This window comes from Oppia nitens, unplaced genomic scaffold (genome assembly GCF_028296485.1).
Source record: "Oppia nitens isolate AA-2021 unplaced genomic scaffold, nextdenovo-longstitch-racon4-pilon3 scaffold16_pilon_pilon_pilon, whole genome shotgun sequence".
NCBI classification, from domain to species: domain Eukaryota; kingdom Metazoa; phylum Arthropoda; class Arachnida; order Sarcoptiformes; family Oppiidae; genus Oppia; species Oppia nitens.
Genome location: NW_026533195.1, coordinates 662,160 through 734,248, shown reverse-complemented (window position 1 = coordinate 734,248; position 72,089 = coordinate 662,160). Strand labels below are relative to the sequence as shown.

General features: G+C 22.0%; 3 protein-coding genes across 3 annotated transcripts; 1 reads left to right on the top strand and 2 right to left on the bottom strand.

Annotated features, from left to right (window-relative positions):
- Positions 1-17,664: 17,664 nt before the first annotated feature.
- On the bottom strand, positions 17,665-18,594 carry LOC128965214 (3-alpha-hydroxysteroid sulfotransferase-like). Its single transcript, XM_054311864.1, has one exon. It carries the CDS (start codon positions 18,592-18,594, stop codon positions 17,665-17,667), a length of 930 nt encoding a protein of 309 aa, XP_054167839.1.
- A 4,672-nt stretch (positions 18,595-23,266) lies between these two features.
- Positions 23,267-35,652, top strand: LOC128965213 (uncharacterized). Its single transcript, XM_054311863.1, has 5 exons — positions 23,267-23,270; positions 27,138-27,350; positions 29,166-29,366; positions 34,856-35,201; positions 35,634-35,652. Exons 1-5 carry the CDS (start codon positions 23,267-23,269, stop codon positions 35,650-35,652), a joined length of 783 nt encoding a protein of 260 aa, XP_054167838.1.
- Positions 35,653-37,271: 1,619 nt separating this feature from the next.
- On the bottom strand, positions 37,272-65,043 carry LOC128965156 (CAP-Gly domain-containing linker protein 2-like). Its single transcript, XM_054311811.1, has 7 exons — positions 63,493-65,043; positions 62,903-63,276; positions 62,092-62,343; positions 60,585-61,100; positions 59,437-59,859; positions 38,219-38,596; positions 37,272-37,687 (listed from the first exon to the last, which is right to left on the bottom strand). The coding sequence occupies exons 1-7, from the start codon at positions 65,022-65,024 to the stop codon at positions 37,299-37,301; spliced, it is 3,864 nt and encodes a 1,287-aa protein (XP_054167786.1). The 5' UTR covers positions 65,025-65,043; the 3' UTR covers positions 37,272-37,298.
- Between the last annotated feature and the right edge of the window lie 7,046 nt (positions 65,044-72,089).

Below are 72,089 nucleotides of genomic sequence, written 5' to 3'. Positions count from 1 at the left end.
ATATCTATATATATATAGATATATATATATTAATATGTATATATATAGATATATATATATTAATATGTATATATATAGATATATATATATTAATATGTATATATATATATATATATATATATATTAATATTAATAAATTATTATAAATTAACTTAATAAATATAATTATTATTATTATTGTATAATTTTAAGTTGTTTTTAAAAATTTATAAATTACTAAATTTTGTTTGAATAACATCTATATAAATCATATTTAAATAATTTATTATAATTAATGACTATTTATACTTATAATAATATTATTTAAAAAAATTATTTTAGTTATTAACAAATATATGTTTATATATATTGCTATAAAATAAATTTAATGATTAATGGTTATAATTTCAAACTAAATAATTATTTTAAAAATATAAATTTTACTTATAATAATTGCTTAAAAAAATTTAAATTATTGTATAAAACATTATTATATATTTAAAATAGTTAAATAGTATTAAAAATATACTATAATACTGGACTAACATTTAAACTAAATATACTAAATAATTATTATATTATAAACAAAAATAATATAATTTATATTTTTACTATTATTATTCCTAGTATTATCAAATTTGAATATTTTTCTAAAAAAAATTTAGTAATATAATTAGTAATGAAATATATTTTTTATAAATAATATTAATTATATATTACAATAGAAAATAAATATATATTTTTTAGATATAATTATAGGTATAAAATGTTTTAATATCAAATATATATATTGATTAAAATAATTTTGATATGTTTACCTAAAAATTTAGTTATTATTAATAATAATTATGACCTTGATGTAAAAAATAGATAAATTTCATTATAAAATAAATAAATATTAGTTATTTATTAGATGTAAACATAAAATTATATTTTATTTATTTATATAAATCATTATAATTATTGTTTATATTAGAAAATAGTTTTACAATAATCAAAACATAATAATTTATTTATATAAATATATAGTTAATTGTTAGATAATAAATTATCACAATTATATATATATATAATATTTACTAATAACTACTGTTTTATATTTAAATACTTATTCATAATAAATTAAAATTTATCATGGTAAAATTATCTATTTAATTATCACGATATATTCAATGGGATTTTTTAATTAATACATTTGATTGAATTGATAATATTTATATCATATAATTTAGTTATTATTTATTATAAATACATTTAATTATTACTAGAAAAAAACAACAACAACAATAAAATCTGAAAATATCTAATATTTTAATTTTGATTATTAATATCTAATATTTTAATTTTGATTATTAATATCTAATATATTAATTTTGATTATTAATATCTAATATTTTAATTTTGATTATTAATATCTAATATTTTAATTTTGATTATTAATATCTAATATTTTAATTTTGATTATTAATATCTAATATTTTAATATTGATTATTAATATCTAATATTTTAATATTGATTATTAATATAATAAAAACCACTAAATACACAAATATCTAACCAAACATTGTAACAAATAATAGATAGATATTGAATGTACCCAGGGCAAATTGAAAATTATTCCATGCATTCATCGGAAATAAATTCAAACAATAAAACCCGATCTCAGGTCCCGCGAGTTTTTCGCAAAACATTACGAGTTTATATCTAACAGTCCATAAGGGTATAGGTCTACGATGTCTACTACTGGTAGCCAAATAGGACTGTACCCTAACCCTGGATCCATGCGCTTCATTGATAATACGTGCAAACGTTATCGATGCCAGTGTTGGAAACAAATTAAACCAAATAACACTGAATATCATTAGAAATTTATATATAAAATTGATTTCATTGTGTTGTAAACTATAGACAATCAATACGATTATTGAATAAATTAAATAATACATTATTAATACCATTTGACAAAAATATTGATTAGCCCTCCAGCACATTAAGGTTAGATACTGGTGCTCATCAATCAGATACATAAGCTTTCTATAATTAAATCTATTATAATTAAATGCTTGCTGAAATTTTTTGTTTAGCTGGCGAAATTTATATAGAAAATATAATAGACCCATTGTTATTAAACTAGTTAGATAAACAAATGTAGCTAGAAAATAATTGATAGAAATTGCGAATGTTAAATTCCAAAATATACAATTAATTATCCAGATAAAATTAAAATTATCATCATAGCTATAATAATAATAAATGTCCCAGGTTTTCCATAAATGTACCATGATCAATAAACCATTTACTATTTTCATAAATTTGGATACTATTAATATATTTGTTATGAAATTAAATATTAATAAAAATCGTTTATAATATCTTGAATTTAATGGATATTTTATTTTCGTATATTTTATTTGATAAAAATATGACCATATTTTTTGATTTAATTGAAAATAATCTTGATAAATTAGATTTAATTCGACCAAGCTAACTAATAGTGAACCCATTGATAATATACTTGATAGCACCCGACCATTACTGCCTATTTAATGTGGAATATCGCATATGATTGCCAACACCCAGGGATCAATGGTAACTGAGCTGACTATACATCTAATTACTTGAATGAATGTACAGAAATTCATTAGTAATATACATATCATACGTTTTTTACTTTTAACTACTAATTGATTGACATTTTGATGATTATTACAATAATAGTTATCAATTGATGGATAAATTGTTACACAATTTTTTCTATTATAGTTTTCCAAGCGTTCAAATAGTTGAATAATATCACCTGGATAGTTGAATAGATAATTTTTACCATGATCAATCAATAATCTTATTTTATTATGAATATACATTTTTTTTTATAAAAATTATTTTTGAAATTTATTATTTTACAATAGTATAAAATATAATACAATATTTAACTAACTTTTTTTTTAAAAAAAAATCCTAAATAACTAAATAATGAAATTTGTATTTTCTATAAACTATTTTAATTCATAACTATAAATAACTATTAATCATTATAATTGTAGTTTTTTAAATTATTTAAGTTTAAGTATTATTTTTCCAATTAAATTATATAATAGTTATTTATTACAATATATATTAAATATATAAATGTCTAAAACTATAATAAGTTAATAGTAATTATTTTTTTTATAATAATTATTTTTTTTATAATAATTATTATTTCATGTCATTAAGCAATTTATGCAATAATTGTTGTTTATTTAAATATAATAAATTATTATATATTAACTTGATAAATTATTTAAAATACTATTATTATTTTTTTTAATAATTTTAAGTAGTATTTTAAATTATTAAATAAATTACAAAATTTTGTCTTGAATAACAAATATATAAATCATATTTAAATAGTTATAATTATAATTAATGACATAATTTATATTTAACATAATTTAAAAAAAAAATATTATTTGTTAGTAACTTATATATAAATATCATGCGCTAAAATTAATCATTAAAATAACTTATCTATCATTATATAATTAATAATTATTATATAAAAATATTTTTTTTAAAAAAAAGTTATGTTTAAATTTTTAGAATAAAATAATTATTCAGTAATTATATTAATAGAAAATATTATATTTTATGATAAAAGTTAGCTTTTTTAAAAAAATATAAATAACATTATAAATTATATAAATAATAAATAAAATACAATTAACTAAAATTTATTTATTTAACCAAACATTGTAACAAATAATAGATATATATTAAATGTACCCAGTGCAAATTGAAAATTATTCCATGCATTCATCGGAAATAAATTCAAACAATAAAATCCGATCTCAGGTCCACCGAGTTTCTCGCAAAACATTATCAGTTTRTATCTAACTGTCCATAAGGGTATAGGCCTACGATTTCTACTACTGGTAGCCAAATAGGACTGTACCCTAACCCTGGATCCATGYGCTTCATTGATAATACGTGCAAACRTTATCGATGCCAGTGTTGGAAAYAAATTAAACCAAATAATACAGAATARCATAAATGATTTRTATTTGAAATYGATTTCATTATGTTGTAGACTGTAGACYAACAAAACGATTATTGAATAAATCAAATAATACATAATGAATATCATTTGACAAAAATATTGRTTAGCCCTCCGGGACATTACGGTCAGATACTGGTGCTCATCAATCAGATACATAAGCTTTCTATTAATATTAAATTGATTATTAAATAAATGTTGAAATTTTTGATTTAGCTGTCGAAATTTATATAGAAAATAAGCTAGGCCCATTGTTACTATAATATTTAGATAGACAAATGTAGCTAGGAAAAAATTGATAAATAAGCCAAATGTTAGATTCCAAAATAACCAAATARWTATCCAGATAAAATAGTTAAAATTAGTAAAATAAATGTTAAACATTTCCCATAAATGTACCATGATAAATAGCCAATTAACTATCGTCATAAACTTGGATATATTGGTTATAAAATTAAAATGTAATAAAAATTTTCTATAATATCTAGAATTTAATGGATATTTTATTGTCTTGTATTTTATTTGATAAAAATATGACCATATAATTTGATTTATTAGAAAATAATCTTGATAGAATATATTCAATTCGACCAAGCTAACTAATAGTGAACCCATTGTTAATATAGTTGATAGTATCCGACCATTACTGGCTATTGAATGCGAAATATCGCATATGATTGCCAACACCCAGGGATCTGTGGTAACTGAGCTAACTATAAATCTAATTAATTGTATGAATGTACACAAAATCATTAGTAGTATACGTATAATACGTTTTTTACTTTTAACTACTAATTGATTGACATTTTGATGATTATTACAATAATAGTTATCAATTGATGGATAAATTGTTATAAAATTTTTTCTATTATAGTTTTCCAAGCGTTCAAATAGTTTAATAATATCAGTACCTGGATAGTTGAATAGATAATTTTTACCATGATCAATCAATGATCGTAATTTATTATGAATATACATTTTTTTTCACAAAAATTATTTTTTTGAAATATTTTTATCTTACAATATAATATAAAAATATAATACAATATTTTTAATAACATTTAGAAAATCCTAAAATAACTAAATAGAGAAATTAGTATTTTTATAAACTATTTTTTATTCAACTATAAATATTATAACTATTAATCATTATAATTAAAGTTTTCATAATTTAAATTTAAATATTATATTTCCAATTAAGTAATATAATAGTTATATATATATATATATTTATATATATATATATATATCTTAAATAAATAAATATTTAAACTATAATAAGTTGAATAATTATTATTTTTTTTATAATAATTAATATTTCATGTCATTAAGTAATTTAAGCAATAATAACTTTATCATATAAATATAATAAATTATTATAAATATCAACTTAATAAATAAAAATAATTTTTTAATAGTTAAATAAATTACACACACACACAAATTGTTTGAATAACAAATATATAAATCATATTTAAATAGTTTATTTAAATAATTAATCGACTATTTATATTTATAAAATTATTACAATATTTATAAATACAGTTTTACATTATTCAAAATAAAATATTTTATTAATTATTACAATTAATACAATATATCGTAAAAATCTAAAAATTTATTTACAATTGATTTTATGATTTTTTAAAATTTCGATAATTATAAAATATGTAAATAGTGTAAACATTTTTTAAATATTATTTTGAATGTATATATATTTATATATTTTGTTGACAACTAATACCTATATTTTATATATAATATATACAGTAATACTTATTATTATAATAAACTATATACAGTTGATAATTTTTTTTTAAAAAAGTTTTTATTTTAAATTTTACTATTATGCAAACTGTAATTTTTTAAGTTAACTAAAATTTACTAATATATTTTAATTTTATAAACTATTAATAAATAGTTACTACAAGTCTTATATTTATTTTTTTATTATTAAAAAAATATTATTTAATTTAAAAATATTTAAACATTATAAAACATTTAATTTATTTTTTTTTTCATAAAATTAATAAATATATTTTTGTTTGTTTAAAATCTAAAAATTAAAATTTAAAATGTTTAGACTATTGGTAATTAATCAAAATGGCAAAAAATAGTTAATTAGTTAAATGCAAAATATTACGATATTTTTTAATTGTATATTAATTGTATATATTTTATTAACATAATTAAATTTTAATATTATCAATTTTTATTTATTTATAAATAATTAATCTAATAATTTGCTAACAATATTCTGTTATTTTATTTGAATTTATATTTTTTAATATATTGATTAAAAAATTGTAAAATTTTAATTGAATAAAATATATTCATTATATTTAAATTTTATAATTTATTTTAAAAATAGATAAACGAATGAAATAAACATTATTAATTTTATTATATACTTTATATATATTTATATTGAAAAATCATTAAATAAATAAAAAATTATTAATTAAATATGTAATGTATTTTACATTACAGTTAATTAATGAAAATTATTTTTAAAAGCATAAAATAATAATTTATATATATATATAAATATATCTTTACTAAATAATTATTAATTTAGAAAATAAATAAATAATTTTATACTGTAAACCATATTTTCTAATTATTTAGTAAACAATTTTATATTTTATTTTTTTTAAATAGTTTATTGTAATAATAATAATAATGACTAAATTATTTCTAATAACAATAATTGTTATTATATTATCAGATAGTATTAGTACTGGCAATTTGAATGGTAAATATTTTTACATAATATTTAATTAAATATATATATTGAATATTTAATTATTATTTATTTTCATTTAAAAAATCAAATATGTTTTTATTTGAAAAAATTATTATTGTTTAATTAAAAAAAATATGGCTGCTTAATTAATTTCTCTAATAAATACTGTATAAAAATTATTTAACATTTATAATTAATTAGTTAGTATTTATTAATTAGTAATATATATATATATATATAATTTTAATGTTATTATTATTAATGTATTTAGCTTAATTTACTTATTTATTATAAATTTTAACTAAACTAAAAATATTTTTTCTAAAATATTTTTTAAATAATTTTTATTTTTATTAATTTTATTTATTTTACTATACTAGTATTTTTTTTTAAAAAAAATAATTAATTAATAATAATTACATCTAACTTTTATCTGAAAAATTTATTATTACTATTATTATTATTATTATTAATTATTATTTGTTTAATTTAATAAGGAAATGGTGGTGATATCCTTAAAATACGTCTATTTATTAATAGAAATAGTATTAAAGCCGAATTCATGTATAGAATTCAATTATCGCAGACAATTGATTCGGAATTTATACGTCAAATGAATACTGAAATACCCAGATATGTACAAAAATTTGAATTTGCAAATGCAAATGCTGCCAATCGTAAACAAATAAGTAAAAATTTTATATCACATCAAACACTGGCACAATTGGGATACAAAAGTGGCGATACTGTTTATATATTAATTAAACGTATTTGAAAAAAATAAACTAAATTAATTATTATAATAATTATTATTATTGTTATTAAAATTATAATTATAATTATTGTTATTAAAATAATAAAAATAATAACTATTATTAAAATAAAAATAATAACTATTATTACGATAATAATAGTAACTATTATTACGATAATAATAGTAACTATTATTACGATAATAATAGTAACTATTATTACAATAATAATAACAATAAAATTATAATAATAATAATAAAGTATAAAATTGATATTAATTAATTTAATTATAATTTTTTTAATATAGTTATAACAAAATTGTTTTTTTATTAATTAAAGTAAATATTAAGTGCTTATAATATTAGCAAATAATTGTTATCCAAGTTTATTGTATAAGTTTGTATAAAAAATAAATTTAAAATAAATTAATAACAATTTTTTTTTAAAAAAAAAACATTCACTAACTGTAGTATATCTTGTATATAAATTCTTGTATAGAGTTTCTTATATATAAATATATATATTTTTTTAAATTATTAAAAAAACTGTAAATTTTAATCAATAGATTATTTATGTAGTTTATATAAATTTTATGATTATTATTAATTTGAGACATATAATGATCTATACAATAGATTTTATATAAACAAATTAATTATAATTAACTTTTTTAGTTATGATTCGTTAAATTTTAAATTTAAATGATAAATAATTTATAATTATTAAATTTAACTAATTTTTTTTTGTATTTTATATTGTTTTGCAATAGTAATATATATATATTAGTAATTATTTATTAAAAAAATAATTAATTCATTGACATTATGATAGTTATTTTAATAACATTTAAAAATAAATCCAGAAAATTAAAATTATATTTCTATTTGTATTTTTTAATATTAATTATTTAAATTTTTGTTTCTAGTTTTTTAGTTTTTTAGTTTTTAGTAATTAATATAAAATTAAATACTATAATTAAAACTTTGAAAAAAATACAAATATAAACTGTAAATCTTTAATTAAACTCTAAGTTAATTTAATTAATTGATTTTTTACTAAAGAATTAATTGTTATGAATGCAAACTACTATTTTTTAATTTTAGATTAGATGTTATTATATATATATATATATATATATATACTTAATATATAAATTTTATATCTAATATACAAATAATAATTATATTATTAAACTTTAAATTTTGAAATTATATCATTTATACATAACTAAAAAATTAATTTTATAGAAATTGTGTTTAATTAATCTCAAAAGATTATTATAGATATTTTGTCAATAAAATATTATTTATTAAAAAATTATTTTATATATTCAAAAAAAATAAAAAACAATATTATATTTTTGAATACTGTAATTTTTCAATTAGTTTATTGATTAGTAATATAAATAAATTATACTATTTTTAAATTTTTAGTGTTGGTTGTAGTAATGATCGCAATAGTGTCTAATAATTTTGTATAATTGTTAATTATTTTTGAAAGCTATTATTTTCTAAAATTATAATTTTTTTATTTAATTTATGATATTATATTTTAATGTTATTAAAAAAAAAACTTTCTAACTAATCTATATAAAATAAATTATTAAAAATTAACATTTAATAGCTATAAACTAGAGAAATTTTGAAGTATTATATAATATAAAAATATATTAAATTAATTTTAACATTTTTTTTTATAAAAAAAATAGATACAATTTTATAGAGAAAATTTTATAAAACATTATTTTTGTTTTAGTTGTAACAATAAATTAATTTAAAAAAAACAATATATAACTAATTTAATTTTAAAAATTAGTAAACTGTAAACTTTTAACTATACAATAATTTTGTGTTTTAAATTAATTTTAGTACAAATTTATTTTCAGGAATAAATCTAAACTAAAACTTATTTAAATATTTATATTAGTATTTTTTGGAAAAAAGTTTATTTTTTGCTAAAAAAGTTATATTAAAACAACTATAATAATTAAAAATATAATTACTAATATTTAACTATTAATAATTTATTTATTTACATTTATTTATTTAGTAATATATATATACAATTTTATTTATAATTAAATTAAATTGAATTAAATGTTGAATAAAATTAAGATTACTTTTATACAAAAAAAAAATTATACTAAATAATAAAAAATAAAACAAATTAAAAAAATCTAATGATTACTATAATTATTATTTATGAATTAAATATTATATATAATTTTTTTTTGATCTAGATCAATCAGTTTGTATAAGTATAATAGCATAGGTAGCCGTAATATTCAATACATATAGATAGGTATGATAGCCAATGTCGAAAATATGTGCAGCCCTAAACTTGACCCTTGACCTCAGCGATAATATTAGATCCAATTTTTGCCGGTCCATTGATAATGATGATGATCCCGGAGCCGACTCATCCCAATGAGCTATCCTAGACTCCAGAGCACTACACAACTGATCCATTGTTGTCGACAACGATTGCGATGACTGACACATATAAAATAGATCCAAATTTATGGATAATATGGACACTAATAACCCAGTTATAAGATACCAGTTAACTACAGGTCGGTTCATATTGTCGGCCAACGTACACAACGATCCCGATATAAACATACCGTTAATGATAATCTTGATAAATACAGTCAAACCGATTAACTGGTTCATTTGGTCGACCGAGTCGCGCAAGTCGACAATACGCTGGCACAGGTAGCTTAGTTTACTGGTTGTATTGATACCATTATTTAGTATAATAATATCATGATAATATTGTTCAAGTTTAACCAAGTAGATTTTTGATAATATAATCAATATCAGTGTTATTGAATTGATTTGCATAGCACCGGCGCAACCAAATAGAAAATTAAATATGACCATGATAATATTTTCGTATGATTTAAACTAAAATCAAAAAATATGAAAATTAATTAGTAATTAATTTTTAATGCAAATAAAAATATTTTATTTTTATTTATTTATTTTTTTTCAATAATATAGATTCTAAATAAAAAATAATTAAAATCAATTATTATTATTATTATTATACTTATCTAGTTAATTATATATATTAAAAATTATTTTATTTTTTAATATTAATTTTAATATTTAAATAATAATTTTGTTTTATAGTTTTAACTTAATTTTTAAATCTATATATGTACTTATAAATAGCTATAAATACTAATATTTTTATATAACAATTGTTTAAAAACTATAAGTTTTTAATTATATTAATTATTATGATTATAAATTTACTTTAAAATAAAATTAAATATTAGTAATAACAATTTATCATAGATAATACATAAATTTTATACTAAACTAAATAGTTTACTATTTACTAGAAATATAATTTATTTTTAGTTAATTATTAAAACTATTTTTGTTTTTAAATACATTTATATATATATATATAATGTATATCTATATATAAATTATATATATGGTTACTATGACTAACAAACTAAAACAATTATTTATTTTTTGTACTAAATATTAAAATTAGAAACAATTTTTTATAAATAATTTAATTTACAACTATTATTATTATTTAAAAAAATCTAATATTATTATTTTTCTAAATATTAATAGTTACTACAGTATATTTATGTAAACTGTAAATTATTTAATTAGACTATATAAACAACAAAAAAATTATACATTAAATAAATTGAATATTTTAATAAAAATATTTTTAATAAAAAAAAATTAATATAATACAGACTTAATCTTAATTACTTTCATTTTTTTGTAAATTATTTTTTTACTTCAAACTTAAAAAAAATTAATTTTAATATTATTAAATGTGATTGATTAAATGTTTATTATATTATTTTTTATATTAAAATTTTTTATATAAAAATTTTTTATTATTAAAAAAAATTGTTTGATTTTTTTTTTTTGATAGATTTTTTTCAAACAATTTTTTCTTAAATAATAAAAAATAAATAAATAATTTATTTAAAAAAAAACAAACAATACATACATAGTTAACTGTATGATAACCGTTGGACATATAGACTAGAGTAGTGGCCAAAGCGTACAGTAATGAATGACTGGCAGCAAACTGCCAGACCTTTCGGTAACTGATCCGCTGATCAATTGATTTGAACAACAATAGGATCGAGTCAATCAATTGACTGCCATTTCGGCAGATAATCAATCGTATGGCCAAATATTGGACCAGGGATACCGAACCGGCCAATCGGATAATACCGGCGGTTATCGGTTTACGGGATTGGGAATCAAACAGCCGACGGGACAGTTCGTTTTCGATGAAAAAATATACGGCTATTGCCAGCCCAAGGGTCAGTAGTTCATAGCCTAACAATAGGCTTCTCCATATCAGTGAATATGTACGACTAGGTTGCCAACCACCGTAGGTTTGGCCATACAATCGATGCAAATAGACTAGACGTATGAATATTTTTATGTTATTATTATTATTATTTATTGTATCATTGGTTTTGTTATCACTAGTGATGTTATTATTAATATTATTAGTTGTTGTATGAAAATAGTTGTTATATATTGTCGGACTATTATTGCGCAATGATTGGCGGTTTGGTTCACTAATTTGATGATTATTGACATTATCACTACTGTTTGTATAGTGTATCGGATCTATTGTATAAGCCATAAGTGATAATAATAATAATAATTATAACATAATTATATTTATTTTTTTTTATTAAATCAATTTATTATAATTATTTAGATAACAAAAAACAATAATTGGTATTAAATTTTTATAAACTTATATAAAATATAAAAAGTTTTTTTTAAATTTAAATTTAACTTACAATTTATAGCCATATATTTTTTTTAGTATATATTTATATATATATATATATATATATATAGCAAATATATAATACGTATTAATTTTATTATTGATATTTTATTTTTATAACACAATAAAATTATATATATTTTATACCAAAAAATATTATTGTATGTTAAATGATAATTGTTTAATCTATAACATTATATAGTAGTCTATATATATTTCATAATATATTTTTAATATTACTTTATATTATTTTTATAAAAAAAAATATAATATATAATAGTATTCAATAATCATTATAATGCTTAATGTTTCTTAAAAAAATATATATTCATTAATATAATAATATTGTTTATGCAATAAAAATAATATTACTATTTTATCTTAGAAATTACAAAATTAATTATCAACACAAAAAAATTATGGTTATTTATAAACACAAAAAATTTATATAAATATTATAATAACGTGTTTTCAAGTAATCAATATTAGGATAATTATTTAGTTCAATGAAATTTATATAAATATTTTTTTTTTAGTATCTATTGACGCAACAAATTTAATAATAATAATAATTATATGCAAACATCAATTAAAAATTGAAAATAATTTTATATAATTATTACAATAATTACTAAATATAATGTTTTTTATTATATTTCTAATAATTATAAGTTAATATTAATGGTTTTTATATTGATTATATTGATATCAAACAATTTTTATATTTTGAAATTATTAGCTCAAAAATATCATTTATTACTTAATACAAATTTTAAAAATTAAAATTTTTTTAATAAATCATATATATTTAATTATAAATTAACAATGCATTCAAAAAATAAATAAATAAAATTGTTTATTTTTATTATTAAAAAAAATCTAATTAAAAAATTATATATATATATATATTTAATTAATTAAAATAATTATCTAATTTTTTAATTAATAATATAATTATATATATATATATATATATATATATTTTAATGAAATTAAATAATTTTATATATATACCAGTACCTGTATCTGTTATTGTTTTAATTTAGAAAAATATATTTTATATTAATAAATTAATTTATGTAAATATTTTTTGTTTTCATATTTTCTATCAATATTATAATATTAACAATTATTGTTACAAGCCAAATATTCTAACAAATAATAGATATATGTTAAATGTACCCAGGGCAATTTGAAAATTATTCATCGGAAATAAATTCAAACAATAAAAAATCCGATCACTGGTAAAATAATATATTTTTTATTATTTTATAAGTTTATATTACAACTGTATTACAATATATTTATATAAAAAAAATTAAAAAAAATTACTAATAATATTATTTTTTTAATAATAATTTTTCAATCATTTAAGTAAAATTAGAAAAATTAGACATTTATATAAAATATTTTTTCTATATAAAATAAACAATTGGAAAAAAATAGAAATAAATTTTTATAACAAACTCACAATGATAAAAAAAATAATTAATAAAAAAATAAAAAAATTAAAATTATAAAATTATAAAATTATAAAATTATAAAATTATAAAATTATAAAATTATAAAATTATAAAATTATAAAATTATAAAATTATAAAATTATAAAATTATAAAATTATAAAATTATAAAATTATAAAATTATAAAATTATAAAATTATAAAATTATAAAATTATAAAATTATAAAATTATAAAATTATAAAATTATAAAATTATAAAATTATAAAATTATAAAATTATAAAATTATAAAATTATAAAATTATAAAATTATAAAATTATAATTTTATCAATTATTACAAACCAAAAATTCTAACAAATAATAAATAAATATTAAATGTACCAAGGGCAATTTGAAAATTATTCCATGCATTCATCGGAAATAAATTCAAACAATAAAATCCGATCTCAGGTCCCGCGAGTTTCTCGCAAAATACTAACAATTTGTATCGGACTGTCAACGGTATTGTCAACACTTGTCGATTACGGCTTCTGGCCATCAATGTATTCAGTCGACCCCGGGATCCATGAGCTGCATATATAATCTGGGCAAACATTACGGATATAATTGTTGGCAATAGATTAACCACCAGTACTAATATGGCCAACAATAGCCGTACATATAGATTGATTTTATTATAATGTATACCATAGATGATCAGTACAATCGATGAATAGGTTAGTGTATAGCATATGAGTATCAATCGTCGGGCGTATAGATTTAATGAATGACAAAACTGGGTTACATACTGGTGCTCATCAATTAGATAGAGTAGACGTTTGGTTGACCCGAATAAACTACGGGAGCGTAGTTGACGATTAATTTGACGAAATTTCAATAGGAAATATTCAAGGAAAATTATGATAAAAATTGCTAAATTAATACCCATTACCAATACATAGTAGGAAAATATGGGAAATGTTAGATTCCAGAATAACCATGCTACTACAATTAGTATTTTAGAAAAATTAGCTAGCTCATTCCAATAAATATACATGGTTAACGGTAAATGTACTAGCAAACTTAACATTAGGATTACCATGGTAATTAATTTCGGTGAAAATAATAGCCTAGTTAATAGGTTCATCAATTGACAATATTTACCTTGGTCATGTAAGGGATCTAGTGGATATTTACTTAGTGAATATTTTACCAAGTATATATAGTGCCATAGTTTACTAAATGGTTGACAATAATAATCTTGATAAGTTATTAGCAAATGTACCCCGAATAACATTAGCCAAAACATTGTGAATATACTAGCTAATATTTGACCATTGCCAAACTGATAGGTAAAATCGGATACCAGTGCCAGCACCTGGCGATTATCGGTTAGTATAGCCATCAGAAATCTTAGACATACTAATATAGTCAACAATTGATACATTAGGATAGCCAACAATCGTCTACTATTGACTAATAATACTAGTCCTCCCCGCCTGTAGTGATGATTATTATGTAAATCATTGACTCTATTGTATTGTTCATCAATTGTTTCATAAATAGTTAGATAATTGATTGACATATAGTTTTCAATGCGCTGGAAAATTGTCAAAATATCTGGATATTTAATTAATCGGGTTTTTATTGTATCGAAACTGTTGTTAAGTTTATTAAACATTTTGTTTGTTTTTTAGTTAATTAAAAATAAAATTAAATATATTTATAAAACTTAAATTAAATAAAAAACTAATTAATTAAATATAATATATTGATATATTTACTATTAAAAATAAATACAAAATAGTAAATATTTATTTTATGCATTTATTATAATTTAAATGCTAAATAAATAAATGAAAAACTTAAACTTAAAAAAAACTACAAAAATTTCTTATATTTCTAATTTACTATTAAGTTACTAAAAAATATAATATAAAAAATAATTATAATTAATCTAATTTTTATAATGACATAAATTTACAAAAATAGTCATTTATATATATATACAGTAAATATAATCTAAATAAAATAATAAATGAATAAAAAAATTTTTTTTGGATATAATTTATATTAACATTAATTTTATTTTATATATTTATAATAATTATTAATGTTAATATAAATTATAGCTATTAATAAAAAAAACTAAGTCAATTAATTTTATTTATTATATATTATATATTAATATTAATAATATTATAAAAAAAAATTTAAAAAATAGAGAAATAAATAAATAAATAAATATAATTAAAATTTACACTAATGTTGCTAAAGTTAAAAACAGTAGTTGTGTTCTAATAAATAAACAAATAATAATTATTATTATAAATTATTATTATTATTATTATTATTATTATTATTATTATTATTATTATTATTATTATTATTATTATTATTATTATTGTATTTTTTGTAGCTATTATCTAAATAATCTTTACATAATTAACTATACTGCATTTAATAACTAGTAATTGATGATTATTTTAATTATTTATTATATATAGTAATTATCTAAATGTAAATTAACTATTAGTTTATAAAATAATTTTGTTGTTTATTTTTTTAAAAAAATATATACCTGGAAATTTTTATATAAAAATATCAAATTATAAATAAAATATTACACAATACTTAGTATATTATAATTTATTTTAATCATCAATAATAAAATATTGTTCATAAATTTTATAATAATAATAATGATAATAATTTAAACTAAATTTATTTAATCATTAATAAATATTATTATCATTTATACTGTATATGTTGTTGTATTGTATTAATATAAAATATAATAAATTAAATAGTTTTTTTATATATAATTTTTTCGATTTAATATTTTATTTAGACTATATTATATATATAAATGACTATTTTGTAATTTTATGTCATTATATAAAATAAAATACTAATTCAAGTTAGATTAATTATAACTAATATATATATATATTTTTAGAAATTTATTAAATTATTAAAATATAATAAAATTTACATTTTTTAAAAAAAGCAAATTTCATTTATAAATATTACTATATTTTAGAATAATAATTACAAATAAATATTTATTATACTAATAATTTTAGTATTTATTTTTTTAATAGTAAATAAATCAATAAATATATATATAAATATATATTACATATAATTTAATTATTTTTTGTTATATTTAATTATATTTTTTCGAAAAAAAAAACAAAATGTTTAATAAACTATCCAACAGTTTTGATACCCAATAATAAAACCCAATTAATTAAATATTCAGATATTTTTAAAAATTTGAAAACTATATGACAATCAATTATCTAACAATTTATGAGACAATTGATGAACAATAGAGTCAATAGAGTCAATCGTTATCATAATAGTCATAACAGGGGAGGACTAGTATTATTAGTCAATATTATTAGACAATTATTTTTATCATTGAGTTTGTTGTAAAAATTTATTATAGTTTTTTTCCATTTATAATTTATAATTGTTTATTTTATATATATAAAAAAAAATTGTCAATTTCAATTTTATTTTGTTAAATGATTTAAATTTATAAAAAAAAAATTTTATTATTATTATTAATTTTGAATTTGTTTTTATAAATATATATTATAATACTGTAGTAAAAATATAAAATTATGTAATAAAATTTAATTCATTGTAAATATATACAGTATATATATAAAGTACAGTATATAATAATAATAATCAGAAAACTATTTATTAAATAAAAAAATTTAAATAAAAAAAAACAAAATTATTTCTTTAATTACTCATTAAATAAAACATTTTTTTAAAAAAGTAAAATAATTGTTAAGAAAAAATATATCAAAAAAATAATAATTTTTAGTCAATTATAAATTAGTTTAACAAAAAAAAAATTTTAGCTTAATTTTTAGTTTAATTGATTGTATCAGTCATTCCCAGCGCATCTCCCGTTCCCATAGGCTTTCCAAACCCATCAGTCCCGACCACTCACGCCTAACCCGTTCATCAATAACCAGGCTTTCGTCGCGTGAGAAATACCGGCGCCACTCACCGACCACACCCTTCCGGACCCGGGGGTCACCCCTGAACTTAGCCCGCATAGCCGTTATCGATGACTGGCGGGCAATACTATCGACTAGTGTTTCACAATTACCTTCGGGATCGACCATTACTTCGGATAATCGCCTGACATATTGATCGCCCAGAAATTGGGCTATTTTTTCGATAGCACGCCACGGATCGGATACCATATCCTCATAGACTAGTACTGTATAGTTTGGTTGATCCCTGAGCTGATGCCAATACTGGCGGACATAGTCATACTGATCGCCACAATACCAACATTGCTTACCACCCCCGCCACCACCACTACCAGTACCCCCGGCATAATAGCGATGATAATAATCAAAATAGTCCCGAAAATCACATCTCTGGCCAACCTCCCGATGCCAACCCATTTCCCTCATCAGACAATACTCCGAAACAATAACATCCTTAGGGTTTCGGACGGCCAACAAATACCGGGCCTTATCGTTGACCGGTAACAATCGCAGCGGCAGATGTGTCTTAAATACCGCCAAATCCGTACCCGACTGCCGGTCCACTGCCTCCCGGCCCATACTTTCCAGCGTATAGTTACCTTCGTTCAAACCGACCTCACGGTCCCCGCCGGCCATAATCAATTGGACAATATATTGTATCCATTTGCTACCCGATCGCGGATAGGATACTATAAATCTATCCGCATCCCGGTGCTCGTATTTCAGGGCATAGTCTACACACTCCCTGGGCGTACAATAATTATTGAATGTATACTGATCAATTGTATATTGATCTAGACATTTATTAGCTAGCTCCATTTAATTATTTATTTTATTATTAAAGTAAATTATTAATATTAAATAACTAATATTATTAATAATAAATAACTAATATTATTAATAATAAATAACTAATATTATTAATAATAAATAACTAATATTATTAATAATAAATAACTAATATTATTAATAATAAATAACTAATATTATTAATAATAAATAACTAATATTATTAATAATAAATAACTAATATTATTAATAATAAATTTTTTGCTAATTTACGGAAAATAATAATAATAATATTAATTGCAATTAAAAATATTATTATTTTTTTTTAAATTAACGATAATTTTATTTTTTTTATTTCAACAAAAATTTAATTTTCAATAATAATATTATACTAATTATTAGTATTATTAGTATTAGTATTAGTATTAAACTTATACTAACTTTTTTTTTGTATAAAATTATTTTTTATATATATATTATATTATTTATTAGCTATGTAAATTTTTTTGTTTAGTTATTTGTTAAAAAAAAAATATTTTAGCATGCAACGATGATTAGTTAAAATATTTTGTTGTTGTTATAAAAATGATTTACGTATTTACTGTTATTGAATTTTATTTATTATTTATATATTTTTTTTATAAAATAATTAATAATTTTTTTCAAATAAAATACTGCAAAATAAAAATATTAACATTTTTTGTGCTGATATTTTTTTTTTAATATTAATTTAATAATTGATGAAATAAAATTACTGTTTCAATGATACACTAATTATTTAATTATTATTTTATAAATTTATAAAACTTAAAATATTTTTTAAATAATATATGATAGTATATAAATATATATATATATATAATTAATGTTTTGATGTATACATATTGCATATATTGCATCATATAATAGCAAATAAAATTTTAATATCTATATAATATTCATGTCTAATAACTATTTATTTTTTTTTAAAAAATATTATAACTATAAAATATAATTGACATTAGAAAAAATATATATAAATAAATTAAGTCAATTATAAATTTTAACTAATTTATTTTGAAATATTTTTTTATTAGTTTTAACTATTTATATAGTAAATAATATTTCTAATGAAAATAAAAATTTATTACTAAAATAAAATAATATTAAAATCAACAAAAAAAATTTAATGTAATAAATAATATATAAATGATTTTATTAAAAAAATCATAATTAATGATTATATTACATTTATAGTATTTATTAGTTATAATTACTTTATTATCTTAAAAATTTAATAGTCTATTATTATAATAATTATTTTTTTTTTGAAAACATTATAATGATTTACTCATATTATAATATAATATATTAGAAAAAAAAACAAATAAAATCAAAAATAGTTTATTTTATATATTATTATAAATTTTCAAATATAATAGTATACTAAATAATTTATTAAAGATATACTTGAATATAATATTTATAAAAAAAATAATTAAATAATTAAATATTTTTATCAGTGGTTTGTTTTTAATCAAAAATAAATAAAATATAATTTTTTTTTATTTATTTATAATTATAATTATAATTTAAGTATTATACAGTATATTGTTTTTTTTGAATTATAATTATTATCGATTAACTATTTATAAATAAAATCAAAAAATTTATATAAAAATTATTTTTAATTTATATATATACATTTAAAAATATTATTAATTAATTTTTCATCTAATATTATAGTATTATGCAAATTATTTTGCATATTAAAAAATTAGTAAATATATTTTTTTTTAGTTATAAATAACTAATATTTTAATTAAGTCATAATTTAAAGGTCATATATATATATTTTTAAAAAATATTTATAGTTATAGTTTTATAGTAAAATAAAAATTAAAAGCATTAAATATAATTTGATTTTTATTATATATTTTTTTTGAATAAAATATCAACTAATTTGAAATAATATTTATTTTAATTTAGTTTATATTAATAATTTTAACATAAATAAACATGCAATGTTATTTATTTGGATATATTTTTTTTTTAAAAATCATTATTGTATTATTTGTTGTCAAATTAATTTCAAATTTGATATAATTTGAAAACTAAATACTTATAGTATTGTATAAAATATATTATATATACTATATTATACTATACTATATATTATACTATATATACTATATTACAATAATAATAATAAATTAAAGGGCGTTATCACCAAAAAACAACATTTGATATATGATATTATATGCGATAAATATATTATATAAATCATATTGTATTTAATACAGTATTTAAATAAATACAATAAAAATTATTTATTAAAAAAAATACTTTAACTCACATTAATTTACATAATTTTTTAAAAATGTTTTATTTTAAGTATTTTTATTTAAATTAATAGTGATTTTTCTTTTTGTAATAATTTTTTTAAATCTATTTATTATTATTAACTAAACTATTTGTTTGTAATGATTATATGATATAATATTTTATTTTCAATAACAATAACCAACAACAAAAAATTGTTACACTTTTATAAACACAATATACTTAATATATTTTATATAATAAAAAACATTATTATTATTGTGTGAAATAACTTTTGTGCTAAAAATATCTCAATTTTTTTAAGTGATTTTTTTTATATAAAGTTTTCTTTATATAATTTTTTTTTATAAATGAAATATTAATACAATTCACTATTGTTTATGAAATAAAATAAAAATGTATTCACTTTTTATATCTATTATATTAAATCAAAGTCAAAGATTTTTTTACAAAAAAAAAATAATAAAATAAAAATTTATATGATTTTTAACTACAAAACAGGTATATATAAATTGTATATATTTTTACGGTATATAATCAATGACTATAACTTTTAATTTAGCAAAAAAAAAATAAAACATTTCCTGTAGTAAAATACAATTTTTTTTGTATAGTTATAGTTAAAAAAAACATTATTTTTTAATATTCAATATATATTTCTGAAATATATATTATTTTTAAAATTTTAGTTTTTTGTTGTATTTTTTCTATTAAATAATATTAATAAATAATTTATGACTTATTGTATAGAAAAATATTAATTCAATTAAAAACATTTTTAGTATCTTATATTATAATATATTAAAATAAAAATCATTAATATTATTTATAATGGTTTATAATAATATTATTTTATTACAATATTGTAAATTTAATTTTTTAATTTTTTTTAATGTGTTGTAGTCTATTATAAAAAATTTTTTTAGTATATATATATATATATATAGTTTATATACAGTATATTAAAAAGTATATAATAAATAGGTATTTATTAATCTTTAAATTAAATCACTTTTGAAAAAATGAGATTTTTTTTTTGTTAGTCAATTGTCAATCAATCAGTTTTTAATATATATTATATATATATTATAATTATATTGTTATTTATTACTGTATTTTATTATTATTATTATTATTATTATTATTATTATTATTATTATTATTATTATTATTATTATTATTATTATTATTATATAACAACTAAAGTATTAGTGACAGCAGTTAACAAAAGTTTTTATATTTATAATAATATTTTTATAGACAGATATTTTTTTTTTAAAAAAAACATTGATTTTATATACAGTAATAACATATTTTTGTAATAAAATACTAGTAATAATAATAATTATAATTATATGATATACAATACTATAAAAATATTGTATATATATATATATATATATATTTACATACAATATAACATGTTTAGACATATCCGCATAAATAATATTGATATAAAACATATTCAATACAATATACAACTAAATGTTTTTATGAAACCATATATATTATTATATAATAAACAATATATACTGTATATACATATTATTGTTTCATATGTTTAAATTGTTATTGTTTGGTTTTAACAATAATATTATTTTGTGTGTGTTTTTTTAAACAAACAAAATGTTTTTTTGAAAATAAATATTATTAGTAATATGTATAAATAGTTATTTATAAAAAATATTTGTATTGATATTTAATTAGTATATAACAAAACTAAAAATAATATTAAAATAAAATTATTTAATAGCTATTTAATACAGTATACTATAAATGTATTTTATATAAAAATACATTAATATTTGAATATTAATGATAATAAATACAATTTAATAGCTTATATTTATCACTATTATAATAGGTTATAATTATACTTATTATTATTATTATTATTATTTTTGTTGCAATTATGTTAAAACATTTTTTTTGTTTTGTTGAACAGATGTCTAGCTATAGAAAAAAAATTCAATTATTGAAAAAAATAAACATAATATTAATAGTAACAAAATATTTTCAATTACTACTTTTGATAATAATATACAAACAAAAATTTGTTTAATTATGCTTCAAATGATTTTAATAAATAATTTATTTTTAATGCTATGTTATTAGACACACACACATACATATATACATATACATACATACATACATACATACACATACATACATACATACATACATACATACATACATATATATATATATATACACACACACACATATACACACACACACACACAAACACATACATACTGTACATACATACACACACACACACACATACACACAAAAACACATACATACACACACACATAAACACATATACACACATACATAGACATAATTTTTGACACTTATAATGATCATCAAATTTATGGGTTTATTATTATTAATATAATTATTATTTTTATTTATTTGGGGTTTAAATGCATTTAAACATTAAATTAACTTTCCGTCCGGACCTTTGGCCCCCTTTAAACAAAAATTTCAATGGCTTTTAGTTACTGTTTTTTTTAATTTTATTTTTTGTTTCATTATTATTATTATTTCAAAAAAAAGGAAAGTTATGCTACAGTAATAGCCCCGGTGTGTGTGTATGTGCGCCCATCCTATCCTAAATGGACCGATAGTTATAGGTAATGGCTTACTATACTCTAATATATATATAAGTCCCTATCCCTAAACATTACCCCCTCCTATATGGCTCAGTTAGCTGTCACACACACACACACACACACACACACACACACACACACACACACACACACACACACACACACACAGACTAAACATAACATCAATATCTACTTGACATTAATGGTTCAAAAAATTTATTTTATTTTTATTTTTACATATAATTTATATGTAGAGTATTTTTTTAAACTGTATTTATATATATATAACAAAAAAAGCAAACAATAAAACCCCCATTTATTTTGTAAGCCCAGGCACTGCATCATTGATTGAATGAGTGTACTGTATGTGTGTGTGTGTGTGTGTGTGTGTGTGTGTATGAGTGAGTAAGTGTGTATATGACTGAGTGTGTGTGTGTGTGTGTGTTATATATGTTATGTATGTATGTATTTGCACTTATATAACCCCGTTATGCAACTTTTTAAACACCATATATATATATAAATTTATACATACAGTATATATACTGTACATACCGTTCCCTTAACTATATATTTCAGGGTCTACTCTCTCTCTCTCTCTCTCTCTCTCTCTTTGCAGTCATCCCTACAAATAATAACCTCAAACTCTTAACCGGAATTTATTTTTATTATTATTATTATATATAATATATTATGAAATATAAAAAAAACTAAAATAAAAACTAACTTTTCTTTCCTATTATATTTAACCACTAATACTACTACAACAACAACTACTACTACTACTACTACTACTACTACTACTACTACTACTACTACTTGAATAGTGAGAGCAGATTTCCAATGGTTATCATCACACGATTGAGGAGATCCATGAGCTAACACACACAGCCAGTCCTCTCAAACAGATCATTGAGAAACTGTATGCTGTGAATGACTTGACTTGACTGGAGAGGAACTGTAGTTTTTTTTTAAGTATGACATTCACTATACAATTGTATTCAAAACGTGAATTTTCTCTCAACTATACCAATAACTCAGCGCTACATTTGAATTGAATTGAATTTTTATTATTATATTTATTATTAAGTATTGTATTTGAAGTTTGTTTTGTGTGTTGTATTTAAAATCATAGATTAAATAATAAAATAATTTATTTTTTATTTGAATATATTTTTTTTTATATATCTATACATACAATGGTCTAAACAAATACAATATATATTCAGTACTTATATAATATATATATGAAAAATAGCAAACTGTATGACACCTTATGCCACCCCACACACCATACACCATACCATACCATATCTACCGGTGCTCTTAATATGACTTTTTTTCAACAAAAATAAAACTATACAACTGTGCTATAAATGGTAATAATAATAATAATAATATTATTATTAATATTAACACCAAACTAATGGATACTAAATAATTGTAATAATAATTTATATAAAAACTTTTTATTTTTGTGTGATGTGTTTTAATTATAATAATTGTTTATATTTTTAAAAAATAAATAAATTATTATTTAAATTATTTATTTATTTAAAAATAAAATATTTATTAGATATGTGTATTTAAATGGAAATATCTAATAATAAATTTATTAATAAATTAAAATGTAAATATTGTTGTAATTTATTTGTTTATAAACTTATTGTTTGTTTACTTATAATAATAAATTTTAATAATAAAATGTGTCAATCATTTCAATATATTGAACGTAAGTATAAAATGTTTTTTAATATTTATTATATTTAATATTTAATTAATAATTTTTTTAGACACTTTAGTATAATATTTTTAAAATAATTTTTTTGTTAAATAATAATTTATAAATATTTATCAAATTTTATTTATATTTATTATGTTAGTGTGTATGCATGTTATCAAAAATTAACAGTTACTTAATTATCGATAAAATTTATTATATTGTAAATTACATAAAATATTAGTTTATTAACATATTATATATATACTGTATATATTTTTTTTTAAATACAATAGATAGTAAAAACATTATTATAATTATTATATTAACTTTAAAAATAATGTGTAAATTATGGATAACAAATATATACTAATAACATGAGATATATTATTATTATTATTATTATTAAATTGTTTGGTTTTTACCTAATAATTATATAATTAGTACATAGCATGAATAAACACACAAACATATACATACACACATACATACGTACACACACACATACACACACACACACACACACACACACACATACATACATACAATATAAAAGTATAAATTTATATAATTAATACAATAAATATACAATATATATATATAGATATAGATATACATTATATACAGGTAGTATTGCATGTGTGTATACAGTATTTTATCATTATGTTTGTATTGTACATAATATACAATACCGTATATATCTATCTATATATATATATATACAGTATTTTATTTATTATTGTACAATACTTTTATTATTTTATAATAATAATAATAATAATAATGTAATTGTTATTTAGCGCACACATGTTGTATCGTATAAATTATATTTGTTTTTCAAACAACTAAAAAAATTAATTAATAGATTAGAGAGAGAGAGAGAGAGAGAGAGAGARAGAGAGAGAGAGAAAGAGAGAGAGAGAGAGAGAGTATTGTATAATATTTAGTACAATATTTAATATACAATACATTTTAATTAGTGTAACATTTTTTGTTTGTTTCATTATTTATACATTTTTTAATAATTTTTTTATTTATATAATATATATATATTTATTTATTTATCTATTATATTGTACTATCTATTTATAGATAGATAAAACACTACTCATAATACATACAATTATTGTTTTTTTAGAGACTATTATTGTTATTATTTATATATTAATATATATTTTTAGTTAAGTTATTAATAATAATAGTTTAGTTTTTTTTTAAATGTTAAATAAAATATAAATAAAAAATTTTCTATTAGTATTAAATAAAGTTTACAAACAAAACAAACAAAAAATATATACATTTAATAATATTTAAAATAAAAATTATTAAACATAACATTGAACTCTAACTTTTATTTATCAAAAAAAATTATTTTTTTAAAAGGCTATTAATTATTAATTATTAATAAAATATTTTTTAATAATACAAAAAATATATATAAATAATATCATTAATTAATAATTTCAAAACATATTTTATATTTTTATATAAAAAAAACATTTATTATTTCATTTTTTGCAGTAAATAATCTGTCAAACAAATAAAGTTAACTTAAATATTTTAAACTAAAAAAACAAAACAAAACAATATATAAATAATAATTTTTTAAATAATTTATTAAACAACCAAAAAATACAATAAATAAATAAATTATTGTATATTAAAAAAATAATTAATTAAATAATAACTATAAATAAAAAAAATTATTGTATATTAAAACATAATTAAATAAATAATAACTATATATAAAAAATATTATTAAACTTACTATTAAACAAAAACATAATTATTAATTTTTATTTATATATATTTTTTTTTGTTGAAAATTGTATTTTTTTTTGTTCAAATTATATTTAATTTTTTGTTTGTTTGTTTTGTTGGGCACCGGTATCTAACAAAAAAAATAATAGACAATCTATACGATTATTGTACGGAACAGTATTGGCGTGATTTTCCCGGCCATCGGACAATACCAGTGGACAAATCCATACAAATCCGTAGTCCGTATATATTTAGTTTCAATAATGCCGTCCAAAATCAGACCAACCGTTTTGTACACTATTGTCGTATACGGCTTATCGTTGGCGACGGTAAACGTATCTACGCTGTCGGCACATCCAGCGGTTAGTTATGTGTTTTTTTTTTAAATTATTATTATTATTATTATTATATGGCTTTAGAGAGGACAGGGATTAACACAAACAAAACTACTGTTCCCTATCCCTCCTACCCGTCCTTAAGCTCTCTATCTCTAAATAAATATACAATTTTTTTTTGGTTTTGTTTTGTTTAAAAATAAATAGCATACCTGAGCTACCTATTTATCTAGATTATAATATATATATATATATATAATCTACCTGTATATATGTATAATCTATATATATATATATATACATATAATCTAAACATATATATATATATATATATATATGTATTAAGTATTAACTAAAAACTAATAAATAAAATAATATTTAATTATTTGCTATTAATATTATTTTTAGTTTTATACATATATGAAAATAAATTATCTAACTTTTAATATATATATATATATATATATATATATATATATATAAATTATGCTAGCTAAATTTTTTCTATTTAAAAAAATAAATTTTGAAAAAATATTTATTCTAAAGATTAATTTGCAAACAATTTTTTGAATTTATTTATTTTTTGTTGATTTATGAAAACAATTTTCAACACACCTAGATTATTTTGTAAAAATATATTATTTTTGTTTGTTTTTTATAAAACAAAAAATTAAAGTTTCACAATAATGATACTTAACTAATAAAAAAAATATAAAGTATATAATTATTGTTGATTTTTTTGTTGTTTTGTGAAAATTAATACATATTTAATATCAATCAAAACATAATTTATATAAATATTTGTTTTATAGTTAAATAAAAAATATGCTATTTTTAAAAAAAAAATAATAATTAATTATCATTTATTTACATATTTTTTTGGACATTTCATTTTGAATTAGATAATTTATTAAAAAATATTCAAGTTTATGTACAATTATTATTATTATTAATAATTATTATTTTTATATTTAATTTGAGCTAGTATGATTAATTAATTTATAATACTAATTAATTGAAACTAATTAATATACAGTATTTTTGTTGTTATTTTTGTATACTATTGTTTAGTTACATATAAAAAAATAAATTATAATAATTATTTTAGTTTAATAATAACTATTTATTTTTAGTTTTTTTCAAAATAGTTTTTTTTATATATACTGTTTTTTATTATTGTTTTTTTTTTGTTTAGCATTTAAGATCAGGTGCTAATTTATCACACATTATAAATGATTGTATATATATTGTGTATATATATATATATAGTTAACCCATAATTTTGTATAATATGTGGGTTGAATACAAAAAACAATATATATTTAATTTTAATCAAACAATTTTATGGATAAAAACTAAATAATACTAAAAGTGTAAAAAAACTAAGTAGTAATACATTGCATACTAAATAAACAAATTATTTTGTTTAATAAAATATATATACTGTATATAAATATAGATATTTTAAATAAATAATAATAATTATTATTATTATTTAGTAAATCCCTTAAACAAACATCATATTCATAATACTTATTAAACAACAAAATAAACTTTTAAAAAATAAATATATAAATCCTCTTAAAAAAAACTTAAACTCTTCAATCAATATAATATTATAAATATATATAACAAACAAATAATAACAATTTAAAAAATAATTTAAATATAAATTGAAAAATTAATATATATTTATTTATTTTTTCAAAATCAAATCTATTTTATTTGTTTTTAGAAATATTTATTATATACTTATAAATTAAATTTTATTTATATATAAATTAATTTTATTTTCTATTATTATTATTATTGATTATTATTGATTGATTGATAATTTTACAGGTATTTCAACAAATGGTAACAAAAAATGGATAACAGAGTCCATACATATGTCGCCAACTAAACCAAAATTGTTAACAAAATTGCGGATCAAAGAGGACTTTGAGTCGACAACGGATAACAATGCACTGGAACTGGTATTTGAAGGACTGGATCGCCAGGAGTTCCGTTTTCAACTGGTGGTCACACCGTTTCGCCAATTAGGTAGGGATTGTTTATGTGATTACCCCCATCCCACCCACCCCTACCTACATAGATATATATATATATACTAATAAATTTAGCATTTTCAAAAAAATATATATATGTTAAAATAATAATAATTTTTTAGTTGTAATTAAAATTATTAAATTATAAAATAAATAATTTTAGTTATAATTACAATTTCATCAATTTATGTATTTGTTTGTCTAATTAAAAAATTTTTGATTACTATTTTCTATATAATAATAAATAATATTTTTTTATATACACTACTATTGATAGTATATACTATATATATATACTGGATATATTGATATATATATTAATATATTTAGTTTTTTTTTTATTTTAAAATATATATTAATTTTAGTCGTAATTAAAATAGTTATTAATTATAAAATAACTTAATTATTTTAAATAAATAGTAAATTAATTATAATTACAATTTGTTTGTGTCTCTAATTGTAATCATTAATAATTAATTAATCAAAAAATTGATTGTTTACTATTTTGATACAATAATATTTTTTATATATACTACTAATAGTATATACTATTTATATATATGTGTGTGTATATATATATATCTAAATTTAGTATTTTTTAAAAATCTATATAATAATTATATATTTTTTTTTGTAATTAAAATTATTAATTATAAAATAAATAAATATATATATTTTTAATAACATATAATTATAATATATAATAATAATTATGTAATATTATATATATTATATATAATTATATAATAATAATATAATTATAATTACAATTTTATCTATTTATTTGTCTGCCTATTAGTAATTATTACTAAATTTTTTAATTTTAATTTTCTTCCTCTAACTAAACCATATAATTAATTGTTATTATTATTATTTTTATAATAAATTGTTATTATCTACAAAAAAATTTTACTATTTTGATACAATAATATTTTTTTATATAATCTACTAGTATATACTATATATATATATGAGTAAATTATTTATATAAATTGTTGAGAAATGTTTTTTTTTAAATAAATTTATATCATAGTTAGTTAGTTTGAAAAATACAAAAATTTTATATTTTATTACACAATTATTCATCAAAACTAAAAAATTTTAGTTTTATTTTAATAGATATTATAGTAGATATGATTACAATCTATAACTACTGTATAATGAAATTTTTTATTTACAATCTGATAATAAATAAATAAATAGTTTTAAAATATATTTTATTTTAGTGATAGAAATTTATTATCACCATGATAAATTATTATGTTATATTGAAAACTATTTTTTTGTTGTTGTTGAAGATATTTAGTATATTTTAACTTAAGAAAAAATTAATTAAGTTTTATATATATATACTGTAATATATTTTTAAATGTTTCTAAAAGTTTATAATTTATAATTAAATTCAAAATTTTTAATTTATACGATATATTACTTTATTTTTTTAGTAAAAAATTAATTATTATTAAAATATCTTATCAGTGATGTAATCAGTTTTAAAAAAAAAGTTATTTTTAGTTTTTAATTTTTTTTTGTGTTAATAGCCATCAATCAAATATTTTTAACTCAGAGTTTTAAAAAAATATTATATTTAATTGAAAGTATTGATTAAACTTTTAAAATTTAGTTAATTTTTTTGATTAAATATTATATTTATTATAACTTATCATTTAATTATTTATTTTATTTTTAAATTTTCAAAAAAAACTTTGAAAAAGTTTTGTTTTCTGAAATCTATACGAGCCTTTGTGTGTGTGTGTGTGTGTGTGTGTGTGTGTGCGTAGCATTTTATTTTCGAACTTTGAAATTCTGACTTCAGATTCGGTTAGAGGACTACTAATAATGTATTGAAAAGTTGCATCAAAAATGATCTATCTCTTCGGGAACATAGACAAAATGGCGGCCAAAGTACAAAAAATTTTAAGAAAATTTTTTTAAAGTATAGATTTGAATAAAGCATCAAAAACAAGCATAAGAAACATGCATTAAAATTTTGATATCACTTCGGGAACATAGAGAAAATGGTGGCCAAAGTAAAAAAAATTTAGGTAAAAATTTTAACGTTTAGAATTGTATAGAGCATCTAAAATAAGATATAATAAATCAAAATTATTTTATTTTTTCAAAAAATGGCGGCAAAAGTATGATTTAAGCTGTTTATTTTGTCATTTAATACCCTACATGACTAAAGTTGAGTTTATTTTGTCATACTAAGTTATTTGACTATATGACTAAATCAATTGACAATTAATTTGCGAACATAATATTTTATGCCGTCAAAGTTTTTTTTTCTAATAATGCTTTCTAGCATTCTTAACTGGTTTTTATTAAATTTTAATGTCTATCAATGTGTGAGGTCTATTAATTAAAAAAATATTTAAAAAAACAATTGTAATAATAATAGTAATTAGTTTTTTTCAAAAAAAAATATAATACTTATTATTAAACTTTTAAACTTTGATATAATCTTTTAAAAAATATATAATATTTATCTAAAAGTATTATATTTAATACAAACAATAATAATAATATTATTTGTTTTGTTTCAACAAAACAAAACAAATAATCAAAATATAGTTTTTTTAATTTTAAATAACTAACAAAATGTATTTTCAATTGCTTTTTAATACAATTGCACTTAAATTATTATTTCAAAAAAACAATTTAGTTGTTATTTTAAACACAAAATTACATATATATATATATATATATATATATAATATATACTGTAATAACAAAATTACATTTTAATACTTTATACTATATATATATACATTATAATAATAAAACTTAATAACAATAATCTATCAAATATTATATTATAAGTAAATCAAAATCAAAAAACAAAATTTTTATATATACTGTATATACAGTTATATGATTTAAATTGTAAAATATTTTTATACATTATTATTATTATTACATAATACTGTATCTTATATACCGTATATATAAATCACATACTAGTTATACATACTTTATATATATATATATAGTATATAAATGATTATCTCATATCAAAATATGCCATACATTACATTTAAAAATGTTTTTTTTTTAATAATATATATATATATATATTAATCGTTATGTAATATGACTTTTCCCATATATATATAATATAATAACAGTGAGAGAGAGATAGCGAGCACCGGTAGTTTTTTTTGTTAATATAATGTATAGATTATAGTCATATATATATAAAAAAATAAAATGATAAAATAAAAACCGGTAAAGCCATTAAATTTTGCAAACACACACATACATGTATTTAATATATATATATATATATATATATAATAACTACCTGTGCCCGTAACTAATAAATGTGTAGTTTTTATTAAACTATATAATAATATTAAATGTTTTTTTTTTGTTTATATATATATACTATAACTTATTTTTATGATATACAGTCTATTAAATTATATAGATATCGTTAAATATCAATATATATATATATTTAATATATGGTTTATGATTTATAGCATATATATTAATATATAAAGTTTCAGTTAATTAATTTATAGATTAGTATATACTGTATATATTCAATATATAAAATATTATTTTTTTTAAAAAAATATTATCAAATAATTTATTAAATTTTTTTATGTGTGTGTTAAATAATTTCATTAATAAATTGAATTTATATTTTTTTTAAATAAGTTATTAATACATTTAATATAGATTTTATCAATATACATTAAAAATAATTATATTATTAATATTATTTTTTATTTTAAAATTACAATTCAATATAGTTTTACATTTTTAACATTTTACAATTTAACATTAGTTAATATTTTTTATTTATTTATTTTGTTTTTAAAAAAACTTGTTTATAGCTAACTATTAAATATTAAGATATAAATCTATAGTTTATTTATTTTTTTAATAGTATTTTAAATGTATATCATTTGATGCCATTAATTATTATACTAAAGTTTCACATGTTTAAACAATTACATTAAATAAAAAAACATTTTAAAAATTATTTACATTTTAATAATAGTTTATTTTTATTTTTAAATGTATGATAAAGTGATAATGTGTTTCCTAAAGATATACAAAAATATTATTATTGTTTTTTTATTGTTATTATTATTATTTATTAAATGATATAACTATTAAAAATTATGTTTATATTTGTTTGTTTTTTTTATTTAAAAATATTTGAATATTAAATAATACATGTCTAGACATACTCAACAACAACAACAACAAAAAAAGGATAACTAAATATAATTAATAATTTAAAAACTAATTTTTATGTTTTTGCATAAATTAAATAATTTTTTTAAATAATAATAAATTTTTAGTAAAACTATTTTAGTGTCTTATTATATTAATTTTTAAATGATATTAATTATATATAAAAAATTAAAAAAAAATTAAATTACTAATTAATATTATAATTAATTACAAAATAAAACACATTTTTATACAGTTATTAAATCACCTTTTTTTAAGGATAATTATTAAATATTTTATAGTTAATTATTATTTAATAAGAAACTAAAATATAAAATAGATTTTTATTATATATTTATTATTTAAAAATAAAATTATTATTATTATTATGTGTTAAACATTTTTTCTGCTAATTATAAGGTATTTTAACAGTTTATATATAAACAGTTTATATATGATGTGTTGTTAATTATAATTTCAAAAAATAAATAAATGACTTTTAATGTATATTTTTGTTTGTTTATTAAACAAAAAAAAATTATTAATAATTTTAGTTAACATTTAGGTTTTTTTTAAGTGTTTTGAGGGAACGGTAGCTATAAAAATGTATATTTACAAAGTTATCAGATTTTTAGCTAAAATCATAATTTTTTTTTAGTTTATAACTTTCCCAACAAAGAAGTGATAACATAATAAAAATAAAATAAATTAAATAACTATTTAAAAAAAAATTAAAAACATTTTTTTAATCAGTTATTATATGATAAACATCTCTAACTCTAAACTTTTTTTCGCTCTCTCTCTCTCTCTCTCTCTCTATGTTTCTCTCTCTCTCTCTCTCTATGTCTCTCTCTCTATGTTTTTTTTTCTCTCTCTCTCTCTCTCTCTMTGTCTCTCTCTCTCTATGTTTCTCTCTATCTCTCTCTCTCTCTCTCTCTCTCTATGTTTCTCTCTCTATGTTTTTTTCTCTCTCTCTCTATGTCTCTCTCTCTCTATGTTTTTTTTTCTCTCTCTCTATGTCTCTCTCTCTATGTTTCTCTCTCTATGTTTTTTTCTCTCTCTCTCTCTCTCTCTCTCTCTCTCTCTCTCTCTCTCTCTCTCTCTCTCTCTCTCTCTCTATGTTTCTCTCTATCTATCTATCTATCTATATATATATATCTATCTATCTATCCCTGTTTATAAGCTACCGGTGCATTTAAACTACCTGTTTTATATACAGTATATATAATATATAATCTACTAAACTTTTTTTATTTATATATATTTAATTTTTTTTCGTTGATTAATTGGTAGGCAATGAAACAAAATGCGAACGACATGTAGAGTACAAGTGCCGAAACAACCGGTGCGTCGACGCCTATCTGGTCTGCGACTATCGTAACAATTGCGGCGACGATAGCGACGAATGGCATCACTGTTTGGCCAAATTGCCGACCACTGGACGACCGCCAACACGTCTACCAACACCAGTGCTAACACCGCCGCCAGTCTATTGGTGGCCAACATTATCATCGACAACACCATCACCACAGCTGACTAATACAACTACCGGTGCTATCGATGATAGCCTGAATAATACCCTAAACTACTATCTGTTTCACTCGAAACTGGATCTGCGGACAGTTGTCTACTATATATTGTTAGTCCTATTGATTATAATTGTCGTAACAATTATTAATTTTATTGTCTGGTGTATTGTTACCAAACGTGACCAGTCGTTCATCGATATGGGAGGTACTACTGGTGGTGAAGGTGCTGGTAGTGGTGGTGAAGGTGCTCATCAACAACAACAACAACAACATAGCAATAGTTAATTAATTAATTATAATTAATTAGTAATTAAAATAATAATATATTGATATAATAATACAAAATAAAATAAAGATATATATTATATATGATTTAAATGTGTATTAATATATATATATATAAATATATTTAATATTTATTTTGTTTTTTTAAATAATTAGTTTTTAATTATTTTTTTTTATATATAAATTATTAATAATTATATATTTTAAATAATATAATAAATTTTTTAATTATAAATAAACTCTCATATTGTGTTTAGATTCAATAAATCTAATTAATATTAAATTAAATATAATATATTATAATTATTATATATATTTAAATAAAGTAAAATTATTATTTATTTATTTTTAATTATGATATATTAAAAAAAAAATTTATTTTCTAATAAAAAAAATTCCAAATAAAATTACAAAATATTAAACAAATTAATTATAACATTGTTTTTTTAATTATTATTAATTATTATTAAATATAATTAAATAGATATATTTATATATATATTATTACAAATTAGTAATTTACAGTTTGATTAGATTTTCCACTGAAAAAAAAAATATTAATAATAATTATAATTATTAATTGTTTTATAAAATAGAAATTATAATATTTTTTTAAAAAAAAACAATTCAAATAAAATACAAACAAAATATTTTTTAAATGTATAAAATTCACACAATATTTCTATTAATAATTATATAATAAAAATTGTAAATCAAACAAATATTATTATTATTATAAATAGCTATTAATACAAAATATTTATTTATAATAAAAAATGTATTTATTATAATCACATATTAAATTATAATTATATTTTTTATTAATAAATTTTATTCAAATATATATAATTATTATTAGTCTTGTTATTATAATTCAATTTTATATTAATTTAATTTATAAATATATTATTAATTAAAACACTATATTTTAATTAATTAATTAATTAATTAATATAATAACTTGTATTGAAATTTAAATTCAAGGGCAAAAAAAACTTCATTATTAATAATTAGTTATTATTATTATTATTATTAACCTAGATCAAATTAATAAATTGATATTTTTATCAAATAAAACACAAACACAAATGTATAAAAAAAACATATCAAAAATAATAATAATAATAAATTAATAAAATATATAGATATATATATAATTACTAATATAAAAAATAATATTAAAACAAAAAAAATATTAATTAAAAAACTAACACATATTTCAATCGCTATACTAATTATTTGGATAATAATAATAATAATAATTTGTAGCAATTATTTCGTTTATATTTATATATATATATATATATATTAATATTACATAATATATGTATCACTTTTTTTTATCAATTAATATATATATATTAATTCAATTAAATTCATTAATTAGTTACTACCTTATTATAATAATAATAATAATTACGTTAATTTTTTTAGTAATAATAATAATAATAATTTTTAATAAAAAATCTCTATAAAAAACTATAAAAAAATTAATCAATTAATTAATTAATTAAAAATAATTCAATTAAAAATTTATATTTAAAAAATCAAATACTCTTATATGTGATGATTACACACACAGACAATAAAACAAACAAATATTTTAATAATAAAAAAATTATGAGATTATGAAATGTATGATCTCTTTATAAAAAAATAACTACCGGTGCTCTACATATATATATATATATATATATATATATATATATATATATATATATATATATATATATGTTAATTACACTATAATAATAATAATAATTAATATTATTATCACTTAAAACACACACACACACACATAGATAGCTAATTGAGATGCCATTCAATATGTAATTAGTATTATAGAGGGGGAGGGAGGGGTTTTTAGCGATATCTACCACCCCAAACACTCCCCCTCACTAAAAAGCTAACTGTCCCCCCTCTCAAAATGTTTCGGCATCGGGACAGTGTTCAGTATTGTGTCCAAATCGTTCACACTGTAGACAATAGGGCCGATGTTCGGTACGTTGGGCCCGATAGTAGGTATGGCCGCTAGTTGTCTCCCGTAATGATGCCGATGATGTCGTTCCCGTAGTTGTTGTGGTGGCCGTCCCAGCCGTAGTAGTGGCCAACGACATGGCCGTAGATAACATCGACTGTTGTGGACAGTCTTCGGTTTCGTGGGCGTCAAATATTTCGCAAATGTCGCAAAACATACGCGGGGCCCGAATGTGGCCATTAGTATAACCATTATGATGATGATTATTATGATGATTATGATGGCCACCACCGCTAACACGGGAGTTAAAACTTGATTCAAAATCATCCAAACCTATCGGGGGGGGGGGGGGGGGGAGACATCAACAAAAAAATTTAAATATTAATTATTATTTAATTAATTATGTATAATATCTACTAATAGTCTAACAGATTTATTAATTAATTTTTGTTTTGTTAAGTTAATTATTTATTTATTTTATAATTATTTAATTAATTATTATTTTTGTTTTAATTAGATAATTAAATACCTGGCCCCTCCCATCCCTCCACTACCCCCTCCCCAACAATACCTAAAAAACAATATACAAGTATTGTTTTTGTTTATATGGTGGACGAGGGGAGGGGTGGGTAATATTATTTTTATTTTAATTAAATACCACGGCTCTTCCCAATCCCTCCACCTCACCCCCAAACTATAAGTATCGTTATTGTTTATATGGTGGACGAGGGGGAGGGAGGGAGGGGTGGGTGGGTGGTATTAATAATAATAGTAATCATTATACTGGGTATATATAGTAATTATATGACTTATAAAACATAACTACTGGTAACTATTACTGGTATATTAGTATAGGGCACCTACCTATTTCTTCGAGCACCTGTACCCGATGTTTGAGTTCATCGTTTTTTTTCTGCATATCAACTATAACTGAATTCAAAAACTCAATCTGCTGTTCATACGAGTCGACACCTTGGGCTTCGACATCCCGGCGCTGATTGTTAGCCTGAATCGATTCCCTGACCTTAATCTCCAGATCATTCAGCGTAGCCTCCAATTGGCGCTTCTCTAGCTGGGCCTGTCGTTGAAATGTTTCAATAGCCAGCGACTGATGGGTCTCCAGTTCCCTTAACTGCCGGTCCCTTTCGTCGGCTAATCGCTGACTGGTATCCGATTTTTGTTGTAGTCGTTCGCATTCGTATTCAAATTCGGCCAAAACCTCCCGGTGCCGCTTATCCAGTGCTGTTTTGGTTGGTTGGTTGGTTGGTTGGTTGGTTGGGTGGGTGTGTATGTGTGTAGTCAATATGTATATCAATCCATCAATCAATCCATCCATCAAATGCATCGGTAGGTTAGGTCATGTGGCCAATGATATGTATAGTAGTAGTAATGGTAGTAATCATCATAAGTAAGTGTATGTGTGTGTCGGTAGATATGATTTTTATAAGGGTATGGGTTTGATATATCAATTGATGGGAGGAAGACATGTCCGCAAAATAATATATATATTTGAAAAAAAAAATTAAATAATAAAAAATATAATTAGAAAAAATAAATAAAATAATAGTGCAAAATAATAATCATAATTACTTAATTAAATAAAATTATATTTGAACGTAAATTTTCCAAAAATTATTATTATTATTATTATTATATATAACTATTATTATTATAATTATTATAATTAATTAACTATTTAATTATGTTCCCTTATTGTCTATCATTATCACTAAACACTTAATTAATTATATTTTTAAATTTTTAAATAGATATTAACAATCAAAAAATTAATTCATTGATAAAAATAAAATGTATGCAAAAAAATAGCAAATAAATATAAAATAACAAAAATATAATTAATTAGAAAATAAATGATATGATATATGATAGTATAGATAGTAGAAAATGATATATAATTATAGCAATTATAAGGTAAAGCCCGGGTATTAGCAATGGATTAGTAGTAGTATCAGTGGTGGAAGTATTAGTAGTAGTAGTAGTAATAGTATCTAAGTGTTGTGCACCCGATGCTACCGTCATCAATGATAGGGAAGCACCGGTAGCTACAGTAGTAGTAGTATTAGTAGTATTGTCGGTGATATTAGTAGATAACTCGGAACAGTGATATGTAGGGAACGGTAGCTTATTATTATTATTAGCACTTTTATTATTATGATAATGACATGGCTTTTCTGCATAAAAAATAAGTACACCATATGACTGATGTTTGTATGAGTTTTTTTTTGGATGATTTCAATGAGAGATATGATTTTTTTTGATGACATACGGTATGGGTCGGGAAAATCAAAAAGAGAGAGAGAAACATACGGTATATATGATAGTCAAACACCATAACAAAGCCATACAATAGTTAATAATTAATTAATTTAAATAAATTAATAGTTTTAATAGCAATTAAGTGACGATTTTTTTTATAAATTTTTGTTTATACAACTACAGTATATATATAGAAAAACACAAAAATTAATTAATTAATTAAAATTAAATTAAATAAAAATTGCAAAATAAAAATTGCAAAATAAAAAAAAAAATTCAAAACAAAAAATCCAAAAAAAAACTTTTAAACACAACAACAAAAATATCAATAAATAAATAAAAAGCAAAATTAAAATAATTTTGTTTTTCAAAATAACTGATTGTTTTATACGTGAGGGGAAAGTCATGCCTTTAATCTCCTAATATATAAGTAGTAGATAAAGGTGCTGATTGACCTTGAACTTGACCTCTAAGCCACGCCCCCAAGGTCGTCAAGGTCATTCAAGTCATATGAGAATGACGTCACTTTGATAAGGTACTCACATAAATAATGTGACATTGGAATTAATGATGACGACATCCTAATGACCATCACGGTCATCACTTTCTAATTTTAAATTTAATATAGTACTAATAATACTTCTATTGCATAATTGATTAATAATTACAACTACTTCTACTACTACTACTACTAAATAGCTTATTTCATTAATAATAAAACTACTACTACATTTCTTTTATTTCATTAATAATTACTACTACTATTACTATTACTATATATACCATATTTCATTAGCAACAAATACTATTATAAAAACTACTAAACTTTTAATTACTTTTACTTATAATACATTGCTTACAATAAAGTAATAAAGTTATAAATTTTTGATACATTTTATATATTTACTTAAAATTATTATAAATTCTACTATTGTGTGTATATTTTATTAATAATAATTTAGATTCGTACTAAATTGCTTATAATTCATTTTTTATATATAAAAGAATTACTATTAATAATACCAAATGTATTTTACTAAAACTTATTTTAGACTAATATTTATTAATTTTATTATAATAATGTTTATATTTTATTAAAGATAACTTACAATTCTTATTCTTATTATATTATAATTATAATCATTTAATACTAATATTTTACATTTATTTAATAAATATTAATTATTCCATTGCAATACTTATATTTTAATAAATTTTTATTAAATATTACTACTACAGTCTCTATATTTTTCAATATACTACTAAAAATATTAAGATAATGTTTACATTTCAATAATAATTACTAATATAGTCTCTATTTAATTAAAGTTACTAATACATTTTTAAGTTATCTTATATTTTATTTATATTAATCTTTTAAATACTAATAAATTTTCTATATTTATTTTAAAAAATCAATAATATTAAGATAATCCTTATATTTTAATAAAAATTATTAGTACATTGTTAATTTATTAAATATTTCTAATATTTGACTTATATTAACTAATTACTGATATGCAATTACTGTTATGTTAATTATTATTATACTTTAAGAACTACTAATGATAATAGAATGATTATATTTTATTAATTATTAATTAATTAATACTATTACTTCAACTACATAGTTTAAATCTAACTAATAATTACTATAAATAATTATAAAATAAGTATATTTTTAAATATTTATTATTAATGCTATTATATTGATTATATTTTTATTAAAAATTACTTATACTTAATTAATTTTACTATTAAATTACTTGACTTATACAGTACTAATAGTAAATTACTTTATTTTTTAGATTATTAAACACAATTACTACATCTAAATAACATATATTTTACTTAAAATTATTATAAATAGTAATAACTTCATTATAAATAATCTACTTTTTAAATAATAATAAATAAATAGTTTATATTTGTTTACAAAAATGTAAACAAACCATAAAAATAGTTTGTTATTGTATCCAAAAATGTAAACAAACCATAAAAATAGTTTCTTATTGTATCCAAAAATGTAAACAAACCATAAAAATAGTTTGTTATTGTATTCAAAAATGTAAACAAACCATAAAAATAGTTTGTTATTGTATCCAAAAATGTAAACAAACCTTAAAAATAGTTTGTTATTGTATCCAAAAATGTAAAAAAACCTTAAAAATAGTTTGTTATTGTATTCAAAAATGTAAACAAACCATAAATATAGTTTGTTATTGTATTCAAAAACGTAAACAAACCTTAAAAATAGTTTGTTATTGTATTCAAAAATGTAAACAATCCATAAAAATAGTTTGCTTTTGTATTAAAAAATGTAAACAAACCATAAAAATAGTTTGTTATTGTATTAAAAAACGTAAACAAACTACCCTACTTTATAACTACTCGTAAACAAACTACCCTACTGTATAACTACTTGTAAACAAAACATATAAATAGTTTGTTATTGTATTCAAAAATGTAAACAAACCATAAAAATAGTTTGTTATTGTATTCAAAAATGTAAACAAACCTTAAAAATAGTTTGTTATTGTATTCAAAAATGTAAACAAACTACCCTACTTTATAACTACTCGTAAACAAACTACCCTACTGTATAACTACTTGTAAACAAAACATATAAATAGTTTATATTTGTTTACAAAAATGTAAACAAACCATAAAAATAGTTTGCTTTTGTATTAAAAAATGTAAACAAACCATAAAAATAGTTTGTTATTGTATTCAAAATCGTAAACAAACTACCCTACTTTATAACTACTCGTAAACAAACTACCCTACTGTATAACTACTTGTAAACAAAACATATAAATAGTTTGTTATTGTATTCAAAAATGTAAACAAACCATAAAAATAGTTTGTTATTGTATTCAAAAATGTAAACAAACCTTAAAAATAGTTTGTTATTGTATTCAAAAATGTAAACAAACCTTAAAAATAGTTTGTTATTGTATTCAAAAATGTAAACAAACCTTAAAAATAGTTTGTTATTGTATTCAAAAATGTAAACAAACCTTAAAAATAGTTGTTATTGTATCCAAAAATGTAAACAAACCATAAAAATAGTTTATTATTGTATCCAAAAATGTAAACAAACCATAAATATAGTTTGTTATTGTATCCAAAAATGTAAACAAACCATAAAAATAGTTTATTATTGTATTCAAAAATGTAAACAAACCATAAATATAGTTTGTTATTGTATCCAAAAATGTAAACAAACCATAAAAATAGTTTATTATTGTATCCAAAAATGTAAACAAACCATAAATATAGTTTATTATTGTATCCAAAAATGTAAACAAACCCTAAAAATAGTTTGTTATTGTATCCAAAAATGTAAACAAACCTTAAAAATAGTTTGTTATTGTATCCAAAAATGTAAACAAACCATAAAAATAGTTTGTTATTGTATTCAAAAATGTAAATAAAAACGTTAATTAACTATAAAAAAATTCATTGGTTATAAAAATGTATAAAGTATTTTATAATATAAATAAAGAAATTTTAATTAATTTGATAATTTTATTTATAAACAATAGCCATAAGGAATAGTTTGGTATACATCATGTGATTGTACTATTATACGTTTATCGGATACTGCTTGATATTTTTTATTAAATACTGCTGTGTTAATGTTATGAAATTTATCGCATCTAAATTGTTGTTGTGGTACTTGACGACTATCATAAATACCTCTACTGTATTTATCAGCAATATCTACTACTGTATAATAATTAACAATATGTTTAGCTTTTTCTGTTATTGCTAAACCTTTAACTTTCAATTTGTTTATTTCATTACCATTTGGTAACACGACTTTGTAACCATAGTTTTTTGGACCGCACGATACAAACTCCTTGATGTACGCTTCACTTCCAAAGTCTTTTTCTATTTCATCTGTAAGTTGACCCAAAAAATTACCAACTGTTGGTACACTCCAGTTTTGTGACGCGTTGTGTTTGAAGATAACAGAGTCGGTGTCAAAATATAATACACGTCCGTCAGCTTCTGATTCAATTGAATGTAGTATACTATACAGATGTAGTCTAGCGTAAGCAGTTACCATGGCAGCCAATGCCACTGATGTGTTACCAGGCTTTGATAAGATGTCGTCAACTAACTTATAGTTAACTATAAGTTTTTCACTATTGGGATGTACTTCACCTATTTATCAAATAATATAATTATTAATATATTAAATAATAACTAATTATAATATAATACCTGTTATTTTATACTTTGCATCAGTTAGCAAACTATAATAGTCATTATAATTTGAACATATTTTAACTTGACCCTGATTAGATAATTGGGCCAATTTTCCCCATAAACTATTGAGCATTAACTTAGATATTGTGCGCAAACCAGAGTTTTTAACCATATTATTGACATCTAATTCAACGTCTATATTAAAATATATTTATTAATTAAATATATCAAATAAATAAACAACATTTACCTTCTATTTCTTTAAATTCGCTGACAAAAGTATTTTTTTGCTCTTCAGTTACGCAATTGTCTGGCCATCCCGATGCCTCAGTTTTAATTTTTAAAAAAGTTTTAATATATGGAGAAAAAATTTCACTTGATTTTTCTTCGTAATTTAATACTTCAATAATTAAGTTAATTTTGTAACCAAAGTTTAATGCACATTTAAGCTCTTCACTAAACCACGTGCCAACTAACATCCGTTCACAATCTGAATGTACACAATAATCATCTGATTTCGATTCTAAACAAGTCTTACATAATGGAAAATAAAGTTTTCCATTATATCTTACGGGAAGTATTGGAATATATAACTGTTTTGGCGGAATTACGCGGCACTTAATAAATCCAAAATAATTATCAATTGAAGTATTAATAAAATCGGTTAAAACTGACGGGTGTCCAATAGGAAATAACCGTTTCGATAAGACATACGGGTAAAGACTAGTGACGTCTAAATACATTATTTTTTCATTTTGATTATTACATTTATAATTAAAGTATAAATTGTTAGTCCGGCCACCAAAAAACGCTTCTCTAATGTTTATTGGCTTGTATTTTTTCAAAGACTTGTAAACTAATTGTCTATTATTGACAAAGTCTGATATATTTTGTGGTAGACTTTCGAGTAAATCTTTGAACTGATGTCCCCATATTTGGACAACATTATAGCCACATCGCTGATAATATGAGAGCTTAAATAAATAAATACAAATTAATTTCAAAATAATAATTATATAACTAATTAATTACCTTTTTTATTGTCTCGTCATAGACTTCATCATATGATTTACGTCCTACACCGCGAGAAGCGTTTCTAATTTCTCCGTTAAAGCAAACATGACACCCATGCCAATAACACCCCCAATATTCATACACAGTGTTGGTTTCGTGACAGAAACCATCAGCAAATTCATTACCTAATTTCACTTCTCGAGCAATTTTTTTATTGATTTCATATTCTTTTAAATCTAGCCATACATTTCCGGATATTGATTTATTTCGGCGATTACTGTATCCTTCAAGTGGCGTCACTCCAATTATATTTTCTTGTAATACTTGTGTTCTAAAGTATTCCAATCCAACACCAGCTAAAGTAAACTTTCGAGTAATTGGATCTAATCCGGTGATATCTTTAAATAATTTGCGGAACTCCATTAAAGCCATAGTTAATATTTTGACGTCATTTTGACAATATTTAACTATTTCATGTTTAAAGTCCCATTGTTGACCTGATTGTATGTACTCTTCGTGCCATTTTTGACATGAATCAGCATTTGATGGTGACATGTGATCAATACCAAAATACTTAATATCAGGTATTCTACCTATGTATTGTGTTGGTATAAATTCTTCAGTGGGTTCAGTATTAAATAAATGAGGAAAATATCCTTTTGTGACAACGCTTTCAAATCCAAATGATTTCGGTAGCGATGCTAATGGTTGTTGAAACAAACACAAAGAGTCAATAAACTCAATATTGTAGTAAACCATTTTCAATATTTTCATTCCAGTCATAATAAGTTCGGGTTGTTTTTTCTTGTAATTAGAGTTAATTAATTCTTGCAATAAAAAATGACTATCATAGCCTTTAGCATTGTGTGCGAAAACATAAACTTTTGCATTGTTGTGTGAGTCAGCTGTTTGTGATAAGGATATTAGATAATCAAAAAACGACTTAACGCAACTTTTGTTCTGAAAAACTTGTTGACCTAAACCACATGTATTGCAATTATTTGTTGATTTTTGACGTGAATTTACATCCCAACAGTTATCGCAAACACATTCTGATAATAAATAATGAAATTAATAAAAGTATTTTATATATTTATTTATTAAAAATTACCTGAAATTAGTAACATTGGTTGGTGTTTACTTATGTTATCCGTTACCACAAGACTTGATTCGATATCATAACAAACTATAAATTTAATTTTGTCGTCTTCTTTCTTAAGTTTATCATGATTTAAAGGATTAATCATACAATTGTGTTGAGTCCATGAATTGTATTTGACACCACAATTGCGACACTTGAGATAGTTGCATTGATGTTTATTGATTTTGTCCACTTTATACCAAACATCGCAGAGTTGACATTGTTTTCTCTCAAGACATATATTGTTGTTTATATGTTTATCATAACAAATATTTCCATTGAATGTTTTTTTACATACATCGCACTCGATTAACTGATCTATTGCTACTTTATCACATTTAACATTTGATCCACATAATGTACAATTTGTACATTTGTGATCAATTACATGATGTCTTGTATGACATTGATTGCAAACTTTTGTGTCATTTCTGTATGCATTAATGTTTTTAATAAAATTGTAATGACCAACTTTATTGAGTATAATATACTCAAGCCATATCTCATTGTCGGTGATTATATCTTCAGACTGATAAATAATGTTTTCATCATCAGAGGCATCAATAATCATAAGTTTATAAGGACCGATATTATTTAAATACTGCTGAATAACAGGAAAGTTATTAGCTTTAAGCGGTTGGTTGTAGTCTAAATTAGCGTTGAATTGACGATTTATTTTTGCCACAAGATCTTGAGCTCCATTACGCTGTGGTAAATCTCCATAACTTTGACCAATTAATCTTTTCCACTCTTGATTGTTATGAAGTCTTGAAGTATTAAAACCCATTGCAAACCATTGAATACCCACATAAATAGCTCTATATCCGCAGCTATTATCTATATTGGTATTAATAAAAATTTAATAAAGTAATTATTATATAATAAAAATACATACCACTATTGTTAATTGAGACCACAGAGCGCTTTCTAATGCTTTTTTGGACTGTTGTCTCTGGAGATTTAGTTTTGCGTCCACTTCCCTTAAGCGTTTCCGTTACATATAAAGTAATATCAAAATTACTCATATAAAATGTTTGATTCGATTGAGCAATTTTGCTGATCAAACTCAGCGGTTCGTGTCGATCAAAGTTTTCAATTTTCCGGTTACCTTAAAATTAATGTTTTAATTAATATCAATTTTATTATAATTATTTAAATTACCGATAAATATTGGTTTGTTGAGGTCTTCATTTGACATAATTAATGTAAAGAAATCTTCACCAGAATGTTTTTGAAATATCGGTAAACAAACATCAGCAATGGCTTCCGAAAACTCTTCTTCAATATCGTTAAATCCATTCAAATCTCTTAAATTGTGGTTAAATTTAATTCGCTGAGTGTACTGTTTGCGCTTGAATTTGTCATAAGATTGGATTTGAGGTTGACGGTTAAATGAATATACTAATTGCCCTTGCGGTTCATCATTAGACATCAGATCTTCTTCATTTTCATTTCGAGGGTCAGGAGCTCCGGAAATCATTGGTTCATTATCATCATGAGGGTGTTCACCGCCATATTGTGTATTGACTGATATATATAATTATTAAAAATTTATAATTATTATTTAATATTTAATTACCTCTGGGATCCGGTTCAGCATCTGAATGTTGTGAAACATTATTCATGTAAGTACCATTGCTGTCATCTAATCGAGGGTCAACACCGTTATTGCTATCAAAGCTTTCATTTCCGCCATTTTCTTTGTTATTGTTTTGAGCGACAAAATCATCATTTCCGCCATTTTCTTTGTTATTGTTTTGAGCGCCAAAATCATCATTTCCGCCATTTTCATTGTTATTGTTTTGAACATCAATACCATCATTTGTGTCTTGTTTCGCACTTTTTAGCCACTCGTTAACTTTAGCACCTACAGGCATTGTACTTAATGAGTCTAATGCCTGACCCCATGACATACCATCTGGTATGTCGTCTACGTGTTGACTTAACAACTGAAACACTAAATAAAAAATAATTAGTTAATTATTATATAATTATAAAATTATCTGCTTACATTCACCCATACGGCGCTTATTACTTGTATTGACATCAGATGCTGATCGTTTCGACATAATTACAATAACAGTCAATTAAAACTCAAACAATTATTATCAAAAAGTAATATTAATAATAGTTGATGTGAACACTACAAGAGCACAAAAACAAATGTGTAGTTCAAGTTCAAGTGCAGCTTATATATTGAAACCTGTTATTGACATTGACATTGACTGCCCAGTAAACAAAATACATCTACATTTTTTATTATTGTAATGCTTGTTGTTAGAGAGCTACATGTATATTATTAGTATATTGTAATTTTTTAATATAAATAATATATAAGCTAAATATTACTTAATTATAATTTTTAAATTAGGTAATTATGAATACAGTAAAAATTCAAGCAAAACATTTATGTTTCAAACATCCATTTACTTGTATGACGGCAGGTCCTACAAGTAGCGGGAAAACTGTACTAATACGCAATTTACTAGAACATTACAGGAAAACATTATATTTTGAAACTACACCTACAGTGTTAAAAGTCATGTGGGCTTACGGTCAGTGGCAAAACTTGTATGAAAAACCTATAAATAATTGTGACGTAAAATATATAGAAGGGCTACCTTCCGAAGATGACGTCAAAGAGTATGGACCTCATATTATTATAGTTGATGATCTTATGACAGAGTTAGGCAATAACATTACATTAGCAAATTTATTCACTAAAGGGAGCCACCATTTAAATATAAGTGTTGTTTTTATTGCACAAAATATTTTCCACCAGGGGTCGCAAATGAGAACAATTAGCATAAATTGTCATTATTTGATACTTTTGAAAAATCCCAGAGATAAGCGACAAATAATATCATTGGCTTCACAAATATATCCAAATAAATCTAAATTTTTAATTGATGCTTATAATGATGCAACATCTATACAATATGGTTATATAAGAGTTGACTTAAAACAAGACACTCCAGAAAAATATAGAATACAGACAAATATAATACCTGTAGATAATATATTGGCTCCTATTGCTTATGTACCTAAATAATGTCTGAAAATTTAAAAAAGTATTGTCATGACTTGAAATTTATTGCTAAATTACAGTCACCTAAAGCACAAAAATCTATATTAAAATATATGTCCCGCGACCGTAATTTTTATTTAGCACTTAAAGAAATAGTCGTAAATATTATAAAAGGTAATATAGTATTGGATAAAATTAATGCATCTAAAATACTTAAACATAAAAAATTGTTTAATAAATTTAATAAACCTAATAAAATATCAGTGTCAAAAAAGTTGGTTGTGCAAAGCGGCGGTTGGTTGTGGTTAATACCAATAGTCACGTCAATTATTGATTTAATTACATAATGTCATTTCGAAAAATTCAATTATTATCAGATAGTGATCCTATTACTGAAACTAAACTTAATAAAGTAATAGAAACTATACCCCCTAAAACAGAAAATAATATAAGTGAAAATTTTTTAAAAATAATTGAAGATATTGTACAAAAAATTTTATTAAAAAAGTCTTATAAAACATCTGTTAAATCAATAGTAAAAAATACAATATCTAAAGTGAACCCTACATTATCAAAAAACAAAAAATCTATTAAAAATAAATTTATTAGTAAACTCAAACCTACTAAACATTTAAAAAAAGTTATACCAAATAAATCTGTAGATAATTGGTATAAGTTATGATCGATCAAATACTATCAAAAATTTATTATAATACTAAGCATAATGCATCATTTAGTTCAATTAATAAATTATTTATAGCTGCTAATAAAATAGATAGTAGTATAACTCTAAAAGATGTAAAAAATTGGTTATCTAAACAATTAACATATACACTTCATAAGCCAGTGATCAAAAACTTTAAACGTAATCGTATAGTAGTTAAACATATTAATCAGCAATGGGAGGCTGATTTGGTTGATATGAAAGAATTTAGCGGTACTAATAAACACTATACATATTTATTAACTGTTATTGATTGTTTTAGTAAATATGCTTATGCAATACCGCTAAAAAATAAAAATGCAAAAACAATAACTAGTGTTTTTACAAATATTTTTAAAAAACAAAAACCTTTAGCTTTAAGAACAGATAAAGGTAAAGAGTTTATTAATAGCGATTTACAAAAATTACTGAAAGAGCTAAACATTAACTACTTCACATCTAATGATCATCGAATTAAATGTGCTATTGTTGAGCGTTTTAACCGTACACTTAAAACACGTATGTTTAAGTATTTTACTGCCAAAGGTACACGTAAATATATTGACGTCATTAAGGATTTTGTTGACACATATAATTCATCATATCATCGATCAATTAAAATGCGCCCAATAGATGTCTCTACTACTAATGAAAAACTTGTGTATAACAACCTGTTCTCTAAAACTAAATTAACCCCAAACAAAATAAATACTGGTGATAAAGTAAGACGAGTATATGACATGAAAGCATTTGATAAAGGATATTACCCTAGTTGGACAGACCAAATATTTACTGTTGAAAATACTATAAAAGGTGATAAACAGTATGTTTTTAAGCTAAGAGATGAACAGGGAAATATACTTGAGCAGCGCTTTTATCCCCAGGAATTGCAACAAATTACTGATAATCTGTACAGAATTGAAAAAGTTATTAAAAAACGTAAACGCCGTGGAAAAACTGAATACTTTGTAAAGTGGTTAAACTATCCGGAAAGCTATAATAGTTGGACAGATAATATTGAAAATGTTTCGTAACAAAAAAGTTTGTCCATCAGACTTAATATTATTTTCAATACAAGTATTTTTAATAACATTAGTAATTGTCGTTAGTTTAGTTAATCTATCATTTGATTTCGGCAATAAAAATTTGTGGACAATCATATTGACCAGCGCATTGGGATATATATTACCTAATCCAAGATTACGTATTTGCAATAAAGTTATAAAAGATGTCACAAATAACGATTTGTAAAATAATATCTATTTTAATAACTTTATTAATTATTGTTTTAGTTTTAATTATTTTTTTATATAATAATAAAATTCATCAATCCAAGTGGAATTGTACAAAATTAAATTATACTATAATTTGTGAATAAAATGAGTTCATATATTACTTTGAGTTCTAATGTTAGTACCGGTGACAATACATTAAGCGATTTCCGAACTAAATTAGGAGCTGTAATGAAATTTGATCCCCAAAATGATTTATTGACAAGTATACCAAAATATACTGATTGGTTAGTTGGTATAACAGAAATATCATATACAAAATCATGGTATAATATTTTAAATGACTATAAAGTATCTCTATATGATGAGATGGGTAATATCTACAATAATGACTCCAATATTTATACAATTAAAGCCGGTTTTTATGAACGACCATCAAATTTAATTAGTGAAATAAATAGTATATTTGCTAAATTTAAAGGAATTGTACCTCCAAAACTGATATATAATGAATTAAATAATTACGTAACATTAATATGTGGGAAACTTGAAGACTCTGTTAGAGTATTTGTTAACTTGGGTGATGAGATTGAATGTTTGTTAGGACTTAAAAATAGAAATAATTACTATAATTATTATAATACTGAAAATGCAATTAATGATTATACAGTTAATAATGTATATACAAATGATGAAGTGAAAGCTCATCATCCAGTAGAAATATCTGGTGGATATCATTTATTATACTTATACACAGATATTGTATATCCATCTCTTGTTGGTGACACATTTGCACCATTGCTACGTGTAGTTGAAATACCACGTAAATCTAAATTTGGTGATACAGTGCACTTAAATTATGAGACACCACAATACAGACCCGTTAGACTAAATCAATTTGACACAATTAAAATCTATATAAGAGACGACAGTGGAAGACCTATACTATTTAAATTCGGTAGAGTTACATTAACTTTACATATTAAAAAAGTATAAAAGATGGATAACCCATACATTGATTATTATAAATCGCAAGCCGGTAACGGTATAGTAGTATATAGTGGTCACAGATATCAAGGTGGTAATGGTATATTTGGTAAAATTTTTAAACACATACAACCAGCACTAAAATATATAGCAAAACAAGGTTGGGAAGCATTTCAAGGTATAGGTAGTGAAGTATTAAGAGGTAAATCACTAGGTGACGCCAGTAAAAACCAATTACTTAAAACTGCTGATACAGTACTCAGTGACGTAAGTGATAAACTCAGTACAATGAAACGTCAAAGAGGTATGGGTATTAGAAGAAGGAGACGCAAGCGCAGAATAAATAAATCTAAACGCAAAGTCACTAAAAAAGTATATAAAAGACGTAAACGTAGTCGTAAATCAGGAAGAAAACCAACACTAATATAATGACTACTATTCATCCATTGTCGTCTTTAATGACTTTACCGGAGTTGGATATATTTGGTGTCCCTCCAACTCAATTAATGATTGAAAAAGATATACAAACAGATCACAGACCGCTAACTACAATAAAAGCTGATTCACCCATTGAATTTGAAATAACTACTGGAATCAATGAATATATCAATTTAAATAAATCTGAATTGTACCTATGTTTGCAAATTGAGTTAACTAAAACTGAATCACCCGATATTACGGCTGACGATTGGAAAAAAATATCACCCGTTAATTATTTATTAAACTCATTTATAAAACAAATAGATGTAAAAATAGGTCAAACAACTATCACCAGTTCATCTATAAATTATCCATATATTGCTTATTTTGATGCATTACTTAATACATCTTCTCAATCAAAGTCAACACATATGCAAACATCAATGTGGGTTAAAGATAGTTACCCATTTAATGATCATAACTTAGAGCGACAAAAACGGTTATCACCAAAAGGTAAAAAACTAGCAGTTAGCCGTCATATTGAATTGTATGGAAAATTACATTTGGATTTATCTCAACAATTAAAATCACTAATAGGTGGTGTAACTATTAATATAAAAATACATCCAAACTCTCCCGATTTCTACTTAATGTATGATAAATCTATTGTTCCAAAAGTTAACATTATAGATACTAGACTTTATATTCATCGGTCAATTGTTCATTCACAAGTAGTACTAGCACATAATAAAATGCTTGAAGAAGATAAACCTGCACTATATTTTATTACCCGCCGTGAAGTAAAAACATGTACTATACCAAAGGATAGTATTGATTATTGTTTGAATAATGTTGAGAGTGGTGTTCTACCTAGGAAGCTGTATATATCATTTGTTAGTAATGATGCTTATAACGGCTCTCAAACACTTAATCCATTTTATTTTAAACACTATAGTTTACGGCATATTGCTTGTTATTTAAATGGTCAACAGTACCCGCATAAACCGTATACACCTGACTTTCAAAATGATAAATATATTAGAGAATACTTTAGTTTATTTGAAGTTAGTAATCAGCTGAGCCATACTACTTGTGACATTACAAAAGATGAATTTGCCGAAGGTTTTTCAATATTTGCATTTAATTTCATACCTGACCTATCAGATGGCGTTGCAAAAAGTGGTTATGTATCTCCATTACAAAGAGGTGGACTTAGAATTGAATTAAAATTTAATTACCCTTTAGCCGAACAAATAACTGCTTTAATATATTGTGAATACGATAGTTTAATTGAAATACAGAAAAACCGATTTGCTGTTAAAGACTTTTCATGAATACATTAGAAATAAATAAATATTTTCGTAGCTGTATCAAGTATTATGGCACCTATCCTAGAGATGAATTACCTAATACTATACCTAATAACAGTGGATTAATTGTAAATACAGATAAAGCTAATCAACCAGGAGAACATTGGGTTGCAATATATAAATATAATAACAGTGTAGTTTATTTTGATTCATTTGGCTTACCCCCACTACACAAAGAAATCATAAACTTTATAAAAGACAACAGTAGTAGTGGTTGGTTCTATAACACTATTAATTTTCAAAGTGTATACTCAACTACATGTGGAAAATATTGTGTATTTTTTCTATCAAATTATTTCAATGGCGCGAACTTTGATAACTTTTGTAAAATATTTACTTTCAGTAGTGATATTAATGATAAGTTGGCAGATATGTTATACAGATGGCAGCTGTAGCTTATCACATTTGTATAAAGATATACGTCAGTATAGAGTGGTTTATAAACAAATGGAGAAACTATATGACGAAAAACTATTGATAGTTTTGAGTGACGCAAATCTACACGCGCCATATTTGGTTGAACCGTCAACATATTTTTCAAAGGAAATTAAAAAATACTTTATAGAAGAAGGCAAGCAATTAAATGATATAAAAGACTTGGAAGAGTTGCTAAAATTGCTAAACTACTTAAACTTTAGTAATTTTCGTACGGAAAGACATAATTTTTTAGTAAGTAATGGAAAAAATTAATCAAATATGCGGTGTTATGGATGCACAGGGTTTCACTGTTGATGGCGTGTTTTATCCGCGGGAAGTATGTGTGTTATCACATACACTTAAACAGTGTGAACTGTGTGACACAGACCTTCGCTTTGTTGATATGGACCTTAAAGACCGTATAACTAATTTATATTTGGCTAACAATCTGTTTGGCTTTTCATTGAGAGCCCACAACACCGATATCACTCACAACTCATCTCTCGAACCTAATCAAGTGATATATATGATGTATCATAAAATTAAATCACACGATAAACCATATTTGGCCATAAAAAACCAACAATTGGCAATTATATTGGACTTATGGAAAATACCGTATATTAATCTCAATGAATACAAATGTCCCAACTATTCAAAACTTAAACAATTTTATGGTGGTCTCCCGTGTCATTTTCACAATAGAATTGTTCCCGATCGAAAACTCCTGCGCTGCGCTTCAAATAAATGCAATTTATTATGGAAATGGCTAAATAATTATTATCAATCACATTAATTTTTTTATTCAATAAATTTATTTATGTAATTACAATATTGTCTTTAATTAATTTAGTATAAGTATATATAATTAAATTATTTTTACAGTATTTATTCAATGGAGGTCCAAACATTGATACAGTAATTGTTTTGTCGGGGTAAGTCTCAGCTTTAAGTACCAATAAATCAAATAATCGTTGATTAAACCCGTATTCCATTAAAACGTATGTGGTTATATTTGGTTTCATTATTAGCGGCTTTAGATATTTGTCAACATTTAAATATATGTTTATACTTGTGTTGAGTATAACGGTTTCACAAATATCCATCATTTTTGTCTTAAATATATTTATACAAAACGGCTCTAGCATTCTGTGAGCAATAAATAATTTAAATTTTCTAACATAAAGACATTTGAATCCTGAGTTGACAAAATCAAACGGTGACAAGAAGTGTCCTTTTATGAAAAGCATTTTCAATGAGTACCGAACCATCTTATAATCGTCATACATCTCAATATTGTGTGATGAATTTAATGTAAACTGAATTTTATTTGGTGTAGTAGGCATAACATTGTACAGTTCTATGGCGTTGTAAAAGTCGACAAAATTCAATCTTAAATTAGTGATATTTTGATTATTTATAATTGACTTCCAATTTCCTTGACATAACTTTTGATCCACACTGAGAACTTTTAGTTGAGGTAGAGTCGCCAAATGGTTACATACAGTATTTCTATCAACTGATCCACCTACGTGTAATTCAATGGCTTTAGAACCGAATTTATTAATAAACTCAATAAACTGATTCATATTCTTGAAATTAATTGTGTTCATATAACGTATAGCTTTTATCCGTTCTGGAAAGTTTTGACGAAGTATCCCCCGAACATTCTCTATTGCTAAGCATTGAACGGCCGTATAAATATTAATTTGCTTCAAATGACGAAACGAATTAAAAAACGTCTCATTAAATCGATAAAACACATCAAATTCCAATAGTTTGATTTGCTTGAAATCTTGTGATACTTTTTGTAATGATTCTCGATAACCATCTGACCAAAGACTTATACTATTGTGGTCTACATCCCATTCATCATCAAACTCAGCAATTCTGAGTGTTTGTTGATTTGTAAATATCATTCGTTGCCATTGTTTACTAACAGTAAGTAAAGTAACTTTACTTTTTGCAGGTAAGTGTTTTATTATTAGTCCACACAAGTCGTCACCATAACGATCAAAACTATCGCGACCATACACTTTAGTCATTTTAAAGCAACTAAACACTTACTTGAAAAACACATTTGCTTTTATGACAGTGAAACTCAATAAAATAAACATTGATGAAATTTAAATCTCTTTATTTAATTATTAGTATACATTTTAAATATTTCATCATTAAGTATAATTATATTTTTGATCTCATATGACGTCAAACTAACACTAGCATATGTTAAGAGGCATTTTACAACAATAATGTTGTAAAAACCTTTATCATCTTTCTTGAACTTAATAGTCCTATCAATATCTCCAATGTCTTCAATATTGCCATCAATCCCTTTTGCTTTAATATCTTCAATTAGATGACGAAACTCGTCCACATTTAAGTTAACACCGCGTTTCGTATATTGTAATTTCTCATCTTCATTAGCAAAAGCCAGTCGTATATCCACACGCATTTGGTCTTCTGATTTACTCAATCGAATAACTTTTTTGAAATTAGATTTTTTATTTGTAATAATATGAGTGTAAACGTGCTCATAGTTAAAAACTCTTTTAGGCGTATCAACAATACTTGTAGACATTTTGATTGTTATTTGTATTGCTTTTGACTTTTACTTTTACAGTCTTATATATAATGCTACTTATATACTGTTATTTATTTTTAACTACTATATAAGACTAATTAATGTTGATGTAGTATATCTCTCATCAAGTATAATAGTACTATAATGAGCACTAAAATAATTCCCGGTTGTGATGGCTACGCTAAAGTCATTAAATTAGTTGCTGTTAAAAATAAAAATAGTGTAATACAATTAATTAAAATAACTCAGCATAGCCCTAGTTATAGACCATTATTGAGTGTTTGTCTAAAATTAGATCAATATTTATGGCTCGTGGGAAAACTAAAACAACGAAATAGTGGTTATCGTAATGAGAAAAATAATGAGCTATACATCACTAGAGACCCATATTTAAAACTGACAATACTTTATCAAAAACAACTGAAAATAGCTGCAATGATACTAACTAGAATGGATATTAAACACATAATTAAATTAAAACCTTGGATATGGAATAAATTTGTAGCTATTGAGTCAACGATTACACCTATTCAGGAAATAGTACCTGAAGAGTCAATGGACTTGGAATCAGAACCAATCACTATTGAGTTAACATAATAAATGCATATATCATTGTATTTATAACCAATAAAAATAAGTTTTAATTACATCAACATTTATTTACTTTGTATATAAATACAGTAGTTAACTTTTATTTTACCATTGAAAATGTCTCACACAGAAGTTTCTGGTTTTTTTCTAACTCTTAGTACTACTAATAATTTCAAAAGAGTAGTATCAGTAAAATGTGTTTTACATTTGAATTCAACACTTTTTTATATTATCATAACCGACCTAAAAGATGGTAAAATGTTTGATGATCTGCTGGTAATTCAATCCGACGACTTTTTTAATCTTATACGAGAAATTGTGTTTAAAGAGAAAAAAGTTGGTACCGTCAATGTGTCCTTTGGCTCACTTCAATTTGTTACAGACAATCACAACAATAGTGTATCAATTTTTCACCGCAACTACAGCAAAAATAATTTGGTGAATTTGCGATATAAAGAGCTGGAACTACTGTTTAACGAAAAAGACAATATTCTTAAACAAATTGACGACATCGCGGATAAAACATCAAAATTTGTCAATCATCAGCAAAATACACGATCGCTTCTTCCAACGCCACCTGGAATTAAAACTAAAAGCTATTTCGATGAAGTGTGGTCTTGGCCTGAAATTCCGGTTTCAACCAGCACAGGTATTGCGTCTACAGAAAACACTGGGAATGACGTATGTGGTATTCACCCTATGCCCATCAAACGTCCAACAAGTTTACCTCTTAGCAGTAGTCTTAATATTCTTATGAATAAAAATGTTAACAAATAATGATTTACAAATTACTAATGTATCTATGACTGCTAATTTGTTTAATTTTAATAAAGTATTGAATTTACGAAAAATTACAAATTGTTTGAATAATTGTGTGTATGATAATAAAAAATTTGTTCGCTTAATTGTGCGCTTAAGAAAACCAAAGGCAACAATTATGTTATATCAATCGGGAAAATTAATATGTATTGGGACTAATTCAGTTGATAACGGTAGAATAGCCATAAGAAGATTTGCGCGTATGATTCAAAAGCTCGGTTTTGATGTCCAACTAAACAATGTTACGGTAACTAATATGGTGGCTACTTTTGCACTTAACCGATCAATAAATCTGGCGGACTATGGATCATTTATTGGTATTCGGGCCTATTATCAACCTCAGAGGTTTCCATTATTGATCATTAACTACGGTGACAAGAAAAAAGCAAACATCTCCCGTACGGGTAAAGTTAATTTTACTGGTGTTAAATCATTATCTGAATTGAATGATTTATTTTATACATTTTATTTAGATTATTTAATTTATTAGTTTTTAAAAAATGTAAAATTTATTTATTTTTTGCATGTAAACAAACAAGTGTTTAGATGTAAACAAACCATTGAATAGATGTAAACAATCAAGTGTTTAGATGTAAACAAACCATTGAATAGATGTAAACAAACCAATGTTTACATGTAAACAAACCAATGGTTACATGTAAACAAACCATTGTATAAATGTAAATAAACCAATGTTTACATTATTTATTTATATGAAATCCTAATTGTATATTAAATTATTTATTAAATTATTTGAAATTTAATAAACTGAATTTAAATAAAATTAAATTCAACAAAATTAAATACAACTAAATTAAAATCAACAAAATTAAATTCAACGAAATTAAATACAACTAAATTAAAATCAACAAAATTAAATTCAACGAAATTAAATACAACTAAATTAAATTTAATTTAGTTGTATTTAATTAAATTTAATTCAATTATCGCGCGATGGTTATACCACGTGGTTATCGAAATGGTCACGTGGTACGTTAGATATTTTAAAAGGGGGGCGAAAAATTTTACGTTTTTTATGTAAGTACCCGAAATAGGGGGCGATAATTTTTGGGTCGTAATTTATGTGAGTACCCGCGATAGGGGGCAAAAAATATTGCAACGTTTTATGTGTGAGACCCATTGAATTAATGGACGTCATTTATGCGCAGTACCATGTACATGTAAAGGTCAAGGGTCCAAAGGTCAATCAGCACCTTTATCTACTACTTATATATATATATATCTATCGGTACTTAAAAAAAACAAACAAACAAACCATACCTTCGATATCATCCCTGAGCTCTTCGACCTTTTGTTTCAGATGTCGGTTATCATCTTTGAGCGACTGATTTTCATCCTCAACCTCTTTGCATTGTTCCCTTTGTTTAGTCAAATCCGTGCCCAACTCCCTGAGCTCATCGCTAGTCTGTACAGTTTCCTCCAATTGCTTCTCCAACGAGCACCGGTACGTATCAAACTCGTGGCGCATTTTATCCAAATCCGTACGCAACGTATCGATAATCGACTGTTTATCGACGGTTGACTTTTCCAGCCGTTCCCCGTCCCGCCGATACCGGTCCCGTTCCAACTCGAGTTCAAATTTCTGATCTTTCAGATCACGGTATTCCTGTTTGACCGATTGTAGCTCCTGTTCCCTTAGTTTTAGCTCCTTTTCCACTTCCTGTAGTCGATATTCTAGTGTACCTATAGTTTTATAACAATAAATTGATTAAAAAATTGTTATATTGTGTTAAGGTATGGGTGTATATAATGCTGACATAGTTTCTATGGGGGAGGTTAGATATATATATATATATATAGGGGAGGGTGGGTTAGAAATCGGGTGTTTTTTCAATGTGTGTGTATGTGTGTGTGTGTGTGTGTGTGTGTGTGTGTGTGTGTGTGTGTAGACCACAAAAAACATAATAACACATACAAACAGCTATAGATAGATCAAATTAATAGTATACTATTTGGACCGGTAGTCAACTAACTCATATATACACATATATACACAATGTGTATATATGTGTATATATGAGTTATTTGACTACCGGTCCAAATGGTATACTATTAATTTAGCTGTATTACACATATATACACATATATACACACACATACACATACACATACACATACACACATATACACATACACATACACATACACATACACACACATACACATACACATACACATACACATACACATACACATACACATACACATACACATACACATACACATACACATACACATACACATACACATACACATACACATACACATACACATACACATACACATACACATACACATACACATACACATACACATACACATACACATACACATACACATACACATACACATACACATACACATACACATACACATACACATACACATACACATACACATACACATACCTTTGTGCATCTCCTGATCTTTGGCTTCGGCCTGAAATCGTTGCTTCAAATCGGCCACTTGTTGCCTCAGATCGCTGACCAGTCCATGTTTTTCATCGCTATCACTACGGGTCAGTTTCAGCTCATTGTCCAACTGTTTCAACTCCCTTTCCAAATCCTGTTGACGCTTCTCCGACCTCTCCAACAGTGACTTCTTATCTTCCAATTCAATGGCCAATACCCTTAGCTCATCGACTTTTGTATCGTTTTCCCGCCGACGGGCCTCCAGTTCCTGTTTCCACTTACGTTCCCTGTCCTGAAACTCCCGCTGTTTGTCCATAACTTCGGTATTGACTTTCATCAGCAGATCCGAGTTTGTACCCGAAGTACGGGTCAGTTCTTCGCATTTCAAGTCCAACGATCGGTTCATTGCCGACAATACGGCACACTTGTCCTCAGTGTCCTGTCGTCGCCGACACTCTTCATCGTATTGGCCCTTGATTTTGGTCAGTTCCCGCTCAAGTGATTGGACTTCGGCTTTAAATAATAAAATAAAATAAAATAATTAATTATTTTTTTTTTAATAATTTCAATATAATATTTATGTAAAGTTTTACTAATAAAAAATAAATTATTTATTTTTTGTTGTTGAATAAAATTTTGTTAATTAAATATTAAAAAATCTAACTAAATATATATAAGTTTTTATATAATAATAATAATAATAAATTATTTATATTGATTTTCTACTATTTTTTTTATTGTATCTAAATTGAATAAAGTGTGTTTAAAAACTAATAGTTTTATTACTTTTATTAAATTTTATTATTATTAGTAAATATTGTTAGTTAAAAAAAAATTTGAAACTAATTCAGTTAAAATAATTTTTGTTTTAAAAAAATACATTACATGCATAATTAGAAATTAATTTTATAATAAAACAATAATTTTTTTTTTGAATAAATAATATTAAATATTAAATTGATGTTAAATTTTTAGTTTAAAAAATATAATTTTCTACAACATCAAAAAAAAAATTAATAATAAATCTACCAATTAATTAATTATGCTAAAATAAACAAATATACATATAACATTTAAATTAATAATAATAATAATAATAACAATAAGTTATAAATAATATTGATATATAAGTGAGATCCTAAAAATTATACACAAAATTTTTATAATACTATATAAATACAGTATATATATATAATAATAATCACAGATATTAAATCAATCACAAAAAAAATCAATCTATAAAATAATTAATTCATTCAACAACAAAAAAACTAATAAAACAATAATTGTATAAAACTATTAATTTTATAAAAACTAAATTTTAATTATTTCAAAAAAAATAAATCACAATTAGATCTGTACTATAAGTATCTATACTCTCTCTCTCTCTCTCTCTCTCTCTCTCTCTCTCTCTCTCTCTCTCTCTCTCTCTCTCTCTCTCTCTCTCTCTCTCTCTCTCTCTCTCTCTCTCTCTCTCTCTACTCTCCCACTCAATGGTCTATACCTTCAAATTTTTCATATTTATATTTAGTTTCCATCAGACTGTCCTCCAGTTGACGTTCCTGTTGATCCTTATTGTCCAACACTGACTCCAATTGTTGTTTACCCTGCTGTACATCCCGGAGCTTATCCTCCAGGTTTTGCAACCGTTTTTCGCAATCGCCTAACTGTTGCCTCAATTGTTTATTTTCATCCGTTAGCTCCTGTTTACGGGATTCCTCTTTTTTGATCCGCATATTTAGCTCATCTATTGAATCTATAATATATATATGTAATAAATATTAAGTAATAGATTTAAAATTAGGACAGTTATCAAATAAATACATCCCATCCCACCCACCCCCAGTCCCTATCATTTAAAAAAACTCATCCCGTTCCCCCCCCCAATTAAATATAAAAACTATTTTGTTATTATTATTATTATTATTGATATCCTATTCCCTATCCCATTGAATATCATACAGAGATATATATATATTTATTTATTTAAAAAAAATGATCCCGTTCCCCAATATAAATCAAAACTATTTATTATTATTATATTATTATTGATATCGCATTCCATACCTCCTACAACCCCCCCCCCCCCCCATTGAATAGTGTTCATAGAGATATACAGTAAATTTGATTTCAAAAAAATCATAATCCCGTTCCCCACTAAAAACAAAACTATTTGATTATTATTATTATTACTATTGATATCCCATTCCCTACCATCACATTGAATATCATAGGGATCTCTCTCTCTCTCTATTGAAATCAAATTTGTTTCACATCCCGTTCCCCACTCAGAGAGCCTCTCTCTCCTTCTATACCTATTTGCCTATCAGTACGCTGTCGGGTACTGTCCAACTCCTGTTCAAATTCGGCCAATCGTTTCTGACAGTTAGCCAATTCAATGGTACGCTTCTCCATCGACGCTTCCAATTGCATACATGTTTCCTCTTTTTTGACCATCTCTTCCTGCAGGGCAAACACCTCCGCCTCTTTCCTATCTTCCAGCTCTTTGAGCTTCTCAGCCAATCGTTCGACCTGTTCCTCGACATCCCGGGCCTTAATATTGCTCATGAGTTCGCCGCTGCCATCCGATCGCTGGACCGACTGTTCCGACTTTAGTTTATCCAACTCCTGGCGCATCTGAGCCGTCGATGACTCCAATTCTGTTCGTAATATAGTCTCCTCCTCTAACCTAACCGTCCATTAGATAAAAAAAAACATCAATTAGTATCCTTTCTACTAATAATCAGACTATCGGTGCTTATCATCACATATCATCCATCGATCGGATAGTATAGCTCAGGCACTATACTATACAGCACACTGTATGTAGTAATGCCTGATCCCTATACTATCCGATCATCGATGGATGATATCATGATAGCACCGGTAGTAGTATACACTGTACCTAAACACTAGATCTTCTAGTTTTTTTCGTTCATCATCTAACTGGGCGCCCATTTTTAGCTGCATTTCCTCATATTCCGCATTCAAACGTTTCAATTCGGCAATTTCATCATCAGCTTCCTGGACCAGCTTCTGGTGATCGGATTGCAGGGATTTCAGTCGTTCATCCAAATGGTCAGCTTGGGTAGCAGCTCGGGCTACTTCACCTCTTTCGAGATCCCGTTCCCTCAGCAACTGGGAAATGTGTTCATCTTTTTCTTTGATAACATCCGTCAAGGCTAGACTGGCCGCTGCCGATAGCTGTACGGCCGCCGATGGTTTAGTAGGCGATCGATGCGGTGATGTTAGGGATGTGACCCCCAGTCGGACACGCGGTGGTCGGGTTGACGATGCTGTAGACGATGCTACAGATATTAGCGACTCTTGACTACCGCCCGATCGTTGTCGGGTTAGGCCACCAGTTGCCGGTCGTTTCGCTTTTTTCGATACTCTCAGCGCCGATAGCGGTGCGGCCGCTATTTTATGCATCGGTGCAAACAAACCGTATTTCGGTTGACATTCAAAATATCGTTTCCCGGCTACTGATCCGTCATTTTTACCGATAGCTTCGTCCAGTTCAATACCAGCCCAACGTCCCGGTGCAAAATCGGCCGGTCCCAAATACATCAACGTTCCCAATTTCGTACCCGACGTAGCATTGACCAGTACACGATCGCCGACAACCAGCCGCTGATTGTCGTATCGTCCAATATTATAGGGACTGCCGCCGCCGGCGCCATTGTTTGATGACCCGCCGCCGCCACTGGTATTGTTGCCATTGGTTTTCGACGATCCACTGCTACCTGAGCTAGCATTTAGCCTATCAAACACTGAGGGAACCGACGGTTGCTGTCCATTGTTAGGACTATTACCGCCGGCGCCATTAGTTGGCGACGATTTCGCCGATGATTTTGGCGGATCTTCGATCAGCTGTCGAGTCAGACGCTGCGGCCGTACAAACACACCGTATTTCGCCGGACACTCAAAATACCGGACACCACCAACTGAGCCGTCATTTTTGCCCTCTTCGGCCTCCAATTCAATACCGGCCCACTGTCCCGGTGCAAACTGGGTATCGCCCAGGTATCTAATATGACCGGGTCGCTGGCCGTTAACCCATACCCGATCGCCGCAAGCAAAATCATCGATATTTTCGGTCAGGACTTCATTGGATGAATGTGATCGACGTATAGACGACGGAGCCGTACGTACGGTCGACTGTGTACGCTGTGTGGCCACCGATTCACTGCCTGCTGATGATGACCGGGACGAGTGTAACGATGCCGTACTGCTGGCCGCCGATCGGCTAAGATTTGTTTTGCTGCCAATTGCTGTCTGTTTGCCATTAGTACCGACGGGTTTCAATGATGCCATTGATGAACCGTTTGATCCGCCATTTTTACCGCCATTTGTGGCCAATGATGTCGGCTTTACCGCCGATTTTGATGTATCGTTCAGTGAAGTGGTCGATGAAAATGATTTTATTGATGACATGTTTTTTTTTACTTTTATATCAATCAATCAATTATTATATTAAATTAAAATAGTATTTAATATGTTTTTTATTGATATATTATTATATAATATCTGATAATGTTTTATATTATTATTAATAATAATTAATAATTAATTAATTAATTAATTTTAGGTTGATTTCGATTTTTTCCATTAATTAATAATATATCTGTTTTTTTTTGATAAAAATAAATAAATAAAATTAAAATTAGATATCATTTAATAATAATTTATAAAAATTAAATATTAATTATTATATAATTTATTTTAAAAAATTATATATTATACATGTATAACTAAAATATATTTAAATTTAAAAATAAATTTAAATTTATTTAAACTATTTTAGTATGATAATAATAATAATAATAATAATAATAATAATCACACAATAGTTTTTAAAAAAGCCAATCAAATACATATAGAGTTATTTAAATAAAAAAAATCTAAAAGTTATATCTAAAACATGAAATCAAAAATAATTTTTATATAAAACAAGATTTTTATCGGCAATAAAAACAAGTCATGACTTTACAAAAAAAATAATAATATAATAAATAATATAATAAATATATATACAAAATAAAGATATAATTATTTAAATACAATAATAACAAAACGATTGTGTGTGTGATCTGCATATAAAACTAAAAAACTATAAAAAACAAAAAAAATAATAAATAAATAAAAATTTTAAATACATATTACACTCAATACGTAAAACAATCAATATATATAAAAAATTATTATTTTTTAAAGTAATATAATAATAATGTTTTAACAAAATTTTCATTAACACCAAAAAAATTAATACTAATAATAATAATTAGTATTAAATAATATTTAAATAAATTTTTATATACAATTGTATTCAAACAAAAATAAAAACAAAAAAATTACTACTTATTTGGCATAAAAATAGTATTAATTGTGTATTTCATGTATGTTTTATATATACTCTATATATATATATAGAAAGTAATAATAATAATTATTATTATTATTATCATCAAAACTATTGCTATGAATAATAATACAGTAATAATAATAATTATTATTATTATTAGTTGTTAACTAAGCGAATATACCATTTGTATTGACATTTAAAATAAAGTGTTTTTATTATTATTATTATAATTATTATTATATTTTATTTTAAAATTTCCAATTGAATTGAACTTAAAAATGCTTGAAATCGTGTGTTACTATTAATAATATATTTATTTAAAAGTTTATTATTATTATTATTATTATATATAAGATAACTAATAGTATTGGTGTACATATGTTTTGCTGGAAAATTGCTAAATATTTTATTTTTATTTTTTAAATTTATTTATATATACAGTGTATATGTGTTTTACATTATTATCATTATTGAAGCAAATTATGAATCCTATCCAACAATTATTTTTTTTATATATAAATTTTATTCACAAAAACGATAGTTAGATATCAATTAATTTTTTTCAAGTATTAGATAATATTATTTGAAAAAAACATGTGATTATTACTATAATAAATGTTATGTTTTACTAATTAATATATATTTTATAACTAAAGTTATTAATCAATAATTTAATAATAATATCATATAATTAACATATTTTTATTAAAAAAGATATAAAATTGGTTTTTATTGCCCAAAATAAGCGCTTAATTTTAATTTTTATTTTTTTGTGTCTAAATAATTATCAAATAATCATAAAAAACAAATTATTTCGATAAAAAACTTTTAAAAAATAATAAAATTTTTGAATTTTAATTTGATAAAACTTTCTATATATGTAAAATTATAATTATCAATATAAATACTAATCGATAATAACAGTAGATATTAATTATAATTCAAAAAATTTGTTTTTAATTAATACCAAACAAACAAATAAACAAAAATAAAAATTTACTAATTATTAAAATATTTTTGTTTTTTAAATAATAATAATTTTTTTCCCTAAACTCCTCTTACGATATCTCCAGGAATGTTATGATATCGTAGGTATCGGAGCTTTATATGGGAAAAGTCGGTCATAAAACATAACTATTTATTAGTAATACCTGTAAATTATTATATAATACAGTAATAATAATAATACATGTGTTTATATAAAATAAATATTATAATAAAAATTCATAAATTTAAAAAATATATATTTATTTTCTAAAAAAAAATAAATGTTTATTTACGGTATAATTGTTAACTAATTGTTAGACACAATAGTAAACACTATAATAAATAATACAAAAATTATTATTATTATTATATAAAAAAGGGGAAAAACGGTACTATTTTTTAATAATAATAAAAACTTTCGTTAAAATTAACAAATATATGTTAAACTTTTTTTTTTTTTTTGATGACCATATTTGTAAAATTCAAAACAATTTAGACAATAATGCAAATAAAAAGTCAATATTTAAATAATAAATAATAAATTGTTGTAAAAAATAAATATTATTAATATATATATTTACTATAAAATATTACAATCATTTTTTGTTTGTTTATTATTTGGTTGTAAAATACTAGAAAATTTTTAGTATACTTTATAAATCTAAAAATACAAACAAACATATAATAATAATAAAAAACATAAAATTAAATATAAACTATTATTTACACAAATATCTACATAAATAAAACTTATGTTTATTTTTTATTATTGATACAAAAATTTGTAACAAAATAAAATCTATATATATATATATTTAAAACATAATAATAATAATAAATCAATAGTTAAATTATTTTATAGCGTGTAAAAATACTAATAATATTTTTTTGATAAATTAAAATTTTATTTAAAAAAAACATAATAATTACTAGCATTTAATATGTACATGTAATATATTATTATACATTATTATACATTTGTTAATTAGATAATACATATATTAAATTATCATAAAATTATCAAAAATAATAATTAATTAAACTCGTGATTCCTATTATATATATATATATATATATATATATATATATATATTGAAACAAAAAATTAAATGTAAATTTTTAGTTTTAGTTTTTAAAAAAATATATATTAATAAAATATAATTTATTAACTAAATTATATACACACACATATATATACTGTATATTATGAGACCTACATATATATATATGTATAAAATATAAATTATATTATATACATATATGTATAATATTGTATATACTGTATAAGGTATACAAAATTGGGTTCATTATACATATACTGTATATACTGTTATATTATATAACTATAATAATACAGTATATATTATATATATAAAACAATTCATGAATTTAGAGCATAAAATAAAAATGTTTTAATCAACAAAAAAACCCTTTAATATAATTATTATAAAATAAATAAATAAATAAATTATTGTAATTTCAATATCAATGGAAATATCATATATATTTTTTTGATAGAAAAAAACACCAAAAAATTATCCATTATTTATTAGATATTATTATTATTATTATTATTACAGTATATTATATATGTGTTTATAATTTTTTTTGTTAACCCTTTGAGGCAATTAAAACCTAAACTAATTTTTTGAAATCAAAATCAATTTTTTTTGACACTTATATGTTATGTTAGTTTTCTGCTTAAATAAATAAATAAATAATTATTACTATTAATTTGTAAAATATATTTTTGTTTATAAATATATATATATATATATAATTATTTACTCCAATAATAGGCATTTAAATGGGCGCTGGTTTTCAACATATTTAACAAAAATAAAATAATAAATAAATAAATGATTAAAAAAATTATTATAAACTACACAAAAAACACAACAAAATTGCTGACTAAACATAAATATATATAAAAAAAATTTTATAAATAATACACAAAAAAATATATTTAATTTTCTATTATAATAAATGTTTGATTATAAACAATAACAACAATATATTAAATTTCAATACACGGCATAAAATAATTTAATTATATTATATAACTAATAGATTATTTGTATAATATATCTATAATATATCATAATGTGTTGAAATACAAATTAATTACTAAATAAATATACATATAATTTATATATACTATTGTAATAATTACTAAAAAAAAATAAATTAAATTAGTCATAACATTTTTTTCAAAAAAAAAGATATGTATTATTATTATTATTGAAATTTAAATAATAATAATATAATATACCATAAAATATATTTGAAAAAACAAATTATACTAAATATTCAAAACAATTTATTTTCACCGATTATTACATAAAACCCGTAATATTATTATAATTTGAAATTATTTTTTAAAAATTTTTTTTGTGTGTTTGTTAAAACAACAAGTAGTTTTAAAAAAAGTATTAAATTATTGTTGTTTTTTTGATATTTAATATTAAAGTATTATTATTATTATTATTATTATTATGTTTTTTTACTGTCAGTTATAACACAAACAATCAATTAATTAGCAATTCATTGAAACATAAGTCATGAAAATGCGTGAAACAACATAATAGTAGTGAAAATAGTATTGAGATTTCAACCAAAAAAAAAATAATAATAATAAATGATATAAAGTTTTATATATTTCAACAAAAATAATAATAAAATAAATAATATTTTTTATTTATTTCATAACACATATATATATAAACCTTTAAAGACAATAGTAATATTAAGTAATAATTATAATTATTTTTAACAAACAAACAAACATACAGGTGTATATATATGCAGTTTACATAAATACATACAGTACATATATATATACACACACACATATATATATACACATATACAAACATATATACACATATATACACATATATACACACATACACACACATACAAACAATTATACACACACATACACACACATACACACATGCACACACACACACACTTTGTATGACTGTCCTCTAACATTATATAACAAAAAAAAACTACAGGGCACGGGTAGATTTAGATAGGTTAGGTTATAAATTTTAAGGTTTGGGTGTAATTTATATATACTGTATATACAATAAATAGTTTTAAAAAAATGTCACCCAAAACATTTAAAAATTCAAATATATTGTATATAAAGTTCACATTCAATAACCCATAATCCCCCGCATCCGTACTCTCTCTCTCTCTCTCTCTCTCTCTCTCTCTCACATCAGGAACTAAATTATATATATCTATAATAAAAAAAATTAATGTCTATATAGACTACCTGTGCTCATATACATACATACATACATGGGATGCCCTGTTAAGTGGTTCCCGCCATATAAGGTTGACTCTAATATCTAAATGTGATAATAAATTTTAAAGACACTGAGAGAGAGAGAGAGAGAGAGAGGAAATAAACTCATATTTTTTTGGGTATTAAATTAAAAAAAAATAAATTATAATAGCAATCATTATAATATTGTTTTATATATAAGAGATTAATAATTATATACAATATATATATATATATATATATATAAACTACAAGTCTATCTAAAAGTCAAATCAAAATAACTAAATAATATTTATATAAAAAAAGTTATGATTAAACATATGATGATAATAACAGTGTATTTTTGTTTGTTGTTTATTGTAATACAGTATATAATATAATGTATATTATATTATATAAAATAATATATAATATTTTCAGTTTTAAATTTTTTTAAAAAAAAAGTTTGCATTATTTTATTTTTTTGAGTTAAACACAAAACACAAACATCTTATGTAATAATAATAATAATAATAATACAAATAAAAAATAAAATAATAAATATTTCAATTGTGTTGGCGTTTGTCAGCCTCTTATCTAATATATATTGAATATATGTATGACTATTGTGTGTGTGTGTGTGTGTGTGTCGGTGCCCACCATATATGGTTATATAACATACATAAGCAATATTATTATTATTATTATTATTATTACTATGATTATTTGATTAAATCAAATAATCATATATGATAAGTTTTGATAAAGTGTCGGATGTAGTAATAATAACAGTACTAAATGAGAGCACAGGTAGGTTAAAGTTAGGTGTGCGCTAAGGGGACACATATATACAATATATATACTGTATATATATATATATATATATATATATATTCAAAATTTAAACAACACTAACATCATTGTAATAATAATTAGTATTAAAAAAAATTAATATTTGTTTTAAATTTTTAATAATTTACTAGAATTTATTTTTTTTTAAATTAAAAAATATATAAATGTGTGTATTTTTTTTTACTAAATAATTAAAATAAATAATTTATAATTAATTTATAATTAATTTATAATAACCATTAAATAATAATTAAATAATTTAGATTAAACAGTATTAATATAATTAAATTTTTATTACTATATTATTATGATATTAACAGTATATATATAATATTGTTAATAATACTAATAAATAAATAAAAAAATTACATTTTATGGAGATTTAATATAATACACATGTGTTTGTAATAAATTCAAACAATAAATGAAAAAATTATTTTTTAAATACAAAATACATGAAAAATAAAATAAATAAAAATATTTTTGTTGTTGTTTTATAATTATAATTATAATTATTATTATTATTATGATATGTAAACCTACACTCAATGTGTCTATTCATTTGAAATAAAAATATTATTATATAATTAATATAATAATTTTGATTTTCAAAATATATATCATTAAAATAGTTATCATTAAATATATAAATATATTTTTTTGATAAACTATTTATTTTTTAAAAGATAACATTAATTTTAATATTTGATTTTTTTTGCTTAATTAACATTTATATACTGTATATATATATATATATATATATATATATATTTAAATTATATAACGGGAGTCATCATCAACAACAAAAATACAGTTATATTCATATTTACACTATTAGTATATATGGTTATTAGTGTAGGAGGGGAGGGGGTCATCAACGAGGGGGGTTGGATAGGTATATGATGGCTAATAAACATATTAATATATATATACTAATAATAATTATTTAGTTAAATAGCGTTTACTATTTTAATATTAATATTATTATCAAAAAATAAATATAAATAATAATCATTAATAT

Excerpts from the sequence above, each read along its gene's own strand:
- LOC128965214 (XM_054311864.1), bottom strand. The coding sequence starts at position 18,594 with ATGGAGCTAGCTAATAAATGTCTAGATCAATATACAATTGATCAGTAT.
- LOC128965213 (XM_054311863.1), top strand. Across the intron at positions 27,351-29,165 it reads CGCTGTCGGCACATCCAGCG|GTATTTCAACAAATGGTAAC; the intron begins GTTAGTTATGTG and ends ATAATTTTACAG. Across the intron at positions 29,367-34,855 it reads CACACCGTTTCGCCAATTAG|GCAATGAAACAAAATGCGAA; the intron begins GTAGGGATTGTT and ends ATTAATTGGTAG.
- LOC128965156 (XM_054311811.1), bottom strand. The coding sequence starts at position 65,024 with ATGTCATCAATAAAATCATTTTCATCGACCACTTCACTGAACGATACA. Across the intron at positions 59,860-60,584 it reads AGATCAGGAGATGCACAAAG|GTACACTAGAATATCGACTA; the intron begins GTATGTGTATGT and ends ATAAAACTATAG. Across the intron at positions 38,597-59,436 it reads GCTCAGGGATGATATCGAAG|CACTGGATAAGCGGCACCGG; the intron begins GTATGGTTTGTT and ends CAACCAAAACAG.